General features: G+C 41.8%; 2 protein-coding genes across 2 annotated transcripts; one reads left to right on the top strand and one right to left on the bottom strand.

The window, feature by feature from the left end:
• Positions 1-36,304: 36,304 nt before the first annotated feature.
• LOC147884008 (uncharacterized) lies at positions 36,305-38,462 on the top strand. The gene is made up of 3 exons (XM_087398583.1): positions 36,305-36,779; positions 37,097-37,253; positions 37,372-38,462. The coding sequence occupies exons 1-3, from the start codon at positions 36,354-36,356 to the stop codon at positions 37,923-37,925; spliced, it is 1,137 nt and encodes a 378-aa protein (XP_087254709.1). The 5' UTR covers positions 36,305-36,353; the 3' UTR covers positions 37,926-38,462.
• Positions 38,463-49,259: 10,797 nt separating this feature from the next.
• Positions 49,260-53,067, bottom strand: LOC147884007 (uncharacterized). The gene is made up of 3 exons (XM_087398128.1): positions 52,954-53,067; positions 52,394-52,822; positions 49,260-50,582 (listed from the first exon to the last, which is right to left on the bottom strand). Exons 1-3 carry the CDS (start codon positions 53,065-53,067, stop codon positions 49,260-49,262), a joined length of 1,866 nt encoding a protein of 621 aa, XP_087254254.1.
• Positions 53,068-72,089: the final 19,022 nt, after the last annotated feature.

Genomic DNA, 72,089 nt, shown 5'->3' with positions numbered 1-72,089 from the left:
GGATGATGATCGCATCGTTGGCGAGGTTCTCCAAGGAAAAGGGATTGAAAGAAAGATGAGCGAAGAGCAAATGGACAAATTCAATAAGTTTTGTATCCTCAATAGCCCTGAGATGCAGAAGTGGATTGAGAGATATGAAGTGGCCAAAGCAGAAAGAATAAATGCTAGGACGAGATTCAGAGTAATGTACAGGCGATCACAACCATATCCACGAGATCTGGCTCTTCTCCCTACTCACATGTCACTTGATTGGCTACAACTGGCTCTACGTAAAGCCGAACGTGATGGAGAGACAATAAACGAGCACGAGAGAGAGTTATCATCTAGATGTATCGTGCATGTAAGTTTCTTATCTCTTGACGTAATTAAGTAATTATTTGTGGCAATATATGCTATAAAATAGGTGCATCTTCATTGTTTTAATGATTCTCTTTTACAGTATAAAAAGTACAGTGCATTATGGTCATATGGACGACATTTTCACGTGGAACGCATTGATTCACAGAGAGTCACGTATGATTGTGGAGTCATGGCTAACTTCACACAAGATAGCCGAGCAAGTGCTTCGGATACCAATCTTCTCTCCTCATAGTTGGATTATTGTGGAACCATACGCGACATCTATGAAATTGATTTCAGACAATTAAAGTCCATTGATACATGTACTTGAGCATAATTTCATATATATAATTGACGACATTTGGCACCCATCTTCAATATAGGTGGTTTTTCATCCGGATCATTCTGATCCAAGATGGTGGTACGTGATCCAAGTTGATCACGAAGTAAGCAAATTTTTGAAGATCGAGATGTGGATATGGAGATGCCACTACCAATGCCGGATCCAATTGATGAATCTAGCGAAGAAAATGTAGATCACCATATGAGCCAAGAGGAAGATGCGCATAATGACATCACACGGGAGGAGGATGGAGATCACGATATTGATGAAGAAGACAACAATCATCAAGATCAATCACCACTCTTAAGCTTTATTGAAGAAGATGATCAAATACTTTTAGGTGAACGTACGATGCTAGAGTACGATGATGATATACGAGATCAACTCGGTATAGAGTTGGAGATAGACTTGCTTGGCACCTTAGACTTGGCTCAAGATGAAACAATTGATGTAAATGCTCTTATTACATTGCATGAATTAGTCAAAGTTTCCAAGAATATTAGATTATATCGTTGATCTTGTTTTTTTCAATTTGTCATTTGATGTGAAAAGTGGAAACTTTTTCATCTTGTCAATTAGTGATATGTACATTTTTCAAAAGAAAATTGAAACTATGCCAAAGTTATGAAAATAGTTCTCATTAATGTCTCCAAAGGATTGTAAAATTGATCAAAATATAAAGGCTTAGTGAAAAATCAAAATAGCCTTGCAAATGATAGCTCATGACTCATTATCACTTTTCATGACTTGCTATTCTAAGAAATTCAAAGCATGAAAGAGAAAGGCTACATGCATCAACATAGAAAGAAAAATCATAAAAGATATGCATAATTGATGGATGGAACATAATCCAAACATCCATCATCCAAACTAATGAGGTTACAATTTTGACAAACGCAAATCAAAAAATGAACTTGAGTGTCAACTCCACCTTCCCAATGCTCCGATCAACTCAAGTAGATGACTAGGCAATATTCAACAAGATCTAAAGACTAACAAATAACAAGTTTCTCTAAAAAAATTGTTCTTGATGATGGCCTTATAGAAATATGACGCAGCGGAGAGATTGTTTATCAACAATGATAGTAACCAAAGAATAGACACAATAGAGCAGAATAAAAATTGTGTATCACCAAATAAGATACAACTGATGGACTTGTCCACCCGTGCACTCTCGATGGCGATCTAGACAGATTTTGGATGGAGAAGGAATTGAGATACAGGTATTGGCATTCGATGTTGAGTCTTGGGAAGTGGCCTCCTTATATAGCCCTTTGTAGTAGATTGATTCCACCACACTGGTGGGTTGGTAGAGGCACATGCATATTGACTTAGCACATTGCATGACTAAGTGTGAGGACAGTGGCACATGATTGCTTGAATTTTTCCACCAGCCAAAGACATTTGACCACCGACCATCGACCACGTGCATGTAAACAAATTCACACACGAATTCATGCTCATACTCATGTAACGGAGGGCATACTGTTGCATGCCAAGGCCTACCGATAGACCCCAAACCTTATCGCTAGGGGCATTGCCCCTAGACCCCTAGGATCGGGGGTGTTTTGCTTGACCCCCGGAGGAGTACATTGTTCCTTATACCATCTCCTAATCATCACAAAGTCACCATGAGATCTTATCTAGTGTCAAAACTAGGATCCTACCAATGTCTAGTGCTCACACCATGGCTTCTCCTCATTATGGGGGCCTTACAAAAGGGCACTATGGAACAGTGGTGGTTACATACCAGCAACCCCTCTCAATGTCCACTTGAAGGTGAACTGGGTTCTTGGCCCAATGCCAAGCTCATGAAGATATTGAATGAGATGTTCGTTCCCAGAGCACAATTCTTCCTGCTGTAGTAGCACTCCAGATGGATGATCTCCTACACATAGTGGTACTGAATCTCGATGTGCTTTGTCCGATCATAAAGCACAGTGTTCTTATAGATTGCCATGCGAATTTGGTTGTCTCACCTTAGTGATGTAGGATCTCTCACTAGAAATCCTATGGCTACCAAGATCCTTTGAAGCCAAACTACCTCGCATGCATTGAAACAAGTTGCCTTCTACTCTGCTTCTGGTAGAAGAGAGGGCCATTGTGAGTTTCTTATTGCTTACCCAAGAAAAAATCCCATATCCAAGTAACAAGCAATATCCAAAAACTGACTTTTTAGAGTCAACATCACTGGCCAATCCAAGTTGCAGTAGCCAATCAAGGAACTGCCTAATCTATAAGTGATGCCATAGGCAAGAGTTTCTTTGAGGTACTTAAGAACTCACATGTCTGTGTTCCAATGGTTCTCTAGGGGATGATTCAAGAACCTTCTTATGACACCAATTGCAAAACTGATGTCAGGCCTGGTATTGCAAGGAAAAATCAGACTTCCCACCAGCCTTCTTGACTTCTTGATGTCAACCAATGGTGAGGCATCCTCTGTAGAAATCCTTGCATTCACCTCCATGGGTGTGACCACATGCTTGCACTGAAACATGCCGAATGTCTTTAGAATCTATCGAGCATACTTTTGTTGAGAGATGAAGATTTTACCATGATATTTCTAGATCTCACTCCCCACACAATAGTGCAGGACCCCAACTATGTCATTCTAAATTTAGAGCTCAATAGCTAGAGTGTTTGCTGTATAACCATCTCATGGTCACGTGTGATGACAAGATCACCCACTTACAAGACTATAACACTTTAAGCTGCGCATTTTATTCTATGAATGGGTGTTACGACTTTGTGTAACAACTGGGTTTAGAAAGAGTTCAAGGGTTTAGAAGGAGGATCCAGGGCTTAGAAAGAGGTTCGGAGTAGAGTACATGGTGGAAAACTCGTCTCCCTCGTAGATCATGGAGTTTAAGGGTTTAGGAAAGCATAGGAGTGGGAGAGGAAGAAGGTGTAAGAGCATGGGTGAAGGAAGAGAGAGAGGAGGAAGGAGGAGGAGGGAAGAGGAGGAGGGAGAGGGAGGAGAGAGGAGGAGGAGGAGGAGGGAGGAGGAGGAGGAGGAGGAGGAGGGAGGAGGGAGGAGGAGAGGGAGAGGATGGGTTGCAGGGTTGGAGGAGAGGGGAGAAGGGTTGCAAGGTTAGGACATGCTTTTGGATGTGCAGTGCAAGGAAGCATGGACACTTGAGACAAATGCTTGGAATACCAATGTAGACTCAACACAATGCCCCAAGAGTGTGGGCTTCATTCCATTATGGGGTATTTATACAAGTTGGAGAGCTTCTCTCTCTGCATGTAACACAAAGTCGTATCACAAAGTTGTAACACAAAGTCGTATCACAAAGTTGTGTCGCAAAGTCGTAACACATTCTCTCTCTTCATGTAGAAGATGTAACACAAAGTTGTTACACAAAGTTGTTACACAAAGTTGTAACACAAAGTTGTAACACAAAGTTGTGTCACAATGGGACAACTCAAAACCTCATGGCTGAGCTACATACATCTCCTCCTTGAAGTTCCCATTCAAGAATGCAGACTTAACATCCATTTGGAAAACTACCCATTTGTTATGAGCAGCAATATCAAGTACCATACGGATAGTGCTCATTCTCGATGTGGATGCAAAAGTTTCACTTTCATCAAAACCTTCCACCTGTGAGAAGCCTTGTGCAGCAAGATGAGCTTTATACTTTTATAAACTACCGTCAACTTTATATTTGGCTTTCCATACCCACTTTGTACCAATTACCTTTCTCTTTGTAGGTTGACTTACAAGTTCCCAAGTGTCACTCTTCATTATGTTATCATAATCTCACTACATAGCTACCTTCCATTTTGGATCTTACAGTGCCTCCTCCAAGTTTGTTGGCTTCTTGATTGTCTCTTTAATCTCAACCATCAAAGCCATGTTAACTATGACATCAACTGATTGGCATTTTATGTCTATTCTCTTTGATTTTTGAGGTCCATTGGATTGTGGAATTTCTTGCATAGATTCTGGGTTTTGATCATATAAGAGCTATTGCACCCACCTTGGTTGTGGCTTTTGTTGTGGTGTGATTGGTGTAACAGGCTAGATCTCTTGGTCCTCACTATCAGAGAACACCTCCTCCTTGATAGTTTCTTCGCACTTTTGGGTCGACAAATGGCGAGTTATTCTTCATCCTTTAATTCAATTTCTTTCATTCACTAGAGCTGAATAAGGAAGGAATTCACAAGATCTTGGCTAGAGTAAAACCATTGTTCTTGTAACAGAAAAATATGCCTGCACTCTCCACAGGAAAAGCCTCAAGTTTTTTTTGGGTCCTGTGCACCCCATTGGATGGATGATTTGGGGTTTTGGGAGATGTTGCACATTGAGGAACGATCTTTGAGATCTAGACTTCCCAGCTCAAAATACTGAAGTGTTTGGGGGGGGAGATATGCAATTTGATGATGAGAGAAAAGGGGGAGAAAGAGAGATCCAAGATGCGGTATGCAAACTCTAGATATCTTATTGTTGACAAACCATTAGAGAGGTGGGCACTATGACTGATTTTTCTTAGCTATAAGTTTTCCTTTTCCTATTTGTATAGGAGAGAGGGGTGTGGAGAAGAGGAAGAGGTGAGGGAAGGTGACACTAGCAAAGCAGTGGTAGCTATAAGGAGACAAAGGTAGGGAGAGGTGTTGGCTCTTTCCCACGACTTCCACAAGAAGAGCACGGTATCCTCAGTATGTAAGATTCTGAGGCTTTTTGAAACTACAGATATATCGGGGTTGTTGTTGTAGTATACGCATAGCTTAGGACCTCGGGTCATATTTCAGTGAGAGACGTAGGCTTAAATGTGGTAAGCAAACATAGTGCATGCATGTGTAAAAGGAATGTGCATCATCATGGTTGAGGTAATGAAGGCTTTTGCCTTCATTGGGGGTTGCAGGGTTTAGGAGGAGTTTAAGGACTAGAGGGACGTTCAGGGTTTAGAAGGAGGTTCCAAGGTTTAGAAGGAAGTTCGAGAGTTTAGAACAGATTCGAGAGTTTAGAAGAGGTTCCAGGGTTAGAAGGAGGATCTAAGGTTCAGGGTAGAGTACATGGTGGACAACTCGTCTCCCTCATAGATCATGGAGGGTAAGGGTTGAGGAACTAAGGGTTTAGGGGGAGCATAGGAGTGGGAGAGGAAGAAGGTGTAAGATCGTGGAGGAAAGAAGAGAGAGGAGGAGGGAGGAGGAGGAAAAGGAGGAGGGAGGAGGAGGAGGAGGAGGAGAAGGAGGAGGAGGAGGAGGAGAGGGGGAGGAGGGAGGAGGAGGAGGAGGGAGGAGGACGACGATGACGAGGAGGAGGAGGAGGAGAAGGAAGGAGGAGAAGGGAGGAGGAGGAGAGGATGGATTGCAAGGTTGGAGGAGAGGGGAGGAGGAGTTGCAAGGTTAGGATATGCTTTTGGACGTAGAGTGCAAGGAAGCATGGACACTTAAGACAATTGCTTGGAATACCAAAGTAGAACTCAACACAATGCCCCAAAGAGTGTGGGCTTCATTCCATTATGGGGTATTTATACAAGTTGGAGAGCTTCTCTCTCTACATGTAGGAATTGTAAGACATTCTCTCTCTACATGTAGAACTTGCATATAGAAGTTGCAAGTTGCATGTAGGAGTTGCATGTAGAACTCGCATGTTGCATGTTGCATGTAGGACTTACATGTAGAACTCACATGTAGGAATCGCATGTAGAAGTTGCATGTAGGAGTTGCATGTAGAACATGCATGTAGAAAATGCATGTAGAACTCGTATGTAGGAATCGCATGTAGGAATCGCATGTAGAACTCGCATGTAGGAATTGCATGTAGAAGTTGCATGTAGGAGTTGCATGTTAGAAGTTGCATGTAGGAGTTGCATGTAGGAGTTGCATGTAGAAAATGCATGTAGAACTTGCAAGTCAGACTTGCATGTAGAACATTCATGTAGAAGTTGCATGTAGAACTCACATGTAGGAGTTGCATGTAGGAATCGTACATAGAACTTGCATGTAGAACATGTAAGTTGGATTTCTAAGAGGGATTATTTCTAGCCTTATGCAAGTACAAGCAGAGCTTTGCCACTACTCTATACATACATTCTATACTACCTAAGTCCATGTTGGCAAAGAGACAACATACTCCTGGATCCATTTGATTACCCATCCTCGGGTTATGGCTTATTTTGATTTGGGAGTTGGGATGCCCCATGTGCATAACCTAGTGTGGCTGTTGAGCTTGTGGCATGCATGTCATTCCTGCTATAATTCTTTTGCACCATACAATTTGTGGTCTACAGTCAAAAAGATTATCTCGTCTTGAGGAGGGGTAGATGGTTGTGAATTTTAGAGGGGATCTTGTTGATGAGGTTGTAGACTCTGTCATCAAATCTTCTTGGGAAGAGGTTTGGCAGGGGTCTCATTGTTGAGGCTGGCATTTCTTGCTATCTTGCATACATGTTGGATACCCGTATCATTGAACTTGTAGATTAGTTGTATGCAAGTCTGATATTTTTGCATTTAGGAGATGGCTGTAATATTTGGTGGGGGTCTCATTGCTGAGGCTGCAAACTCTTTTGCCAATTCATCTTGAGTTTTGGCATAGCTTCTTGTCCTGCTTGTGAATTCATTGCATGCTTTGAGAGTATGGAATGAAAGTGTGATACTATTATTAATGCAATCTATTATGTGCCTATGCAAAATCATGTGAATGCATGTGATGTGTCGATTAGGTAGGGACTAACTATATGCTTATTTGTGGGATTTAATAGGGAAAGTAAGACTCAATCATCCCTAATACAAAATTGATTAGGTCTTCCTAAATGTGCAAAAACGTGCATATGCTAGTGAGTGTGCATGTAACAATCTAGTGCAAACTATATGTGCGAAAACGTGAATATGCTAGTGAGTGCGGCTGTAACAATCTAGTGCAAACTATATGTGCGAAAACATACATATGCTAGTGAGTGCACGTGTAACAATCTAGTGCAAACTATTGAAGACTTGGGGTTCCCAAAACCGCATTATTGTCGAGGATGGCTTGTTGAGATATCAAGCTCTATCCCCGACATATCTCCTGGATGACTATCATTTATGTCACTGCCTATGTTAGTTGTACTCGTGGTGTAGTTAGACTACCACGTATGTTTTTGGTTTGGGTTCACATATGAACCACGTATTCTAGGTTTTGACATATAGGGTATTTCCCTCTTCTATTGTATTGTTGTTGTGTGCAAAAGTGAAGAAAGGCTTCACCCTCCAACCTTGTGTCCTCTCTCTTTTGTGTGTTGTGAAGAAAGCTGAACTTGAGTCTCCTATCTCTCTCCCTTATTCTTTACATGGTATCAGAGCCTTGTTCGTGGTAAGGAGATCAAGAAAGAAAGCCAAGTTTGTGGTGTCCTGGTAAGAGGACCAGTGTTGCTTTCCTACTTCGAGTTTGGGAGCAAATCTTTGCAGGTAGCATAGCCAGAAGTGCAGGAGTGCACTGCTTCAGATTGAGAGGCCCTTCGCGGTGCGGCAAGAGCGCAGTATATGCTGCGGGAGAAGGCGAAGCCCCTGGTGACTTTATTTTTTTGATTTGAGGCCGTTTCGGGGCCCGTTTTGAGGGCGGAAGTTCTTCGCAGGCACTCAGAAAAAGGCCCTGTTTTTGCTGTGCGACCACTGCGCGCGGCCAGTCGGTGGAAAGGTGCCACAGAAACTGCGTCGTATGCCTGTGTGCAGAGATATTGGGAGTTGCATATTCATGCCTGTTGCCTGTTGATGCAAAATCGTCACTAGGAAGTGACTGTGTGGTGAAATACCACTTTCGTCAGTGTTGCAGATCTGCCCCTGTGAGGCTCTCTGCAGAAGTTTTGCTATTTGCCCTTCTGAGGCATTTGCTGTGTTTACAGGTTGCTGTTGCAATTCGTGATTTGTAAAATGTCTGAGAATCTGTCTACCATTGTCAGTGAGAAGCTGGACAAGAACAACTTCCAAGCATGGAAGTTCAGGATGACAAACTTCTTTATGGGAAAGGGAGTTTGGGATTACATCAGTGGTGAAACTGCAGAACCAGTTTTGGGTGCTGCTCCCACTCCTGCTGAATTGAAGGCCTTTAAAGAATGGCATGAAAAAGCCAGAAAATGCCTGTATTGGCTGTCCGTTAGCATTTCAGATTCTATGATTGTGCATATACAGGATCTAGAGACGCCTAAGGAGGCATGGGATACATTGGTAAAGCTGTATAGCACAAATACCAAAGCACGAAAGATGCAGCTAAAGCAGGAGTTGCACAATGTGCAAAGGAAAAATCTGAATATAAATGAGTATTCCTTGAAGGTGAAAGGCCTTGCAGATTCTCTTGCCTCCATTGGAGCACCTGTTGATGATGAGGACTTAGTGTCCGTGACCTTGAATGGTCTTGGGAAAGATTATGCACAGTTTCGGACATCCATTGGAGTCCGTGAAACATTTCCTGATTTTCAGGAACTTATTGCTCTCTTGCTGAGTGAAGAGCAAAGGAATGGTGGTTCAGCCACCTCAGCTTCTCAAGAGACTGCTTTCTACTCAAATACAGGTAGAGGCAGGGGTAGAGGAAGAGGCCGTTTTGGTGGCCGTGCAGGAAATCAGAACCAGCAGCAACAACAGGAAAACCAGTCCTATGGAGGAGGACGTGGTAGTTCTAGAGGCAGGGGGAGCCAAAGAGGCCGTGGTTCATGGCAAAGGAACCAGCAAGTAAATAGCAGCACAGAATGCTATTATTGTGGAAAGCCTGGACACAAGGAGAATACATGCTATAAAAAACAGAATGACATCAAAAGTGGGAAGTTGCAGCAAAGCAACTATGCATCATCAAGTGGGCATGGTGACGACAGAAATGAGCACCTTTTTGTGATGCAGCATATGGTTAACTCCATGTCAGGAGATGCTACAGCTTGCAATGATGTTTGGTATGTTGATTCAGGTGCCTCTAATCACATGACCAGTCATGGTGAGTGGTTTCATGATGTTAGAAATTTGGATAAGCCAGGTTATGTTGAAACAGGTGATGATACTGCGCACCCAATTACGCAGGTTGGTAAAGTGCCATTGGCTATGCAGGATGGCAAAACAAAGTACTTGGCAGATGTACTTCATGTTCCAAAAATCACTAAGAACCTGGTTTCAGTTGGCCAGATGGTTGAGCAAGGTCTGCAGGTTAGATTTAATCTTGATGGATGCTTTGTTGAGGACTTGAAAAATAAGTGCCGCTTGGTTGCAAAAGGCAACAAAAATGGCAGAATGTTCACCTTGGATGTTGATATGCCTGAGGTGAAAGCTGCTATGTTTGCGCATGGGAGAGGTGTCATTCCAGATATTGAGATATGGCACAAGCGCATTGGGCACGTGAATATACAAAGGCTGAAATCTATGCAAACGAAAAACATTGTTGCAGGTTTGCCTAAATTCAGAGTTGAGGGAATGCAAAAGGTATGTGAAGCATGCCAAATGGGTAAGCAGGCCAGACATGCATTTCCCAAAAATGCTAAGGTGAGCAAAAGACCTTTGGAAGTGATCCATTCAGATGTTTGGACAACCAAAGCTGCTTCTATTGGTGGATGCCATTATTATGTGACGTTTATTGATGACTACACTAGGAAGGTGTGGATTTATTTTATGAAGCACAAAAGTGAAGTGTTCAGCCACTTCAAGGCTTTTAAGGCCATGGTTGAAAAAGAGAAAGGCGTGCATATTAAAGTGCTAAGATCTGATGGAGGGGGAGAGTACTTTTCAGAAGAATTTTGTGAATATCTGAAAGAACAGGGAATTCAAAGGAAGTACTCATGCAGGTCTACCCCTCAGCAGAATGGGGTTGCAGAAAGGAAGAACAGGCATATTGCAGAAGTAGGACGGGCGATCCTAAATGAGAAAAACATGCCTGATTATTTTTGGGCTGAAGCAGTAGCAACTGCTGTTTATATTATGAACAGAACCCCCACTGCAGCTGTCCATGGCATGACGCCTGAAGAAATGTATACAGGCCAAAAACCAGATATTTCTCACTTGAAGGTATTTGGTTGCATAGCTTATGTTCATGTTCCTGATGAGAAGAGAACAAAACTGGATCCAAAGGCAGAAAAATGCATCTTTATTGGATATGCTCAGCATCAGAAAGGGTATCGCTGTTATAACCCTTCCACCCGCAAAATGCAAGTGAGCAGAGATGTTGTTTTTGATGAAATGAGCAGCTGGTATGCACCAACTGTTATGGTAGGAGATGCAGATGCAGGAAATGGGAATGCTGCAATAAATGCAGAGCAGCAATCTCAAGCCTTGAGTGGACCCAGAGAGTCCTCTACTAGTGGATCTAATGCATGGACAGGGAGATTGAGATCTAGTGAATCGTCACATGGTAGCCCTGATAGTGTTGTGCAGGTATCACATAAGGGAAAAGAAAAAGTGGACCATGCTCCAGTGTTTGATGTGTCTGCTGGTAGCTCTCATGTTGATGGAGAGTCAAGCGGCTCTGAAATGAGCCTTGATGAGGAACTTGGGATTCCTTCTGTTGTTACACCTGGTGCAAGGAAAAGCAGGCATGATTTAAAGACTCCTGCAACTGATCCAGTTGTACGGAGGTCCACTCGTATTAAGTATCCAGTTGACAGGCTGAGATATGATGGGTATACAGCACATCACTATGCTTATATGGTCAAGGTTCTAGAAGAGCCAGAGCCCACATGTTTTGAGGATGCAGCAGGGCATAAAAATTGGGAAGCAGCTATGGATGAAGAGATGGCTGCCTTGGATGCAAACCACACTTGGGATTTGATGCCTTTGCCTCATGATAAGAAGGCTATTGGCTGCAAGTGGGTTTACAAAGTAAAGCACAATGCTGATGGGTCTGTTAGCAGGTACAAGGCAAGATTGGTTGCCAAAGGTTTTGCACAGACATATGGAATTGACTATGAGGAAACTTTCAGCCCAGTTGCAAGGATGGCAACCGTGAGAGCAGTAATTGCTATGGCTGCTGCAAAGGGATGGTCTTTGCATCAGATGGATGTGAAAAATGCCTTCTTGCATGGTGACTTGCAGGAAGAGGTTTATATGATGCAGCCAGAAGGTTATGAGGATAATGCACACCCCGATTTTGTATGCAGGTTGCGCAAAGCCTTGTATGGCTTAAAACAGGCGCCGAGGGCATGGTCAGACAAGATAGGGCAATATCTTGTCACTATTGGATTTCAGATTTCCAATTCAGATTTTTCACTTTATGTGAAAAGGACAAACAGAGGGATTGTGCTTATAGTCATCTATGTTGATGACTTGATTATTACAGGTGATAGTGATGCAGACATTAATGAAGTGAAGCTGCTGTTGAAGCAGAAATTTGAGATGAAGGATTTGGGAGAGCTGCGTAACTTCTTGGGCATTGAGGTTATTAGATCCCCGAGTGGGATATGGCTGTTGCAAAGGCAATACGGTTTGGACATGCTGTCCAAATATGGGATGACAGGCTGTAAGCCTATTTCTGTTCCATTGGAGCAGAATGTGAAGCTCAATGCAGAAACAGGTGAGCTTCTTGAAGATATTACTATGTACAGGCGCATAGTAGGTAGCTTGATTTACATGACTATAACCAGACCAGATTTGAGCTAGGCTGTGGGGCTGGTGAGTCAGTTTATGCAGGCACCGAGGAAGCCACATTTGGATGCGGCTAGGCGCATACTGCGGTATGTGAAGTCCACATTGCATTATGGACTGTTTTATGAAGCTGGCTGTGCATTACAGGTACATGGATACACAGATGCTGACTGGGCTGGTAGTGTCTCAGACAGGAGATCTACTAGTGGTTTTATGTTTTCCCTTGGGAGTGGTGCCATCAGTTGGAGCAGCAAGAAGCAGCCAACAGTTGCCTTGTCGAGTACAGAGGCAGAGTACAGGGGTGCAGCAATGGCTGCATGTGAGGTAGCTTGGCTACGGAAGCTACTTGCAGATATGGGACAGTCAGTTCATGCAGCAGTTGTCATTCATTGTGACAACATTAGCAGCATCATGCTTGCTAATAACCCAGTTTATCATGCTAGAACGAAGCACATTGAGGTGCATTATCACTTTGTGAGAGAGAAGGTTCTAGCTGGTGAGATTGATCTTGTCTATGTCAGCACTGAGGAGCAGGTGGCTGATATTTTTACGACCAAAAATTGGGTACCGAGAAGCTTCGCAGATTTAGGAGCTTGCTTGGTGTACGTGAGATGGATTTGAGCTTGAGGGGGAGTGTTGAGATATCAAGCTCTATCCCCGACATATCTCCTGGATGACTATCATTTATGTCACCGTCTATGTTAGTTGTACTCGTGGTGTAGTTAGACTACCACGTATGTTTTGGTTTGGGTTCACATATGAACCACGTATTCTAGGTTTTGACATATAGGGTATTTCCCTCTTCTATTGTATTGTTGTTGTGTGCAAAAGTGAAGAAAGGCTTCACCCTCCAACCTTGTGTCCTCTCTCTTTTGTGTGTTGTGAAGAAAGGTGAACGTGAGTCTCCTATCTCTCTCCCTTATTCTTTACATGGCTTGCATGATGATGTTGTATCGCTTCAATCGGTTCCCGTTTATGGTTGTCTTGAATTGGACTCTGTCCAATGTTTCTAGTAGCACAGCTTGAATTCAAATTCTTTTAGTGGTCTTGGCATTGCTATGGGGACACTGCCACTTGTGTAATTCTTGAAATACTCTAGCAGTTCTTGAAGATCAACCTTTGATGTTGTTGAACTAGCCTCACATGTGCCATGCGTACGGGGTGGCATAGTATTATAACCAATTTGTTTGGCTCTTCGAGACCTTTTTTTTTCCTTTTCTTTTTTTTTTTTTTGGGTGAATTCTCTTGATCGATCTTCATATGCACATGTGGCTTATACTTTCTAAACTTCTTACACTAGGAACTATGGGGTAACTTTTCCACTGGTAAGGTGTTCCCAAGTAAGGGTTCATTTGTTGTGCATACTCCTTCCAGTCCCTCAGGGGACCATTCAAGAGGTGGTAGTTCTAATTTTGATGGAGCTGGCTTTGCAAGATACAATTCGACGATGGACTCGTTTGAGTTCATTGAAGTGTTTGGCAATCTTGGCTTTTTTGCGATTTCCTTCTTCAACTTTCTTGCGGGATCTTTTGTTGTGATTCAACTTTGGAGGTTCAACTTTTGGGAGCTCGATTGCCATTAGGGCATGCAGAATGGCTAAGTCATTATCAAAGATTTGATCTTCAATTTTAGCATTCTCAGCCTCAGTTGTACCATCTCCATGTGGGTTTATGTTGAATGGTACCATCTCAAATATACTAAAGTCTCACATATGCAAATGTCTCTTATGTAGAGACTATGATCACTACATACGAGGAAAGTTGAATCTCCATAATCTACCCTACACATTTCAAAGATGAATTTACTCTATACTTGGAGACTGACATCTAAAAGAAAATCCCACATTGGTGAAAATAAGTTTAGGGTTTAGAGTGCTACTTTCTAGGTTCCTGGCACTATTGCCATTCTCCACTAGTGGCAATCGCCACAAACTCACATGTAGATTGGAACTTGTGCCATATGATCAATACATAGAAGAGTCATAAGAAATCCAAGGCCACAACCTCCATAAACTCACATGGACATTGACATAATGTTGGAGAATGGCATAGTCAAAGGTTTTGTTCACTAGATTTCAATGTTGTCATAGATGATGGTTAGAGAATGGCAGTGGTGCTATTATCCACAACACCATAGGATTACATTTACACTGGCACGTGTGCCATTAATTGATGAGATGTCAATCCTTGTATGAATGGCATTGGTGCTATTCTTGAAATATTCTTATGATGTTGTGGACAATGGTACCAGTTCTATTCTCCAAACTTCAAATCATATAGAATAAGAATTATTCATGTATGTCAACGTTGTGACAGATGTTGGTTGGAGAATGGAAGTGGTGCCATTGTCCTCAACAACATATGATTATATTGAGAGTGGCGCCTATGGCATCAAGCACATGGATTGAGGAGAATGGCACCAGTGCCATTCTCCATTTCTCCATGCATTAATGGGATAGGTGATATTCCTAAAATATTCATATGATGTTGTGGAGAATGGCACCAGTGTCATTCTTCAAACTTCAACTCATATACAATTCAAATTATTCCTGTATTGATCCACAACACCATATGACTATATTGATCCACTAACATAGGAATCAGTGCTATGCCTCGGAGGGGGTTGAGTAGATTTGCCCATGTGAGTTTGCGGGCATTGTTAATGTAGCAATTCCATGTGGGTTTCATGAAGAATGTCCAATCCATAGTCCAAGTTAGGATGGATTTGGGATGTGTTTTGTTGATGGATGGTGTCCATCAGCAAGGAATGGCTGAATATATTGTACTTGTCTAAAAAATGAAACCACACCAGTATTGCATAGAACAATGACCCCTATAGTAGTGGGAGCTAAGAAGTATCAGGAAAGTACATATCCCAAGGGTTGGGATTCCTTGTTGATAAAAAACTCTCAATGCCAAGAGTTTGGATGTGTTTCATTAATAGATGGTATCCATCAACAAGGCAAGAATGATGAGATTGTAGTTGTTTGACATAGTGGAACCACCACGGGCATTGCCTAGTGCAATGATCCCTACCCCATGGTGGTGGGAACCCGGAAGTACCAAGAAAGTCTTTATCCCAAGGGTTGTGATTCATTGTCGATAGAATAGCATCAACAAGGCACTCTCAATCCCAAGAGTTGGGATGAGTTTCATTGAGAGATGGTGTCCCTCAACAACACAAGAGAGATTAGATTATAGTTGCCTGACATAGTGGAGCCACCATGGGCATCGCCCCCTACCCGGTGGTGGTGGGAACCTAGAAGTATTGGGAAAGTCTTTATCCCAAGGGTTGGGATACCTTGTTGATAGAATAGCATCAACAAGGCACTCTCAATCCCAAGAGTTGGGATGAGTTTCATTGATAGATGGTGTCCATCAACAAGGCAATAGAGATTTGAGTGTAGTTGCCTGACATAGTGAAACCACCACGGGCATTGCCTAGTGCAATGACCCCTACCCCGTGGTGGTGGGGACCCGAAAGTACCGAGAAAGTCTTTATCCCAAGGGTTCGGATTCCTTTTTGATAGAATAGCATCAACAAGGCACTCTCAATCCCAAGAGTTGGGATGAGTTTCATTGATAGATGGTGCCCATCAATAAGGCAATATAGATTTGATTGTAGTTGCTTGACATAGGGGAACCATGGGAGGGACAAGGAAAGAGAGATTAGATTGTAGTTGCCAGACATAGTGGAACCAGCACGGGCATTGCCTAGTGCAATGACCCTTACCCCATGGTGGTGGGAACCCGGAAGTACTAGGAAAGTCTTTATCCCCAGGGTTGGGATTCTTTGTTGATAGAATGGCATCAACAAGGCACTCTCAATCCCAAGAGTTAGGATGAGTTTCATTGATAGATGGTGTCCCTCAACAAGGCAAGAGAGATTAGATTGTAGTTGCCACACATACTGGAACCACCATGGGCATTGCCTAGTGCAATGACCCCTACCCCATGGTGGTGGGAACTTGGAAGTACCAGGAAAGTCTTTATCCCAAGTGTTGGGATTCCTTGTTCATAGAATAGCATCAACAAGACACTCTCAATCCCAAGAGTTGGGATGAGTTTCATTGATAGATGTTGTCCCTCAACAAGGCGAGAGAGATTAGATTGTAGTTGCTAGACATAAGTGGAACCACCATGGGCATTGCCTAGTGCAATGACCCTTACCCCGTTGGGATTCCTTGTTGATAGAATAGCATCAACAAGGCACTCGCAATCCCAAGTGTTGGGATGAGTCTCATTGATAGATGGTGTCCATCAATAAGACAAGAATAATTAGATTGCACCAGAGACCTGGTATTTTCCGTTGAGGAATGGCACTAGTGCCATTCTCCATGTGAGTGTTTGTTGAACAGTACCATCTCCATGTGGGTTTATGTTGAATGGTACCATCTCAAATTTACTAAAGTCTCACATATGCAAATGTCTCTTATGTAGAGACTATGATCACTACATACGAGGAAAGTTGAATCTCCATAATCTACCCTACACATTTCAAAGATGAATTTACTCTATACTTGGAGACTGACATCTAAAAGAAAATCCCATGGTGAAAATAAGTTTAGGGTTTAGAGGGCTACTTTCTAGGTTCCTGGCACTATTGCCATTCTCCACTAGTGGCAATCGCCACAAACTCACATGTAGATTGGAACTTGTGCCATATGATCAATACATAGAAGAGTCATAAGAAATCCAAGGCCACAACCTCCATAAACTCACATGGACATTGACATAATGAGAATGGCATAGTCAAAGGTTTTGTTCACTAGATTTCAATGTTGTCGTAGATGATGGTTAGAGAATGTGCTATTATCCACAACACCATAGGATTACATTTAAACTGGCACGTGTGCCATTAATTGATGAGATGGCAATCCTTGTATGAATGGCATTGGTGCTATTCTTGAAATATTCTTATGATGTTGTGGAAAATGGTACCAGTTCCATTCTCCAAACTTCAAATCATATAGAATAAGAATTATTCATGTATGTCAACGTTGTGACAGATGTTGGTTGGAGAATGGAACTGGTGCCATTGTCCTCAACAACATATGATTATATTGAGAGTGGCACCTATGGCATCAAGCACATGGATTGAGGAGAATGGCACCAGTGCCATTATCCATTTCTCCATGCATTAATGGGATAGGTGATATTCCTAAAATATTCATATGATGTTGTGGAGAATGGCACCAGTGCCATTCTTCAAACTTCAACTCATATACAATTCAAATTATTCCTGTATGTCAATGATGTCATAGATGATGGTTGGAGAATGGCACTGGTGCCATTGTCCACAACACCATATGACTATATTGATCCACTAACATAGGAATCAGTGCCATTCCTAAGAGGGGTTGAGTAGATTTGCCCATGTGAGTTTGCGAGCATTGTCACATGTAGTAATTTCATATGGGTTTCATGAAGAATGTCCAATCCATAGTCCAAGTCAGGATGGAGTTGGGATGCGTTTGGTTGATGGATGGTGTCCATTAGCAAGGAAAGAATGAATATATTGTACTTGTCTAAAAAATGAAACCACAATGGCATTGCATAGAACAATGACCCCTATAGTGGTGGGAGCTAAGAAGTATCAGGAAAGTGTATATCCCAAGGGTTGAGATTCCTCATTGATAAAAAACTCTCAATCTCAAGATTTTGGATGTGTTTCATTGATAGATGGTATCCATCAACAAGGCAAGAATGATGAGATTGTAGTTGTTTCACATAGTGGAACCACCATGGGCATTGCCTAGTGTAATGACCCCTACCCCATGGTGGTGGGAACTTGAAAGTACCGGGAAAGTCTCTATCCCAAGGGTTGGGATTCCTTGTCGATAGAATAGCATCAACAAGGCACTCTCAATCCCAAGAGTTGGGATGAGTTTCATTGATAGATGGTGCCCATCAACAAGGCAATATAGATTTGATTGTAGTTGCTTGACATAGTAGAACCACCACAGGCATTGCCTAGTGCAATAACCCCTACCCCATTGTGGTGGGAACCCGGAAGTATCAAGAAAGTCTTTATCCCAAGGGTTGGGATTTCTTGTTGATAGAATAGCATCAACAAGGCACTCTCAATCCCAAGAGTTGGAATGAGTTTCATTGATAGATGGTGTCCCTCAACAAGGTAAGAGAGATTAGATTGTAGTTGCCAAACATAGTGGAACCACCACACGGGCATTGCCTAGTGCAATGACCCCTACCCCGTTGGGATTCCTTGTTGATAGAATAGCATCAACAAGGCGCTCTCAATCCCAAGGGTTGGGATGAGTCTCATTGGTAGATGGTGCCCATCAGCAATAAGACAAGAATATTTAGATTGCACTAGAGACCTGGTATTTTCACTTGAGGAATGGCACTAGTGCCATTCTCCATGTGAGTGTGTGTTGAATAGTACCATCTCAATGTGAGTTTATGTTGAATGGTACCATCTCAAATTTACTAAAGTCTCGCATATGCAAATGTCTCTTATGTAGAGACTATGATCACTACATATGAGGAAAGTTGAATCTCCATAATCTACCCTACACATTTCAAAGATGAATTTACTCTTCTCTATACTTGGAGACTGACATCTAAAGGAAAATCCCGTGGTGAAAATAAGTTTAGGGTTCAGAGTGCTACTTTCTAGGTTCCAGCTTGAGATTGGCACTACTACCATTCTCCACTAGTGGCAATCTCGACAAACTCACAAGTAGATTGGAACTTGTGCCATATGATCAATACATAGAAGAGTCTTATAAAAAATCCAAGGCCACAACCTCCATAAATTCACATGGACATTGACATAATGTTGGAGAATGGCATAGTCAAAGTTGATGTTCACTTGATCTACGCTATAAATTGATCAGATGGGACTATAAGAATGGTGTTTTAGAGAATGGCACCAATGCCATTCTCCACTGGTGGAACATAGAAGAATGCACATGTGAGTTTAGGCTTCTCAATTCCATTTCCTAGGGCCGAATAAGAGATTGTCACCACTGCCATTCTCCACTGGTACAAATGTTTACCCTAGTATTCTTGGAGGGGTATTCCAGTGATCATAGGAGAATGGTTCCTGATTCCAATCCACATGTGAGTTTGAGGATCTCAGTGTTATTATGTAGGTCCCTGCATGAGATTAGCATCAATGCCATTCTCCACGCATGGCAATCTTGACAAACTAAACATGTAGATTAACATTCCACTAATTTTAGTGGCCGCAATAGGATAATGGCAAAAGTACTTATGCACATGTGAGTTTAGGATTCCTTGTGCCATTTTTCAAGTCTTGGTATGAGATTGGCACCATTGCCATTCTCCACTGGTGGCATTCTCCACAAAGATTGACACAAATCCATATGATCTCTACACAGCGGAGACAGTGATCACTATATAGAAGAATGCACATGTGAGTTTAGGCTTCTCAATGCCATTTTCTAGGGCCTAATAAGAGATTGGCACCACTGCCATTCTCCACTTGTACAAATGTTTACCCTACTATTCTAGGAGGGGTATTCCAGTGATCATAGGAGAATGGTGTCTGATTCCAATCCACATGTGAGTTTGATGATCTTAGTTTCATTATGTACGTGCCTGCATGAGATTGGCATCACTGCCATTCTCCACTAGTGGTAATCTAGACAAACTAAACCTATAGATTGACATTCCACTAATTTTATTGGCTGCAGTAGGATAATGGCAAAAATGCCAATGCACATGTGAGTTTAGGATTCCTTGTGCATGTTTTCAGGTCATGGTATGCGATTGGCACCACTGCCATTCTCCACTGGTGGAATTCTCCACAAAGATTGACACAATTCCATATGATCTCTACACAACGGAGACTGTGATCACTAGATAGGAGGAAAGTTGAATTTCCCTAATCTACTCTATACATTTCAAAGATGAAGTTACTCTATAATTGGAGACTAGCATCTAAAAGGAGAGTATCTTGCCATAATCTATCCTATACATTTTGGGCCACTATAGCAGTGGGAGAATGGCATTTAAAAGATGAATTTCACATTTTTGGCTATATTCTGCCATATGTATTGTTCAAGATATCACTGAGAGAATGAAATTGCAAAGATGAACTTCACACTTCTTGCAAGTCGAGCAATGTGCAGTGATCACATGACAATATGGTATTCCAGTGATCATATTGGCACTAGGAGAATGGCACAAGTTCCAATCTACATGTAAGTTTAGGGTACATAGTGCTATTTTCCAGGTTCTTGGCACCACTGCCATTCTCCACTGGTGGCAATCTCCACAAACTCACATGTAGATTGGCACTTGTGCCATATGATCACTAAATAGGAGAGTCTTATAAGAAATCCCAGGCCACAATCTCCATAAGCTCACATGGACATTGACACAATGTTGGAGAATCGCATACTCAAAGTTGCACTTCTTTCACATGATCCACCCTATACATTGATCAGATGGGACTAGAAGAATGGTGTTTTAGAAAATGGCACCATTGTCATTCTCCATCGGTGGAACATAAAATAATGCACATGTGGGTTTAGGCTTCTCAGTGCCATTTTCTAGGGCCTAGTAAGAGATTGGCAGCATTGCCATTCTCCACTTGTACAAATGTTTACCATAATATTCTAGGAGGGGTATTCTACCGATCATAGGAGAATGGTGCCCGATTCCAATCCACATGATTTTGAGGATCTCATTGTCACTATGTAGTTGCTTGCATGAGATTGGCATCACTGCCATTCTTCACTGGTGGTAGTCTAGACAAACTAAACCTGTAGATTGACATTCCACTAATTTTATTGGCTCCATAATGGCAAAAGTGCCAATGCACATGTGAGTTTAGGATTCCTTGTGCCATTTTTTAGGTCTTGGTATGAGATTGGCACCACTGCCATTCTCCACTGGTGGCATTCTCCACAAAGATTGACACAAATCCATATGATCTCTACACAAATGAGACTGTGATCACTACATAGGAGGAAAGCTGAATTTCCCTAATCTACCCTATAAATTTCAAAGATGAATTTACTCTATAATTGGATATAATTGGACACTGGCATCTAAAAGAAGAGTATCTTGCGATAATCTACCCTATACATTTTGGGCCACTATAGCAGTGGGAGAATGGCATTTAAAATCTCAATTTCACATTTTTGGCTATATTCTACCCTATGTATTGATCAAGATATCACTGAGAGAATGGAATTTCAAAGATGAATTTCAAGATATCTTTGAGATAGTCTTATTAGAAATCCAAGGCCATAACCTACATAAGCTTACATGGACATTGACACAATGTTGGAGAATGGCATACTCAAAGTTGCACTTCTTCACATGATCTATCCTATAAATTGATCAGATGGGACTAGAAGAATGATGTTTTAGAGAATGGTACCACTGCCATTCTCGACCGGTGCAACATAGAAGAATGCACATGTGAGTTTAGTCTTCTTAGTGCCATTTTCTAGGGCCCAATAAGAGATTGGCACCACTACCATTCTCCACTAGTAAAAATGTTTTCCCTAATATTCTAGGAGGGGTATTCAAGTCATCATAGGAGAATGGTGCTCGTTACATGTGAGTTTGTGGATATCAATGCCATTATGTAGGTCCTTGCATGACATTAGCATCACTGCCATTCTCCATTGGTGGCAATCTACCAAAACTAAACATGTGGATTGACATTCCACGCATTTTATTGGTAGTAGGATAATGGCAAAAGTGCCAATGCACATGTGTGTTTAGGATTCCTTGTGCTATTTTTGAGGTCTTGGTATGAGATTGGCACCATTGCCCCCCCCACTGGTGGCATTCTCCACAAAGATTGACACAAATCCATATGATCTCTACACAGTAGAGACTGTGATTTCCCTCATCTACCCTATACATTTCAAAGATGAAGTTACTCTACAATAGGATACTAGAATCTAAAAGAAGAATATTTGCCATAATCTACCCTATACATTTTGGGCCACTATAGCAATGGGAGAATGGCATTTAAAAGCTAAATTTTACATTTTTTGCTATATTATGCCATATGTATTGATCAAGATATCACTGAGAGAATGGAATTTCAAAGATGAATTTCAATATATCACTGATAGAGTCTTATACGAAATCCAAGGCCACAACCTACATAAGCTCACATGGACATTGACATAATGTTGGAGAATGGCATACTCAAATTTGCACTTCTTCACATGATCTATCCTATAAATTCATCAGATGGGACTAGAAGAATGATGTTTTAGAGAATGGCACCACTGCCATTCTCCACCGATGGAAAAAAGAAGAATGCACATTGTGAGTTTAGGCTTCTTAGTGCCATTTTCTAGGGCCCAATAGGAGATTGGCACCACTGCCATTCGCCACTTGTAGAAATGTTTTCCCTAATATTCTAGGAGGGGTATTCCAGTCATCATATGAGAATGGTTCCCGGTCCCAATCCACATGTGAGTTTGAGGATATTAGTGCCATTATGTAGGTCCTTGCATGACATTAGCATCACTGCCATTCTCCACTGGTGGCAATCTACCAAAACTAAACATGTGGATTGACATTCCACTGATTTTATTAGTAGTAGGATAGCGGCAAAAGTTCCAATGCACATGCAAGTTTAGGATTCCTTGTGCTATTTTTGAGGTCTTGGTATGAGATTGGTAGCACTGCCATTCTCCCATTGGTGGCATTCTTCACAAAGATTGATAGAAATCCATATGATCTCTACACAAATGAGACTATGATCACTACATAGGAGGAAAGTTGAATTTCCCTCATCTACCCTATACATTTCAAAGATGAAGTTACTCTACAATTGGAGACTGGCATCTAAAAGAAGAATATCTTGCCATAATCTACCCTATACATTTTGGGCCACTATGGCAGTGGGAGAATGGCATTTAAAAGTTGAATTTCACATTTTTGGCTATATTTAGCCATATGTATTGATCAAGATATCACTAAGAGAATGGAATTTCAAAGATGAATTTCAACATATCACTGAGAGAGTCTTATAGGAAATCCAAGGCCACAACCTACTTAAGCTCACATGGACATTGACATAATGTTGGAGAATGGCATACTCAAAGTTGCACTTCTTCACATGATCTATCCTATACATTAATCAGATACATTAATCAGATGGGACTAGAAGAATGATGTTTTAGAGAATGGCACCACTGCCATTCTCCAATGGTGGAACATAGAAGAATGCACATGTGAGTTTAGGCTTCTTAGTGCCATTTTCTAGGGCCCAATAAGAGATTGGCACCACTTCCATTCTCCATTGGTAGAAATGTCTGCCCTAATATTCTAGGAGGGTATTCCAGTCATCACAGGAGAATGGTTCTAATTCCGATCCACATGTGAGTTTGAATTTCACTTTTTTGGCTATATTCTGCCATATATATTGATCAAGATATCGCTGAGAGAATGGAATTTTAAAGATGAATTTCACATTTCTTGCAAGTCCACCAATGTACAGTGATCACATGACAATAGGATAGTGGCATTCCAGTGGTCATATTGGCACTAGGAGAATGGCACAGGTGCCAATCTACATGTAAGTTTAGGGTTTACAGTGCTACTTTCTAGGTTCTAGCTTGAGATTGGCACCACTGCCATTCTCCACTAGTGGCCATCTCCACATACTCACATGTAGATTGGCACTTGTGCCATATGGTCACTACATAGGAGAGTCTTATAAGAAGTCCAAGGCCACAATCTCCATAAACTCACATGGACAGTGACACAATGTTGGAGAATGGCATACTCAAAGTTGCACTTCTTTACATGATCTACCCTATAGATTGATCAGATGGGACTAGAAGAATGATTTTTTAGAGAATGGCACCACTACCATTCTCCACCGGTGGAACATAGAACAATGCACATGTGAGTTTAGGCTTCTCAGTGCCATTTTCTAGGGCCCAATAAGAGATTGGCACCATTGCCATTCTCCCTTCAGTTGTTTACCCTAATATTCTAGGAGGGGTATTCCAGTGATCATAGGAGAATGGTGCTAGGTTCCAATTCACATGTGATTTTGGGGATCTCGGTTCCATTATGTAGATCCCTGCATGATATTGGCATCACTGTCATTCTCCACTAGTGGAAATCTGCACAAATTCAACATGTAGATTGGCATTCCATTGATTTTATTGGTAGTAGGATAATGGCATAAGTGCCAATGTACATGTGAGTTTAGGGTTCTCAGTGTCATTGTCTAGGTCTTTGCATGAGATCGGCATATTCTACCCTATGTATTGATGAAGATGTCACTAAGAGAATGGAATTTCAAAGATGAATTTCACATTTCTTGCAAGTCCAAAAATGTGCAGTGATCACATGACAATAGGGTAGTGGCATTCCAATGATCATATTGGCACTAGGAGAATGGCATAGGTGCCAATCTACATGTAAGTTTAGGGTTCACAGTGCTACTTGCCAGGTTCCAGCCTGAGATTGGCACCACTTCCATTCTACACTGGTGTTTTAGAGGATGGAACCACTGCCATTCTCCACCAGTGGAACATAGAAGAATGCACATGTGAGTTTACGCTTAATAGTGTCATTTTCTAGGGCCCACTAAGAGATTTGCACCACTGCCATTCTCCACTCGTAGAAATGTTTACCCTAATATTCTAGGAGGGGTATTCCAATGATCATAGGAGAGTGGCACTAGGTTCCAATCCACATGTGAGTTTGGGGTTCTTAGTGCCATTTTCTAGGTCCCTACATGAGATTGGCATCACTGGAATGGTGTTTTAGAGGATTACACCACCACCATTCTCCACTGGTGAAACATAGAAGAATGCTCATGTGATTGGCACCACTGCCATTCTCTAGGTTCCAGCATGAGATTGGCACCACTACCATTCTCCACTAGTGGCATTCTTTGCATGTCTCGTATGTGCAGTTATCATATTGAGTTGAATTTTCCCTAATCTACCGTAAAATTTCAAAGTTAAATTTACCCTTTTAGTGTAGCATGGCACTGGTGCCAAAGTACCTTTGATTGACATAAATCTTTTACTTAAAGCCTTCACATTTTGCCAATCTTTAGAATTTTTTGATATTTTTTTATTTTAGAATGATACTGGTACCAAATCTTACACATAAATCTTGATCAGTGTTCCAAGTCTTTCACTTTATAACTATAAATTTTTAATTTTCAAATTTTATTTATCTCAAGGGATATTGGCACTAGTGCCACTCTCAAGTTTTATTTATCTCAAGGGATATTGGCACTAGTGCCATTCAATCATGAAAATCAAAATTGAGATTGAAGTTTAACTTGAAATCAAAATTTGAAAACTAGAATTTAGGTTTTGAAATACAATTTCAAATAGAATTATTTCCATCTGAAATACAAAATATCGATATGAATTTGAATTTAAATTTAATATTGGAGAGAATGGCACAAGTGCCACTCTATATATCCAAAATTCAAAGGGGAACAATGGCGGGAAAAGCTATATTTCAAAATTTGAATTATTTAGTAGTTTCAAACTATTACTTTTAACTTTCAAAATCTACATTTCAGCCAAATCAAGACCTTTTCTCTCATTTCAATTAATGCCTTTCCCTCATCCACTTTCTATTCATTTGTTTGAGAGCTTTGTAATGGGAGAATGGCACCTAGGTGCATTCTCCCATTGCATTGTTGTAATTCAAAAGATTGGCTCTCTCATTTTATGAAGCTAGAATTTGCACACTTGCACGTCATTAGACTAGGTTTGTGAATCCCTTTGGCCATAATCTGCTCGCTTTCCTATTTTCCATAATTGAAATGATAGGGAATGGCTACTAGATGTGGGGATAAGGTTAAGATGTTGGTGGGAAATGAAGTGGTTGCAATAGGTTAAATTTGTGTAATTGAATCAAATGGGTGATGTAGTGGTGTGAAGATTGGGGTAGGTAATGTATCAGTGATAGGAAAGATGGGATATGCAATTCTCCATAGGAAAGCCGGATTCACATGGAGAATGGCACCAATGCCATTCTCCACAATCCCACATGGAGAATGGCACTGGTGCCATTCTCCCCCACTATAAGGACAACTTTGTTGGTCTTATGAAATTCTTTGGTTGTAGTTTGTTAATAATTAATTTCCTGTCATCATAATGAGAGGGATGGCTTCTATCACATGTTTGAATCAGGTCATGACGATGGTGAAAATAATTCATGCTTTAGAAAAAGTTTTATCAAATTGCTAAAATTTTTAGGGAAATAATTCATGCTTTCATGAAAATTTTGTATAGACTCATTCATGCATTCTAGAGATTCGCACCAATGCCATTCTTCCCCTCTTTGGACTTGCATATCCGAATGGGATCATGTCATATATCAAATCGAATGGCAAGATCCAACTTAGATGATTTTCATGTCCATTTTCTCCATCAACTAAAACTATATTCATCAAATAATGTTGTTTATCAATTTTTTGCATACCCCCCCCAAAATCAAGACCCCCATTGCAAAGAAAGTTAAGGAACAGGGAGCACACAGGTATGGGAAGGGCTCTCATTCAACACTTTGTGGATAATAGCACAGAGCATATGCCTCACAAGAGTAGAACCATGCAGGATGGTTCTAGAGAGACACAACAAGTGATACCTGAAGTGTATAAGAAGATAGACGTCCTACGTGAGGTCAACGCTTCACTTAATCAACGTGGTTATCAGAGCCTATCCACATCCACATTTGGTAGGATTTGGAAATCAGACTTAAATTATGCCATTGCTAAGACGAGTGAATTCTCTAAATGTAGCTTGTGCAGTCGGCAGATCAAGGCTCAATTGGCAGCCACAAAAAGTCAAGATGAGCGCAATTCGCTGATGGAAGAGAGAAAGTTGCATATGATACAGCAAGAAAGTTGTAGGAACTTATACTGTGCATGGCGTAGGTACTCCGAGATGATCCAAAAAAGTATGTATGCATAATCCATGATAAGATGGACCAAAAAAAGACGGCAATTCCAGACTTTGGGTGAGGTCCAAGGACACTGATTCTGCATGGCAATTACAGGTTTCACTCATTGGAATGATTACCCATGGGCATGGAAATGGTCATTATCGACACTTCACCCTCAATGGTTTGTGGCCATCTGATCCCAACCTGACGATTGGATCGCTCTCAATTTTTTTGTGCAACCTCGAGAGGATGGATATGCATGACCTTGGAGACCTTGATACCAATGGCATTCCTAGAATCAATGCTCGCCTTTTGAATGCTCTATGTTCAAGAGACGCTTTGGACTCCCATTAAAGTTCTAAAGGTGCACATGTTTCCACAAGTGGAGCTAGCTTGTCTGAAAATGTAGATGTCATGATCACAAATGCAAATCTAGAAACTGTATCGGAAAGTGACCCGAAGTCTATCACAGAGTCCATGACAACTTCCATTGCAAGGGCTACAGACACATGTATGAATTTTTTTCCGTCAAAAACAAGAGAAAACCCACCCTCTTTAGAGGCAAGTGTTGCTATTGAGCCACCATTCCAAAAGTTTCCAGAGAACTTGCTACTCCAACTCGATAATTGTGGGTTTGAGAACAAAAATAGATACTTGTTTGCATACCTTTCTCTTCTTGTAGCAAGGGGCATTTTCAAGACAGTTCAATTGGGCTTCTTGATGGTAGGGCACACACATGAGGACATTGATGCAATGTTCAGCAGGTTTTCTGAGAGCTTGTGGGTGGGACAAACATTCACTTTCCGCATCTGATGGATAATGTACAACATCTTCACTCGCACCATTTGTTCTTGCACGGGTTCCTAACTTCAAGGATTATGTGGATGGCTACCTATGTGATGGGCAAGAAATGCTAGTTGGACATGCAAAGCCATTACAATTTCAATTTTACATGCAAGGTGATAGACCAATGATGCAGTACAAGGTGCATCCAAAATCAATCACTGAATTGGATGCCCATTGAAGGGGGAATTGAGCTATGGAAGAAAGATAGTGAGGGTCGATCATTGTTGCCAACAGGTTGTCCGGATATACTGCCAATGGCTACATTTGTGAGAGATCACTTGCAAGTAATATCAGGGATAAAGGATTACATTAAGTTTTGGGAGAGATGTGCAAGTGGAAAGAATGCATCGTATGAGTCCTACATTAGGCCAGTGATAGACTATTGGAAAACCATGATCGGTGAGCTCAAACAAGAAAACATCTCAGAGATAGGAGTGTACAGAGAGTTTTGGCCAAGAACACAATCTCCTGATGAGGATGATGATATAGATGCTTGCATTAATGATTTCCAAGGCTATGAGGAATGGAATGATCACTATTGTGGGCCTCTAAAAGGTAAGCCGACGAAAGAGTTTAGACCAATGGTGGATGTTAAGCAAGGTGAATTCGTCTTGGTGAGGCCATCAGATCCTATATACCCCATATGGCTTGGGGTTGCCATATCAAGTGCCGAGATGGATGCTGCTTCTCCTAATTTCAAGAAATTATTAATTCAGTATTGGGTACCATCATTTAAGAGAAAGGGGCTCAGTGATGCAGATGCCTATGTTGATTGCTGGAACAAGTATTGGGTAGAGAATAGGTTGGATCCACAGGTATGGGAGTGTATTGATGTAATTGTCTGGTCATGGACATCAAAATCCATAAATAGACCCAAGAAGATCAAGATTCCACAGAGTGTATGTATTAAAGCACAGGAGAGCTTGCTTGGTATCAGAGCATAGAAAATGGTGTCGATTTTCTCCCTCTTAATCTCCCAGACTTCCATTGTAAGGTGTGTTTGTAAAGAAAGAGGGAGAGAGATAGGAGACTCAAGTTCAGCTTTCTTCACAACACACAAAAGAGAGAGGACACAAGGTTGGAGGGTGAAGCCTTTCTTCACTTTTGCACACAACAACAATACAATAGAAGAGGGAAATACCCTATATGTCAAAACCTAGAATACGTGGTTCATATGTGAACCCAAACCAAAACATACGTGGTAGTCTAACTACACCACGAGTACAACTAACATAGACGGTGACATAAATGATAGTCATCCAGGAGATATGTCGGGGATAGAGCTTGATATCTCAACACTCCCCCTCAAGCTCAAATCCATCTCACGTACACCAAGCAAGCTCCTAAATCTGCGAAGCTTCTCGGTACCCAATTTTTGGTCGTAAAAATATCAGCCACCTGCTCCTCAGTGCTGACATAGACAAGATCAATCTCACCAGCTAGAACCTTCTCTCTCACAAAGTGATAATGCACCTCAATGTGCTTCGTTCTAGCATGATAAACTGGGTTATTAGCAAGCATGATGCTGCTAATGTTGTCACAATGAATGACAACTGCTGCATGAACTGACTGTCCCATATCTGCAAGTAGCTTCCGTAGCCAAGCTACCTCACATGCAGCCATTGCTGCACCCCTGTACTCTGCCTCTGTACTCGACAAGGCAACTGTTGGCTGCTTCTTGCTGCTCCAACTGATGGCACCACTCCCAAGGGAAAACATAAAACCACTAGTAGATCTCCTGTCTGAGACACTACCAGCCCAGTCAGCATCTGTGTATCCATGTACCTGTAATGCACACCCAGCTTCATAAAACAGTCCATAATGCAATGTGGACTTCACATACCGCAGTATGCGCCTAGCCGCATCCAAATGTGGCTTCCTCGGTGCCTGCATAAACTGACTCACCAGCCCCACAGCATAGCTCAAATCTGGTCGGGTTATAGTCATGTAAATCAAGCTACCTACTATGCGCCTGTACATAGTAATATCTTCAAGAAGCTCACCTGACTCTGCATTGAGCTTCACATTCTGCTCCAATGGAACAGAGATAGGCTTACAGCCTGTCATCCCATATTTGGACAGCATGTCCAAACCGTATTGCCTTTGCAACAGCCATATCCCACTCGGGGATCTAATAACCTCAATGCCCAAGAAGTAACGCAGCTCTCCCAAATCCTTCATCTCAAATTTCTGCTTCAACAGCAGCTTCACTTCATTAATGTCTGCATCACTATCACCTGTAATAATCAAGTCATCAACATAGATGACTATAAGCACAATCCCTCTGTTTGTCCTTTTCACATAAAGTGAAAAATCTGAATTGGAAATCTGAAATCCAATAGTGACAAGATATTGCCCTATCTTGTCTGACCATGCCCTTGGCGCCTGTTTTAAGCCATACAAGGCTTTGCGCAACCTGCATACAAAATCGGGGTGTGCTTTATCCTCATAACCTTCTGGCTGCATCATATAAACCTCTTCCTGCAAGTCACCATGCAAGAAGGCATTTTTCACATCCATCTGATGCAAAGACCATCCCTTTGCAGCAGCCATAGCAATTACTGCTCTCACGGTTGCCATCCTTGCAACTGGGCTGAAAGTTTCCTCATAGTCAATTCCATATGTCTGTGCAAAACCTTTGGCAACCAATCTTGCCTTGTACCTGCTAACAGACCCATCAGCATTGTGCTTTACTTTGTAAACCCACTTGCAGCCAATAGCCTTCTTATCATGAGGCAAAGGCATCAAATCCCAAGTGTGGTTTGCATCCAAGGCAGCCATCTCTTCATCCATAGCTGCTTCCCAATTTTTATGCCCTGCTGCATCCTCAAAACATGTGGGCTCTTGCTCCTCTAGAACCTTGACCATATAAGCATAGTGATGTGCTGTATACCCATCATATCTCAGCCTGTCAACTGGATACTTAATACGAGTGGACCTCCGTACAACTGGATCAGTTGCAGGAGTCTTTAAATCATGCCTGCTTTTCCTTGCACCAGGTGTAACAACAGAAGGAATCCCAAGTTCCTCATCAAGGCTCATTTCAGAGCCGCTTGACTCTCCATCAACATGAGAGCTACCAGCAGACACATCAAATACTGGAGCATGGTCCACTTTTTCTTTTCCCTTATGTGATACCTGCACAACACTATCAGGACTGCCATGTGACGATTCACTAGATCTCAATCTCCCTGTCCATGCATTAGATCCACTAGTAGAGGACTCTCTGGGTCCACTCAAGGCTTGAGATTGCTGCTCTGCATTTATTGCAGCATTCCCATTTCCTGCATCTGCATCTCCTACCATAACAGTTGGTGCATACCAGCTGCTCATTTCATCAAAAACAACATCTCTGCTCACTTGCATTTTGCGGGTGGAAGGGTTATAACAGTGATACCCTTTCTGGTGCTGAGCATATCCAATAAAGATGCATTTTTCTGCCTTTGGATCCAGCTTTGTTCTCTTCTCATCAGGAACATGAACATAAGCTATGCAACCAAATACCTTCAAGTGAGAAATATCTGGTTTTTGGCCTGTATACATTTCTTCAGGCGTCATGCCATGGACAGCTGCAGTGGGGGTTCTGTTCATAATATAAACAGCAGTTGCTACTGCTTCAGCCCAAAAATAATCAGGCATGTTTTTCTCATTTAGGATCGCCCGTCCTACTTCTGCAATATGCCTGTTCTTCCTTTCTGCAACCCCATTCTGCTGAGGGGTAGACCTGCATGAGTACTTCCTTTGAATTCCCTGTTCTTTCAGATATTCACAAAATTCTTCTGAAAAGTACTCTCCCCCTCCATCAGATGCTGTTGGTTCTGATTTCCTGCACGGCCACCAGAACGGCCTCTTCCTCTACCCCTGCCTCTACCTGTATTCGAGTAGAAAGCAGTCTCTTGAGAAGTTGAGGTGGCTGAACCACCATTCCTTTGCTCTTCACTCAGCAAGAGAGCAATAAGTTCCTGAAAATCAGGAAATGTTTCACGGACTCCAATGGATGTCCGAAATTGTGCATAATCTTTCCCAAGACCATTCAAGGTCACGGACACTAAGTCCTCATCATCAACAGGTGCTCCAATGGAGGCAAGAGAATCTGCAAGGCCTTTCACCTTCAAGGAATACTCATTTATATTCAGATTTTTCCTTTGCACATTGTGCAAATCCTGCTTTAGCTGCATCTTTCGTGCTTTGGTATTTGTGCTATACAGCTTCACCAATGTATCCCATGCTTCCTTAGGCGTCTCTAGATCCTGTATATGCACAATCATAGAATCTGAAATGCTAACAGATAGCCAATACAAGCATTTTCTAGCTTTTTCATGCCATTCCTTAAAGGCCTTCAATTCAGCAGGAGTGGGAGCAGTACCCAAAACTGGTTCTGCAGTTTCACCACTGATGTAATCCCAAACTCCCTTTCCCATAAGGAAGTTTGTCATCCTGAACTTCCATGCTTGGAAGTTGTTCTTGTCAAGCTTCTCACTGACAATGGTAGACAGATTCTCAGACATTTTACAAATCACGAATTGCAACAGCAACCTGTAAACACAGCAAATGCCTCACAAGGGCAAATAGCAAAACTTCTGCGAAAAGCCTCACAGGGGCAGATCTGCAACACTGACAAAAGTGGTATTTCACCACACAGTCACTTCCTCGTGACGATTTTGCATCAACAGGCAACAGGCATGAATCTGCAACTCCCAATATCTCTGCACATAGGCATACGATGCAATTTCCGTGGCACCTTTCCACCGACTAGCCGCGCGGTGGTCGCACAGCAAAAACAGGGCCTTTTTCTGAGTGCCTGCGAAGAACTTCCGCCTTCAAAACGGGCCCCGAAACGGCCTCAAATCAGAAAAATAAAGTCACCAAGGGCTTTGCCCTCTCCCGCAGCATATACTGCGCTCTCGCCGCACCGCGAAGGGCCTCTCAATCTGAAGCAGTGCACTCCTGTACTTTTGGCTGTGCTACCTGCAGAGATTTGCTCCCAAACTCGAAATAGGAAAGCTACACTGGTCCTCTTACCAGGACACCAGAAACTTGGCTAGCTTTCTTGAGCTCCTTACCACGAACAAGGCTCTGATACCATGTAAAGAAAGAGGGAGAGAGATAGGAGACTCAAGTTCAGCTTTCTTCACAACACACAAAAGAGAGAGGACACAAGGTTGGAGGGTGAAGCCTTTCTTCACTTTTGCACACAACAACAATACAATAGAAGAGGGAAATACCCTATATGTCAAAACCTAGAATACATGGTTCATATGTGAACCCAAACCAAAACATACGTGGTAGTCTAACTACACCACGAGTACAACTAACATAGACGGTGACATAAATGATAGTCATCCAGGAGATATGTCGGGGATAGAGCTTGATATCTCAACAGTGTTCTCATGTGATGTTTCTCAATTGTTGTTATCTTGTCAATGGGTATTTGCATATTATTAATATGACAATTTTCAGAAGCTGACCTTCACCAACAACTGCTTTGTTTCTAGTGGAACTCACTATGCATGGTGTTTGTTAACACCACCAACTGGTGTTTATTAACACCTCAAGTAAAATATACATGTTGTCCCTATACGGTGTTTATTAACACCACCAAATACATGATTTTCAAACTCTGCCACAAATGCTTTGTTCCGGTTTTTATACGCAATGAATTGTTTCACAACCAATGAAGTTTTTCATAATCATTGGAATTCCAAATATTAGCATATTCAATATTGGTAAAATTCAAATTTCGAAATTCCCAAAATGCAACTTTTGTCCCACTTTATCTAATACGGTGTTTTACCTCTAGGTATCACATCCACTCCTAGATCTCTGATCTAATTTGGTGGGGGATTCTATTTGTCCTTAGCAAAAATTTCTTGGGCCGGTTGCATTTTGAACCTGGCCACACAAAAAGATTCCATCAGCTCTAGAAGCTTCTTCATGCTCTCCTGGTTGTCTTGAGAGAACAAAATTGTGTCATCAACAAAGAGCTGGCTGCATAATTTGTCGCCTGAGGGGCGGTCCACGGGTGGACCCTTTAATGATGCCCACATCCTATTCTCTTTTAAGCATCCTCTTGAGTGAAACTGTGCATAGGGCAAACAACACTTGTGTGAGCAGGCAGCCCTGTCGCATGAACCCGATCAAGTCAAATCTACCCATAGCTCCCATTAACACTAAGGACCACCAAGGCATTGCCAAATAATAGGCATTTCACCTTCCTAACAAACTCGCAGCCACGAACCCCAAACTCGTAAGTAGTTCTAAAATGAAACCCCACCGCACTCTGTTAAAGGCATTATCAAGGTCAATGCCAAATATTAGGATGTTTTGGTCCGTAGCTTGTGCATAGTCCATAGCCTTGGCTACATTCAGCACATTCTCAAATACGTCCCTTCCCCATATGAATGAATTTTTCTCCCGATCAACTACAGACCTACATACTTCAATGCTTTGTAATTTGAGTGCCTTAGCTATCACTTTGTATAAGTTGTTAAGCATAGACAAATCCAGAAGATGTCAGCTAGTAGGAAAAGGTGTCAAGGAAGGACGCTTGTACAGGATGCTAGCTATAGTACCAGATTTGCATGCCATGTCAGCTCAACCGCAACAGATGCCATTATCCACAAAATGGCACTCTCTGTGGACTTCATGGCCACCTGGCAAGGATGTGTCGACTTGAGAAATAACTTAGCATCTAGGTCTTGGATGTTAAGACTTTCATCTCCCTCATGGATCGTGCCTGCTTGAGTGGCAAGATCTTTCATAGCATGCATGACGATCGGGCTCTCCTCATGAACCTGAGTCTTGACCTTCCCTTTCCGTCCCACCACCCTCCAAGGTTCAGATGCCATCAAGGAGGAGAGTATCTTGTCACTAGGAGTCGGCACATCTGTTGTCAATGGGGATGGACACCCAACATCTGGAACTCATGGAGGCGATGCATGTCTTTCCTTGGTCTTTTCAATCATTCGACCTCCTCATTTCTGTCAACAACCATCTTCTCCCAATGCCATAGGTTTGAGTGGACACTTGCGTGCAAAGTGGCCAAGACTTTACAGATCACCACGCACGGTACCAAGAAGAAACCTTTGCCGAGGAACCGACCCAAGAAGCTATTCGCTGGGCAACTCACACTCATAGACCATAAATGTTCCAACTCATCCATGGAGGGGGTGTGTCTGGTGAAAAGAGGTAGAGGGATCCTCTAGCAAGGCGTTCTAATGCCGAATGGCCTGGACCTTACACATCGTTCTGTGTCTCTTCCCCATCTCAAACCACGGTTGCCCCTCCACCTCTTTCGGCCACCTAGAGGATTATTTTTATGTCTTTCTAGTGCAGCCACTCTGCAGGTTTTTGGCAAGCACATCGGTGTATGATGGCACTTTGCCATGAGGTGCACCAGCTGGAGACTCATTTCTAGTGGAGACACCCTTCTCGGCACGAATCCGGACTCCCCAGCTCATCCTTTCCTAGCACGTCCGTTGTTGCCTCCACATGCATGCGACCTGTTTCATAAAATGAAAACCTCAAACCATCTAGCTCCTCACACTTTGCATACTCAAGGAAGTTCAAAGTGCAACGTTAGTTAATTATGTGAATCCCGGGTAGCCCAACATGTCCCCCCTACGAATAAAATTCATAATTCAAATTAGTATTTCTTTGTCCTGGCATTGCGAAGAAATATTAACGTAAGGTAAGACTCTTGAAGCCACCCTACGATGAAATATTAAGCCCCCCCATAAATGTGCCTCAGCAGAAACCCCCAGCCCTCTACTCTCCCTCCTTGAGCGTCTCTCTCTCTCCCTCAGTTTGTCCTCCCTCTCGCTCTTCCTCTACTCTGAAGTTCAGGCTGCCGCTCTCCCTCTTCCTCTACTCTCTGAGCTTGCCACTCTTCTTCCGCTCTTCCCTCTAAGCTTCATGGAAACCAGTTGATGATCGGTTACGTGGAAGTGAATTCTCTCCCCCTGTGCATGCTAGCTCCTGCTATGGTGTCAAATTGCTTGCTTGGCTCATAACCTCTTCCTCTAGACTCCCTCATGTACCCTTCGACTTTCGTCTCAGTTAGTCCAGGATAGGAGGGCTGCTAATCTTTTATGTGTGAGTAGCCTTATGTTAGTGAATGACTAAATAATGTTTAAGATTGAACTAGTTGTTTGGCATCTAACATAAAGATTTGCGGGAAATTAAAAATATTGGTGCGTGAATGGCGGTGTGGAATCAAGAAAGGTATGATTTATTAAAGAAGCAATAGCAAATAAATTTTATTATGTGCCACTTGAAAAATATTCTATATGATAAAGTTTGCGTTAATCTCCCGTAAAGACTCTTGACTTTTGAGAAGGAATAAAACGTGTCCGGAAGAACTGCAAGCATAGCTTCCGACACGACGACGAATGTCCGGCGAAAGTTCTGGCATGTCCCGTCGATTGTGCGCTCTCCACGGCTGCCGCAACCCCGTTTCCGACCCTTCCAATCGTCTCGCCTGCGGAAATCTGCACCATCTCCTGCTCATGTTCTCTCGATTCGTCCAAGCTCCCCCTCCCCTCGACCTCTCCTCGCCCCCTCGCACCTGTGCCCTCCTTTCCTGCTCCCACCCTCCCTCCCCTGGCCACCGTTGGTGCTCCAAAACGCACTACCTTCTCTGGCTTAATTCCTTCTACCAGCACCTTGGCCCTTCCCAAATCTGTAAGCTTCCCGGCTGCTGCCGCCACGTCTTCGTTGAGTCGAAGCCTGATGGGTCGTTTGAACCCCATGAATTTTGTGGGTGGGGCCACTGTCAGGACCACTGGATGTCCAGTGCAGCGCCATCTGTGGGTGAGGTATGTGATGAAATGTGGAATGTTTGGGTTTTCCGAGCCATCGTTCTAGCTTGCAGTGCTGAAAGTGGATCGTTTGTGTTCTTCGATCTTTTTGTGCTGGCTTGCAACTACAGTCATCTTATCGTTCTGCTTGCAGGTATGTTGAATGTAGATGTTTGGGTTTTTTCATCCTATTGATGTGAGTTTGCAGACTACATCGTACGTTCTGAATGTGGGTCTTTTCGATCGTATCACTGTGATCAGGGTTTTAAGTTGCAACAATGATGTGATCGGGGGACTTGGGTTGCTTCTTGATCACTTGCTTTGCTACAACGCAGAATAATGTCTCCGTTGAGCCCTCGATCGAGTCCCGGATGGAGTCGTTAAAAGAATATGTTCGGAATGAAAATAATCGGCCAAAGTACAACATGCATGTTGATAAGGAATTCTTTACCAAACATGCTTGGGATGTGTGGAAGGAACTAAACCAGCCAGGTAGGCACCTATCAATGCAACCCCGCACCCTGTTGAGTCCAATTCGTATAACTTTGTCTGGCAAACAAAAGGGGCAAAGGAAAGTCTGGCTGAATCTGTTTCTTCCCACCACGTGCAGATGCTCAATCTTGTTTCCTCATAGCCCGGTGCATATGGAAAGAAAAGGGTAGTTCCAAATCAAGGGAGCTGATTACTAAAGGTGGCTATCATTGGAAGCAACAGGGCAGGCGTAAGAAACAACAGAACGTGGCGTTCAGATATTTGACGTATTCAAGAAGGCGAGGGAATTCAAGAGGGGGCGATGAAAGTGATAATAGGGTGGTGTTCAATATGGTTGAGTATACTGTCTTGGGAGACGATGAGAATGCTTGTAGGGATTACTGTTTGGTGAAGCTAAGGCGAGAACAGTTGGCATCGGCTGACATGCAAACTAGTTTGGTCTCAAAGAAAAGGCAACGATCCAACAGCGAAGCCCAGCTAAAAGTTGCAGCAGAAAGCACAACAGAATTTCCGGCACAGCCTGAGATTGAAGTTCAGGCAGAAGCACCACTTAGCGAGTTTGAGCAGTCGAGTACAGATCCTACACCGATGGATATGGATGAGTGCCACAATTGGGATGTTGGGGTGATCTTAGAAGGAGAAGAGTTCGAATTTTCTTGGCAGATCTATTGAAGAGATACTAAGCCAAAAATCCCTGAACTTGTACGCTTGATCTTAGCCAAAAGAGCAAGACGCTCCAAGAGGGATTTTCGAAGGTGAAGGGTTTGAAAGTTTCGTAGCAAATGTATTGGTATCATTAGGAAACTATAGAACAAATACTACACTTGATCTTAGCCAATAAAATCTTGAACTCGTACGCTTGCTCTTAGTGTAAAGAGCAAGAGTATCCAAGAGGAGTTACCAAGCAGCAACCACTAAAGCCCTGCAATGCATAGGTAATTATTATACACATACGGACTTGTGAGTAGGTTTTAAGTGGCTCTTAACTCTTCAATGAGTTACTTTCAAGAAATCTCTTGGAGTACCTTTCTCTCATGCATGTTCATGGTGTTGGAAATCCATCCTAATGTTTGGGCATTGAAGCAAGCCATGAAGATAAGTTATCCCAAAAGATAAGGTCTTATGGAAATGTGAAGCTTGCTTATGTATCTTGGGGAGGCATGTGCTATAGTGGCCATTTTCTTTTTAACATGTAAACATTTGCTTTCATGACCCCACTTACGAATTTTCACTTACATCTTTGCTCTTGCTTGCCACGTGTTAAACTCTCCAAACTCTCTTAGGTGAATTGCCTTGGTGCTTAACTTTGCGCTTTGTCTATCTATTTCACTCACACACACACACAAACAAGCACACATCACACTCTTTGCTTTCATAATTTTGATATTATTGCTTGCTTTTTTTAATTGTTCATCTCTCTCCACTATCGAAATGTTTATTCGAAATGTTTGTTCGTTGATTTGTTTTGCTATTAGGACAATTATTGTTATGAGCATAAACTTTGAAATACCATACATAGTTCTCTAGCCATGTGTGTTTTGTATGGTTGTGGCCATTTGTAGACAATTTGTTGTGGTTGGTGCTGCCATGGAGGCCCATTTCCTGAAGTGATTATAGCACCTTCTTAGAAGCATTAATGGAGCTAAGAGGATGTATCCATGCTAGTGAGCAATGCTAGCAAGTTGCCAGTAGTAGCAAGAGGAGTTCTACCTATAAAATGCTTCGGGAACTCTAGGTTGTTAAGAACTGGTTTCATTAAATTTGGACTTTTTCTTTGTTTTTGGGTATCTAGCCAAAAAAAAAATCCAAATGAAAAGTAGACTTTGAGACATTATATTTTTTTAGTAATAAGGCTTGCTTTAAAGAATCCTCCTATATTTTACACAATCCATGAGGTTGTAGCCTCACTTTTTTTTTTTTTGAGGGGGTGTAAAATAAATGCCGGGTTATAATGGAAGCCCACCTATATTTTGCACATAATCCAGGTAGCTGTGGCAATTCTGCATTTTGGTTTTATTAATATAAATAAATATGCCGGTTTATGATGGGAGTCCCCTTATAGAGGGCTAACTATAACCCACGCGATCGAAGGGCTTCTAAGCATCTAAACTTGAACGTAAAGACAATGCTTGCAATACATTTTTAACAAGAAGGAATTTGAAAGACATTTACTTATTTCAAAGAACAGCAAGAGTAACCCTTGCAATTATATGCATAAATAGATGTTTACTAGAAATATTAAGCTTCTTTCATGCAAATCACATGAAACTTAGCAAGATCTAGAAAGAAACTTTGTAAATCCATGTTTCTCAAGAGGCTACAACTAAAAAGAAAATAGGACATCACCTTTCCTTGCATCACCATAATGTCACACGATTGTCATGAGAATCCACAACATGTGGCATGCTTGGTTGCCACATCAATAGCTACATTAGTAGCTACATCATCAACCACATCACGAGTGTCAAGCCCTCCTTTTGTGAGGCATATTCCATTGAGAGAGTTTTCCATCAAAGAGAGTGCAAGCCCTTGTTTCGTCAAGGCACACAAGCCCTTGCTCTGTCGAGGCAACAAGTCCTCCTTCATGAAACATCTTCATCTTTGATCTAGTTCATCTTGTAGAGCTCCTTGCTCTAGCAACGGTACTCTCACTTCCTTCATGAGTGTCCAAGCCCTCGTTCTGTGAGGCATATTCCATTGAGAGAGTTTTCCATCAAAGAGAACGCAAGCCCTTGTTTCATCAAGGCACACGAGCCCTTGCTCTGTTGAGGCAACAAGTCCTCCTTCATGAAACATCTTCATCCCTGATCTAGTTCATCTTGTAGAGCTACTTCTCCTCTCCGATTCAGTTCAAAAAGCTGATCATTCCGAGCTCTGGAGTGTGAGATACATGTAAGAAAACAATACAACGTCTGTGCTCAACAGATAACAGGATCTCATATGCAAGAGAGAGAAGCAGATAGTATGGAGAATCAAAATTTTGATTACTGTAAAATTGATACAATAGATGGCGCTGCCTCCCAACCGTGCACTCCTGTGTGAGAAGCTTCGATGGTGTGCTGGAAACAATAGAGGATGGAGGCTGCATGCTAAGGAATTAGGGTTGCTGTAGCCAGTGATGATGATGGGCTTCACGGGCTTGCTCTTATATAGCCACCATTCATAGTCGGTTAGACCCAATTGGGAGACGAACCCAATCGGCCCAAAACGGCCAACTGGAGGTCGGTCTCGAAATAGGCCACTGACCACACATTAGAACCGTGGCGTAGAATAGAGCAACTAATGTACAGTCATTCGGCCCAGAGCCATCCGGGATCATCTGGGGCCCCGTAACCCGAGAGTGGGCTGCCTCAGGAAATGCTCCGTCTACCCTCAGTGCGGTCAGTCATGGGATGCCTTCCTGCACTTGCATGTAGCCTAGTTGGTAGTGTGCCAACTCTATCTGAAGCCGTCCAGCCATTAGGCCACACATGGCCCCCATCTAGTGTCCAAACCAGGACCTACCAGATAACCGAGCTACTCAAATGACTTCTCCTCATATGGGGGGCTTACAAGTAGAGTTAGCTGGTTCCCACGTAGTTACACGAGAGTGGAGCATTGATATCTAACACCCCCCCTCAATGTCGACCCGTAAGTGAACTTACTTTTTCGGCCCAATGCCAAGTCGATGAAGATGCCTCTCCAGCAAGTCTCTTCCAAGAGCCTTCATGAAGATGTCCGCAGCATTCTTTGTAGTCAGACAGTACACCAAGTCGACCTCTCCATCCATGATGAGCTCCTGCAAAGTGATATTGAATCTCAATGTGTTTTGTGCGAGCGTGGAAAATAGGGTTCTTTGCAATTGCCATGCAAATCAAATTGTCACATGATAACTGCATAGGCTTGTTCTACACTCCACCCATGTCCCCTAAAATCCTCCTCATCCACACTGCCTCACAAGAAGCAAAACATGCTGATTTGTACTCAACCTCGGTAGAAGAAAGAGCAACTGTGGGTTGCTTCTTACTGACCCATGATGAGAAGACCACATGGCGACTTACTATTACCTTCTTGGTAATAGGATTATAGAGACAGTAACCCTTCGCCTCTTCACTATAGCCCAAGAAAATACACTTCCGGCTCCTTAGTTCCCATTTGGTTCTATTAGCATCAGGGACATGCACAAAACAGTCACATCCAAAAACTCTGAAATGTGCAGCTAAAGGTTTCTTACTAGAAAAGGCCTGTAGTGGAGTCATCCCGTTCACAGCCTTCGTGTAGCTACAATTCAGAATGTAAACTGTCGTGTTACATGCTTCAGCCCAAAAAGTCTTTGGCAAATATTTCCCTTTCATCATACTCCTACCCATTTCGTAGATGACACGCATCTTGCACTCTACTGCTCCATTTTGCTATGGTGTATGTGGCGGGGGTTTTTGCCTCTTGATCCCATGACTTTTGTAGTAACTTTTGCATTCAGTTGATGTGAACTCTCCACCTCTGTCTGATCTCAACTTCTTCACTTTCCTCCCTGTTTCTTTCTCGACCATTACATGCCATTCTTTGAACTTACTAAAAGCCTCATCTTTAGTCTTCAGGATATCCATATCCTTCTACTGTAGTCATTGATCAGCGTCATGAAGTAGTAGGAACCACCTAAAGCTTCCGTCTCCATATTTTCGCAGAGGTCAGTGTGAACGAGCTCTAGAGGAGCCTTTTGTTGAGATATCAAGCTCCACTCGTGATATGCCAAGGTGACCATTGTGCATTTATGTCACCGACTTGTTAGCACCGACTTGTTAGCTGCAGATGCGGTTGGTACACCGCCCTTGAATAATAGCTGGATGACAGCTATCCTTATGTACTCTAGTTCATGGCTCAGTTAGTATGCCACCTTAGTTAGTTGAATTTGGTTTGAGACCCACATATAGGTCCTTCTATTTCTTTGTACTAGAGTTCTTTTGGCTTTCACAACTAAGAAGAGGAAAACTGTTTTCAGCCTCCACCTTTGTGTGTATTCCCCCATTGTGTATGTGAGAAAGCCGCAAGTGAGACTCCACATGTAAGGGATACAAAGTCCCACACTTGGCACCCCTAGCCAAAAGCATAGAGCCCTTCTAAATTTTCCAACTCTGAAAGCCAAAAGTGGTGTGAAAACCAGCATCATCTAGCTAACCCACTGAAATAAGACTCTTGGTCAACTTAGGCACATGTTTCAAAATAAATGCAGACCCATTTGCAAAAGAAAACTTTATGTCACCTACTCCCACTATGTCATATGCATAGTCATTTCCAAGATGCACACAACCTGTCTTTCCACTGTCATAAGTGGAGAACCATTCCCTTTGGGGAGTAACATGGAATGAAGCACTAGAATCCAAAATCCAATCCTAGGAATATGCATCATCTGAAGTGGTAAGCAACTCTCTGCAGATAAACTAGACATGAAGAGAACGTCATTGTCACTATCATGTGTGACTGCATTGATCTCCTCGATCTTCACCTTTCCTTTGTCCTCCCTTGGACTCTCTTCCTTTTGATTTGCACCCCAATTTGAATTCTTTTTCTTATCCTTTTGCTCTCGTTTCAGCTTGTAGCAATCCTTTTTCATATGGCCCTTCTTGCCACAGTGGTAACACTCAATGTTCTGTGCCCAGGATTTGGTACGAGACTTTCCTCTTTCTTGGGACTTCCCCCTAAACTGTGATCTGCCCCTTTGCACATTTAAGGCTGCATCCTGCTTGTTGCCATCCATAGACTTCCGTCTAATCTCCTCGGCCAACAAGCTACCCACAACATCATTAAATTTCAGTCCTCCACCAGGTGCAGAGTTACTGACAGCTGTACGGAAGGTATCCCATGAGGATGGCAATGAACATAAGAGAAATATTGCCTTAGTCTCCGCATCAAAATTCATCTTCTGAGCCTGAAGCTGGCTGAAAATAATATTGAATTCATTCAAGCGAGAAGCAATGGAGACCCCTTCCTTCATCTGTAGCTCAAACAACCTCTTCATGAGGTAAACTTTATTAGAGGCAGTTTCCTTTTCATAAGTGGCACACAGTTTCTTCCACAAATCTTCCGTAGTCTGCTCATTTACTACTATGAAATAAACTGACTCTACAAGATGAAGTCTAAGAGTAGATTTTGCTAATGCTTCCAACTCATTCCAATCATCCTCAAACATATTTGCAGGCTTAGCTTCAATCCCTGCCAAGGGTTTAATCTGCTTCTTTTGAATAAGCACATCCCTTATTTGTTCTTTCCACAAAGAAAAGTTTGTCCTTTCATACTTTTTAATGCTAAAAACTCCTTTTCAGACATGGAAGAGGATGCCATGATGCAAATGAAGCAAACATCCCAAATGCTAGTGCCTACAAGAGAGAATCACACCAAATACCAAGTGCATGTGTATGCCACAATAGAGTGAAATATCACCAAAACTCATGTCTCAAAGCATCTGACTCATGTGCATATACTATGCATCCATATGAGCAAATCTGGCCCAAAAGAAAATGCCAACTACAATGGCAATCCAAAATGCCAATAAGTGCCAAATGACTCAAGCATAAACACCGTCCACTAGCATATGCATTAATAATATCTCATCCAAGAGAGCATAGCACTATCAGTGCATCACCTGCAATGTGTCAAAGCTGTCCCTCAGCATAAAATAGCATGCATGTGCAAAGCGTCCATAAAAATAGCATCCCACAAGGAAATTTGGGCCTATCAGTGCATCCAATAAGGACCACAATGCATCCAAATGGCCTATAAATCATCCACTGCAACCCAATGCACACCACAAATGAGCGCACACCGCTCAAACTGCAACCAGAGTGATCTGCATAAGGTATGCTCAAGAAATCATAGTCCCACAATAATGACTGCTACTGAAAATAGAACCTGAGATGCCTCAAAACATGGGCACCATTGCATAATCAGACTCAACAAGAAAATCTGCAAATATCTCTCTTCTGTCGGAACTCCAAAATCCCAACCGATGAGTGAGAAATGGGAGTCAACACTTATCCACTGCCATGTGGCATAAATCTAAGATTTCAAAACCTTAGAATGAAAAATGCATAACAGAGAGACGAAATCGAATACACAGAGATCTATAACTCTGAAAATCCTCCACCAAATCGTGTAAGAACTGACAGGTAGGGGTTTTTGGGCGTCCGGAACACAATGGGACATACGGTTTTGGAAACTGTGGTCTCAATCACTAGGTCCAACACACGGACTTAAAAACGTTTTTGGAAACAGAGCTATTTGTAAACTCCATCGGAGTACGAATGATGAGCAACATAGAAGTTTTAGGACCTCCTGAGTCTACCGGAAGTGACAGATCTGCAAATGGTTGCTCCAAACTTGAGTTCCAATACCTGGGCAAAAAAACGCAGAAACTGACACAGTGAGTCAGAAATCCAATGAAATGATCCCAGATTCAAGAATGAAGGTGTTTCCAAGCTCCTGAAGTGGAGTGGACACCAAAAGCAAGCAATAGTTGCCTCTACAAGTCAATACGGAGTCTTTGTCATTGAACGGAATAGGGAAAAGCTCAAAAAACGACTTTTTCTTTGAAAACACTTAACAAGCTCTCAAAACCACTTCGTAAAACCAAAGTGACTTTTCCAAAGGTTCCTCCAAGGTCTCTGCACACTCGGATGCAAGTAAAGTCACCCACAAAGCTTCCCACAGAGCTTCTCCTTTCTCCCACAGAGCTGCTGAGCTTCAAGCATTCACATACGCTCAGCTAGATCATCCGAGCTCTGATACCAGTTGAGAGTGCTCTCAACGGAAGCAAGAATGGAAGAGGGAGAGAGAGAAAGAGAGAGCCACACAAGTTTTGGTGGATGCAGAACCACCCTAATCTTCTTTTTCATTCATTTATATATGTGTTTGAGTATTGTACATAACCGCGGTAAAGGCACAGTGACCTTTAACCCCCACAGAAGCATCGTAGGTTAACCTTGCATACTTCCATTGGAAAGGGGAAGGCTAAACCCAGCTAGGTAGACAAAGCAGATTAGAATTTTTTAAAGAAGGAGTATAGGGACCATCCCAAAAAGTTCAAGGGTTACAGGAGGGTTGCGAGACAGCTAGACTCCGTAGGTACTTTGCACTTTGGTGCAGATGGACAGTTGGTTTTAGATGCAACCGTGGTAAGTTTACTTCTTCTCATTTAATTTATTCTATTTGTTTTATTACATATTGCATGCACTTTATCTAACTCTCCTAAATTGGGCCCATAGCAAGCTGCGATGGGTAGTCTTTCCATAGGCACAGAGGCAAGACACACGTTTCGCATAGGAACAAAGCCGTGGTTTATTAAGATGGAGGCCTTGGGAGTGATGGTCGATTGGGCTAAGGTGGTTGCTCGCATGGTGTAAGTCTACTCCTACTTATAGCCACAGTTTGCAATTGATCCAATCATAACCTCATTAGGAGGAGCCAGGTTCAAGAAGAGGAGGAGGTTCGGGGAAGAGGTGCAGGAAGGGGGAAGAGCTGCAAGAAAATGTATAGAAGGGGCATCGTAGCCACTTGGCACGTCACCATTAGCTTGGGAGTAAATGCAGGTGGCAAACTGCGTGGACATGGGACAGAGCGAATGCTCCTCAAGACACATGGAGCGTAGGGATCATGGTTGGAGGTGCCTACAGTGGTGCAATGGCCATTAGTAGCAGCTCAGTTTTACCACATGGTGCAGTAATAAAAGAGCTGATACCTACTACTAAGCCATGTAAGTGGGGGCCGTGGGTTTAAGGCATAGTAAATGCATAGTCAACAGTAGAAGTAGGCAGAGGGACAGACGGGCCAGTGAGCGGGATGGTGTAGAGGCTACAATTGAAAATGTGGACGTAGTCAATGGAAGAACGCAGTCAAGGGGCAAACATGGCGCACTTGAGTCCGTTGGCTGGTGCGAGTCCCGTTGGCAGTCAAGGGACAGAGTAGAAAACGTGGTGCCAGAGGGCACGGGTGCGACAAGGTGTGGTCTGACTCCATAGTCTAGACTCTAGACTAGTGCTCACACAAAACATTATTTTCAACCAGACAAAATAAGGGTAGCTCACTAGAGTAGCCAGCATTTGAAAATTTCAACCGGTAAATAAAGATGTAAATACTTTCCAACCAGCCATATAAAGAAATTTACTCACATGAGACCTTATAAAAAGGCATATATTTTCTAGAAACCTTAAAAAAAGGAGTAAATACTTTACAACCGGCCATATAAATGTATTCAATCATGTGAAACGTTATAAAAGGACATTTATTTTCACTAAACCTCAAAAGAAGTGACAAATACTTTCCAATAGGCCATAGAGAGGTATTCACTCACACGAAATCCTTTTAAAAAGACATTTACTTATACAAAACCAGAAAGAAATAGCGACACCATCTCTAGCCAAATCTTAAATGTCTTGAAAGCAAAAGCAATATAAAATTAATCATAAATATGGACAAGCTAGCTGAACACATTGCGTAAATATATTGGATATCCAAAATGTTACAACTCCTCTCTTACAAAGTTGCAACCCAAAATTGAAACTTTGTGCTAGATATGATTTATATAACCCACTCTCACATGTTAACAGTGAATGAAGTTATAAAATATATGTTCAATGTAAGCTATATTTAAGATTAAGATCCTTATACATTGCGACCTATAAAACTATAAACGGTATGTACAATGTCAGCTATGTTGAAGATGAAATCCTTATGGTGTGGCAAGCATAATCAAGAAAGTAGACACCATAACCCCAATCACCATTACCTGCCAAGACAACCAAGTAAACTTTTCAGCAAGCTTTGATAGCAAGAGATAACAAGGTATTTTTCTCTCATAATGGTCTACACAATGGTCACCTAGTAGTAGATCTTAGCCACACATTCAAACAATCCATTTCTTAGCTCAAGATCATCCTTAGTTGCATGCTTGAATAAGCCCAAACCTGTATATTCACATAAAATCCCATGTAATGTGCTTTTAGCATATTGAAAAAACAGATTTACACTACGAATCTAAAAAGAAAAAACTTACCATAGATGGATCCTCTTTCAATTATTGATCTCAAAACAACAACCATATTGATATCAAAACAGTAGCAACTGTATATATGTGATCCCTTACTGCACCTTAACCATTTGATTGTAGAATCCTCTTTCAGTTATTGATCTCAAAATAGCAACCATATTGATATCAAAACAGTAGCAATTGTATATGTGTGATCCCTTACTGCACCTTAACCATTTGATTGTAGAATCCTCTTTCAATTATTGATCTCAAAACAACAACCATATTGATATCAAAATAGTAGCAAGTGTATATGTGTGATCCATTGCTGCACCTTAACCATTTGATTGTAAAATCCTCTTTCAATTATTGATCTCAAAAAAACAACCATATTGATATCAAAACTGCAGCAACTGTATATGTGTGATCCCTTACTGCACCTTAACCATTTGATTGTAGACAAATATCATCATAGATAATGCCACAAAAAAGGTGCACAACCCACAAAATAACCTACAAGTAAAACCATAGAGACACGATCATACTAGCTTACTTATAAGGACAACTAAGATGTCATAACCAAGACAACGATAGCTACCATTAGTTGCTAAGACAACCAAGCAAACTACTAAAAAGCTTTAACAATATGAGATGGCAAAGGAAGCTTTAGCTCATATGGTGTATACAACGGTTACTCGGCAGTAGATCTTAGTCCCATATCTTGCCCACATGATCACGATCCTAAGATATGCAGAGTTGTAACAGCAAGTAAAAGCTGAATGGTTGATTTGATCATAAGACACTTAAGCAAGATATCCACACATTCAAACATTCCATTTCTAAGCTCAAGATCATCATCAACTACATGCTTGAATAAGACCAAACCTGTATATTCACAAAAAATCCCATGTAATCTAATTTCAGCATGTATAAAAACAGATTTACACTTCTAATCTAATAGAAAAAACTTACCATAGATGGACCCTCTTCAAAATATTGATCTCAAAATAGCAATTGTATATATGGAATCCCTTACTGCACCTTAATCATTTCATTGTAGATAGAAATCATCATAGATAATGCCACAAAAAACCATGCACAAAAATATATCCCAAAAAGCAACCTGCAAATAAAAGCATAGAGAAATGATTTTACTTAATAGGATAGCTAAGAGAATGAATATTTATTTCAAGACAAAATCTACCTAATGATTGAAAATTTAAAAAATACCTTCAACCTCTTTGAATCCCGCTAAAGAAAGCAATCAAAGTCAACTAAACACATATACAATCACACGAAAATTATTTATATATGATAAACAAATCAAAAGCATACCTTGTGCTTTCACCATAGATATGCCTACTAGTTTTGGTACCTCTCTTCCATAATTCAATGGCAACACCAAAATCATAGTCTTCAAGAGGTGGCCCTTCGATGTACACACGCATAAGCGCATCCATGCTCCTTAATTTTAGAGAGTTTTGAAGCTTGTCCTTGATTATATTTTGTATGCTAAAACCTCTTTCACATATTGCTGTACTTGCACATTGTGGCATAGAGATATGTGCTAAACAAAGTAGCATGGGATACTTGGCAGCCGTGGTTGGGTTTCTAGCAATAGAGGCCCATGTATCCCTCAAACTCCTTCCTTCCCATTCAAATGCAGCTTGTGCCTTGAAATATTGATACTCCTATTTGGCATGCATCTTGTCAATAAGAGGTCTGATGCTCTCTCCGTTTTCAAGATCCTTGGACTCACCATAGTAGGATGCAAGTGTCTCAATTTTAGATAACCCATAATTCTTCAAATGGTTTCCCTTTGAAAAGGTACAAGATGATAATGCCTTGAAGCATCCAACAAGGTTGTTATCTAGAGAGATTCTGAATTATACGTTAGAGAACTCCTTCTAAAATTCAAGGGCTGACTCCATATCCATGCCATCAAGATTTCTACAAATCAAGACTGATCTGTATGTATTGGCACGAAGAGATGCTCTAAGGGCAGCAAGCTATCCCACAATAGGGCCATAATCTTGAATAATGGGATAACCCATGGTGTCATATTGAGATGCATTGATATCCACATTTGGATCCATGAGGAATTGTTCACGAATTAAGTGTATTTCAGTTTGTATAATCCCACTAATTGCTGAAATATCAACAAAGTTACATTGAAATGTTTTGCTCAATATGGCCAACCTTTCAAGCATATCTGCCAGGAAGTGAATCTTGTAGATGAACTCAAAATTGCTCACCTTGACAAACAAAGTGGGATTATATGACTTCAAAAATACCAACAAAGGCTCAAAATATTCAAAAACTTTGTGAATAGTTGATGATCTACTCAGCCATATGATTTTGTGAATACGACTCATCTTAAGTTCCACACACCCAAACTCGGTCTCTAGAGACTTTAGTGCTGTAATTTTTAAGGCACTTTTGGAAAAGATCGCTGCTATCTCATTCACAATCTGATCAATTTCTTGGGCTATTATTGATCTCTTAACTGCGTCACATAAGCATAGGATGGTTCTATGAGCAATACAATGTATTGAAGTCATATAAGGACTGACTCGTTTCATGCAAGCAGCTAGCCCATTAACATGCCCTATCATAGATGAAGCACCATCTGTACCCAAGCAAACTATGTTGTTGACATCAAGGTGTAGTTGTGACAAGAAGAACATGCAAGAATAATACAAATGGCTTGAATTTCCACCTTGTATTTCCAAGGGGCCTAGAAACACTGTAACAGGTTCACAATCCTCTATGAATGAGGCATAGACAATGAGGTGCTGAATATGCCCAATATCTGTCGATTCATCCATCATGAGGCTGTAAAATGTAGATGCTTTCATCCTTTGCAAGATTTGTGACAAAAGCCCCTCACTAATGCATCTCACAAACTTACTACATGCCTTGTCATTGTGGTACAAATCAGTTGTGATGTATGGGCATTTGCATCGGATTAAAAGCTTTAGTTGTTTCGAATATGAGCTAAAAGAAAGATCCTCTTTGGCAACAAAATATGCTGCTGTAAATAGATTCTCAATGGCTTGATTGGCATCATCCTTGGATCTATTCATCCCATCTTCAATGCACACTTTCTTGAATCCATGTACATATTTTGCCTTGGAATGTGCCCTAGATTTTGCATGCTCTGTAAGAGCATTGTGCTGGATATTAATAGAACCAGATTTCCCAAACTCACTTTCGGAGCGTATGTCATTCTTGCAATACTTGCAAAAAATCCTACCGACGGACTTGTCAAAATAAGCCCATTCAAATGTTGCTGTCCAAGCTTTATTCCATGCTTGCCTTCGAAGCTGCAACTGCAAATCATTCTCTAGGCCAACTACATTTGGCTCTGTATCTCCTAAAACACACACACACACACACACACACACACACACACACACATGATGATTCCAAGATGTAGAGAACTAAAGCTATTCTATTTGGGTGAACCACCATATTATGGTTGCTGCCATAATGAGAATGTAACAAAGGTGACCCTCGCATTACATCCAGTTATGCGCTAGCCATATTGGCCATGCCATGCAAACAATGCATTCCAAGAAAGTATATCCCAAAGTTCTAACCTTCTCTTTTCCCCCTCCCTAAAAAAAATTAGGATAATTAAGAGCATAGACAAATGCAAGCCTCTCTCTCTCTCTCACACACACACACACACACACACACACACATGATGATTCCAAGATGTAGAGGACTAAAGCTATTCTATTTGAGTGGACCACCATAATATGGGACACATAAGGTTGCTACCATAATGAGGATGTAACAAAGGTGACCCTCAACCATATTGGGCATGTCATGCAAATAGTGCATTATAAGAAAGTATGTCTCACAGTTTAAATCTTTCTCTTTTCCCCCTCCCTCAAAAAAATCAAGATAATTGAGGGCATAGACGAATGCAAGTTATTATACCTGAACTTTGAAGATGCTTGATCACAATTGTCTAGAGTCTACCCCACTCCAAAGACTACAATCTTAATCCAGGGAGACTACAACTCAATGTGGACTGCCACACCTACTTCAAATTAGCGGTTCAGCAAACATTTACAAACATTGATAGCAAGGAATGATTAATGTTCACATCTTGGAAATAGACAATGAAAATAAACCTTGAAACATGTTTCACAAGATACAACAGCAATTTATTTTGTGAAAGAGGTTTCTACTCTCTCTCTCTCTCTCTCTCTCACACACACACACACACACACACACATGTCACACACACATACACACAAGCATTTTGTGAGGGCTAATACTATCAAAGGCTACTTGTTGGTGTGCTATTAGTTGCTGATCCTCAATGCTCACCCCTCATAACATAGATTTGAACTATTGTTAGAACTCTAATCTATGGATTTCAGATATCCATACAAGGGAACTCTAAAAAATAACCATGGAGGTATCCCTAGTCTACCTCCCACCCATCTCCACTACCAAGAGCACTAGAAAGTTTTTCCACTCCAACCGGTGATGCCCCATGCATTAACCCATCCTCCCATCACATCTCAATGGTGCAACTGTGGAAGGCTTGCTTGAGCCTAGGAGACGAGATGTGGAAACCTACATAGATCTTGTTGATTGTGCTTGAAAATGGCTATCTTCTAGGCTTGCTTGAACCTCTTACTATTGATGGAGACAAGATGTGGAACCTAGTTGATTGTGCTTGAAAATGGCTATGCTCTTGAATTCTTTGATATAAGGATGGCCCATGAGGTCACTCTTGGCTTCCCCTTTGATGCCTCTCTCTAGGACATCCACTAGATCTTCTCATAAACAATATTACCCACATTTCAATCGCTATATTACATTAGAATTTTCCATGGTTCTACTTTCCTTCACTTTTACTTATTTATCCAAATGGTTTGGTGCATGGTGTTCACCTCCAAATCATGCAACCCTACTTTCTAACTTCTTTCACTAGAGCCTAGAAGTACGATAATGTAACTTATGCTTGAAAGTATGATAGCACCCTTGAATTAGCCTCTCTCTCTCTCTCTCTCTCTCTCTCTCTCTCTCTCTCTCTCTCTTTCTCTCTCTCATCAAGCATTACAAAATGACAACGAAGCATCAAGCCCCATATCCCGAAAGTTACTGAAGGTTAGCTTACAAATTTGCTGGCCGAAACTGCAAATTTGCTGGCCAAAACTACAAAATTTCCCCATATTCCCGTATCCAGTATGCCAGCCAAAACCGCAAACCTAGCAACATCAACGAGAATCATAAGCTCTAATATACAATCGGTTGCTCCCATGGCAAGATCACCTTTTGACACTATCAATCTGTTCATCATCTCGTGTCTAGAAGGAGGAGAAAGGCTATTCACATTTTTTATGAAGGGCTTCAAATAGGAATGCTTGGCAATAGCCACATCGATCGTATTATGCTCTGGAGACTTCTGTGAAACCTCAAAGTTCAGCCAAGTTACCAACCTGGGTCCTCGACTATGAAGTTTGGAGTGCGAATCGCGAATCGCGATTGGTCCTCTGGCGGTTGGCCATCGATGCCTTTGAACTTCGAAGTTCGCAGTTTGTTCTGACTGCTTGGACCTTGGCCGTCATGCTTATACGGAGCTCTTAGCTGGCTCGCTGCTGCTGCTCTGCTATTGTGCTTGCAGATGCGTCATGCAAGCTGCACAGTGCACACTGCATGCCACTGCAGCCTGCTTACCAAAACTTCTGCCTTTGCTCCAGTACACAAAAGACTATTGCTACCAGTGCGGCCTGCCTGTGACCTGTCTGGCCAAATATCACGAATCACGGTTTTGCCCCTGGCCCCCTGCATAGTGCGTAATCAGAATCCGGAATCCAGATCCAATCTAGGATCTACTGAAGTCCCAGGCTATGGGCATGCCTGGAGGCTAGATCTAACGAAATACTCTGCTGAGTTGAATCCTGATGAGGCAAGGGAGGAGGAGAAGTAGGAGCAGTGTTGGATCGCTGTAGTATGAGGGGGGGGGAGATAGACTCACGTTGCGCTCTGCAGCACCCGCAAGGATGACACGTGGCAAAGATATGGGAGGTGCATCAAACACGTGTCTCGGAACGCTTGAGGAAAGGAGACATGCAGCAGATGACACGGTCGAAGATGATGTGGCATGGTGAGGAGAAGGAGAGTGAGTCGAGGGAGGCTGACACGTGCGAGTCATCAGAGAACCTCACTGAAGGCTACTCAGGTAGATTGCTAGTTAGAGAGAGAGGAGTTAAAAACTCAGAGCAGCGAACTGCGCTCAGAGTCTCTGACTGCCACTTGGACTAGCATTGCCAACTACGCACTACGGATTGCCACTGCCACGACTCATGAGGACTACCTTTGTGAACTACGTGTGACACCAAAGCCTTCAGACACGTGGCACTAAAAAATGCGCCAGTCCACTACACGAGGTGCGCGCAGTTCAGCTGACACGTGGGGAGGCATCGCCATAGTATTTATTTTATTTTATTATCTTATAATTATAATTAATATTAAATAATAAATATATTATTTAGATATGTTATGACATATTTAGAGATATTATAATATTATAATAAATAAGTTTATGAATATATATGCATATATATATATATATCTTTCATATTATATAAATAATATATATATGTGTGTGTGTGTAAATAAGTAGATATAATTATATATATATATATAATTTATTATATAAATATATTTGTTTATTTATATTATTATTATAGGGCAATTGCCCTACCATCGACAAAGAGAGAGAGAGCGAGAGAGAGAGAGGGAGTAGAGAGATGAGATAGACACACAAAGAGAGAGAGAGAAAGAGAGAGAGAGAGAGACATTAGAGAGGGAGTAGAGAGATGAGAGAGAGAGAGAGAGAGAGAGAGAGAGAGAGACGACCTCGTCTCAGAAAAGACAAATAGCACAGAAGAAGACACATAGCTTTTGAGAAGCCACACGGCACCCGAGAGAGAGAGAGAGAGAGAGAGAGAGAGAGAGAGAGAGAGAGGGCGATCAAGGGGGGGAGAGAGATGGGCGGGGAGAGAGGGAGAGAGAGAGAGAGAGAGAGAGAGAGAATATATATGCATATATAAAGAAAATGTAAAAAGGATCCCAGTTTTTCATTTCCCTGCTAGCATGCCAACTATATGCTAATCTTAACAGATGCATGCCCAACAAACTTAAGAGAGAGAGAGAGACATGGCCCCATCCTGAAAAAGACAAACAGTGCCGAAGAAGACACATAGCTTCTCAGAAGCCACATGGCACCCGAGAGAGAGAGAGAGAGAGAGAGAGAGAGAGAGAGAGAGAAGGGGGGAGAGAGAGAGAGAGAGAGAGAGAGAGAGAGAGAGGGAGAGGGAAAGGGAGAGGGAGAGGGAGAGGGAGAGAGAGAGAGAGAGAGAGGGGGGGGGGATGAATGTAAAAATATATCTATAGAAAATGTTAAAATATATATACATAATTAAATATAAAAATATAAGAGAGAGAGAGGGAGCGATCAAGGGGGGGGAGAGATGGGAGAGAGAGAGAGAGAGAGAGAGAGAGAGAGAGAGAGAGAGAGAGAGAGAGAGAGAGAGAATATATATATACATATATAAAGAAAATGTTAAAATATATATACATAAATATATATATATATATAGAAAATGTTAAAATTTATATAGAAAATCAAGGGGGGAGAGCGAGGGGGGATCAAGGGGGGGGGAGAGAGAGAGAGAGAGAGAGAGAGAGAGAGAGAGATTAGAGAGAGAGAGAGGGAGGGAGAGGGAGAGGGAGAGGGAGGGAGTAGAAAGACGAGAGAGAGAGAGAGAGAGAGAGAGTAGAGAGATGAGAGAGAGAGAGAGAGAGGGAGTAGAGAGATGAGAGAGAGGGAGAGAGAGGGAGTCGAGAGGGAGTAGAGAGACGAGAGAGAGAGAGAGAGAGAGAGAGAGAGAGAGAGAAGGGGGGAGAGAGAGAGCACGAGATAAGGGAGAAAAGAGAGGGAGAGAGAGAGAGAGAGAGAGATAGAGAGAGAGAGATGGCCCCGTCCCAAAAAAGACAAACAGTGCAGAAGAAGACACATAGCTTCTTAGAAGCCACACGGCACCCGAGAGAGAGAGAGAGAGAGAGAGAGAGAGAGAGAGAGGGCGATCAAGGGGGGGAGAGAGGGGCAGGGGGGGAGAGAGAGAGAGAGAGAGAGAGAATATACATATATAAAGAAAATGTAAAATGGACGCCAGCTTTTCATTTCATTGCCAACATGCCAACTATATGCTAATCTTGACAGATGCATGCCCAACAAAGTTAATAGAAAGAGAGGGAGAGAGAGACATGGCCCTGTTCCGAAAAAGACAAACAGTGCCGCCGAAGAAGACACATAGCTTCTCAGAAGCCACATGGCATGTGAGAGAGAGAGAGAGAGAGAGAGTATATATAATGAAAATGTAAAATGGACCCCAGTTTTTCATTTCCTTGCCAACATGCAACTATATGCTAATCTTAATAGATGCATGCCCAATGAAGTTAAGAGAGAGAGAGAGAGAGAGAGAGACACGGCCCCATCCTGAAAAAGACAAACAACGTTAAAGAAGACACATAGCTTCTCAGAATCTACACGGCATTACAGAGAGAGAGAGAGAGAGATAGAGATAGAGAGAGAGAGAGACGGGGGGGATCAATGTAAAAAAATATATATAGAAAATGTTAAAATATATATACATAATTATATATAAAAATATGAGAGAGAGAGAGAGAGAGAGAGGGCGATCAAGGGGGGGAGAGAGAGAATGGGGGAGAGAGAGAGAGAGAGAGAGAGAGAGAGAGAGAGAGAATATATATACATATATAAAGAAAATGTAAAAATGTATAATATAAAAATATACAAGAGAGAGAGAGAGAGAGAGAGAGAATATATATACATATATAAAGAAAATGTAAAAATGTATATACATAAATAAATATGAAAATATACGAGAGAGAGAGAGAGAGAGAGAGAGATCAACGGGGGGAGAGAGAGAGAGCGAGAGAGAGAGAGAGAGAGCAGTGCAGCGGACCCTTGTTTTTCATTTCCTTGCCAACATACCAACTATATGCTAATTCTAACAGATAACAAAGTTAAGGTGGCTGCTCAAATTCTCATCATGAATGGTTGGGCAAAGCAATGGTTGCAGTTGACATCAAATTTGATCCACACAACTTGAGAACTCCACATGTCAGGTGATATTGTATTGATATAATCATCATCTATCTATCTAAAATTTATTGTTTTTAAGTTGCCAAGTGGCACTCAAGGGGGGGGAGAGAGAGAGAGAGAGAGAGAGAGAGAGGGCAAACACACAAATAAACAAAAGTCACATGCACATCTAGATAGAGGCACACACACACACACACACACACACACACACACACACACACACACGCACACGCACAGAGATGCCCAAACAATCAAAACACATGCACAAAAAATCAAAACAATGTGCAGAATGAGCATACATAAACTTGATTGTATATGTTTGTGTATTTACACATATATACATATGTAAATTGCCACATAGACAATTAGAGAGAGCGTTTTACAGAGAGTGTTTTTTCCCATACCGACCTTAAAAGATAGTTTTTTTCAATGATAATTTTTTTTAAATTTTCATACATGTTTGATCTTTTGAGAGAATAAAAGTACGAGAGCATGTACATCAAGCCTTTGAAGCTCATATATTAATGTCCAAGTTTGAGATGAAAAAAATCAATGAAGAGCATTTACATCAACGGTTTCCAAGTCTAACACACCAAACAAGTCTATCTCTAACTCTGTACCGAGTTCTCCTATATCATCATCATACTCTAGCATCATACATTCACCTAAGAGTACTTGATCATCTTCTTTAATAAAGTGTGGTGATTCTTGATGATCGTCGTCTTCTTCCTCAATATCGTGATCTCCATCTTCGTCCTGTACGATGTCATTATGCACATCTTCCTCTTGGCTCATATTGTGATCTTCACCTTCTTCGCTAGATTCATCTGGATCAATTGGATCCGGCATTGGTAGTGGCATCTCCATATCCACATCTCTATCTTTAAAATTTTACTTACTTTGTGGTGCAACTTGGATCACGTACTACCATCTTGAATCAGAATGATCCGGATGAAAAACCACCTTTATTGAAGATGGGTTCCAAATGCCATCAATTATATATATGAAATTATGCTTAAGTACATGTATCAATGGATCTTTTAAAACAAAAGCTTCGATTAATTAAATCATTAGTATGCACCTGCTCACAGTGCTCGGGAAGAACAAAAGTATCACTTTCATCGGTCCAAAGTTTGGTGGAGTCTATTGCAAAGAAACCGCTATTGTCTTTTCTCATTGTCGCATGGGGACCATTGTAAATTGTTCTAAACCATTTTATATCAAGAATAAAAATACTAAATCATCTAAAATCAACTTCATAGATTTTGCGTATGGTTCCACAATAATCCAACTATGAGGAGAGAAGATTGGTATCGGAAGCACTTGCTCGGCTATCTTGTGTGAAGTTAGCCATGACTCCACAATCATACGTGACTCTCTTTGAATCGATGCGTTCCACGTGAAAATGTCGTCCATATGACCATAATGCACTGTACTTTTTGTATTGTAAAAGAGCATCATTAAAACAATAAAGATGCATCTATTTTATAGCGTATATTGCCACAAATGATTACTTAATTATGTCAAGAGGTAAGAAACTTACATGCATCATACATCTAGATGATAACTCTCATTCGCGCTCGTTTATTGTCTCTCCATCACGTTCAGCTTTACGTAGAGCTAGTTGTACCCAATCAAGTGACATGTGAGTGGGGAGAAGAGCCAAATCCCATGGATATGGTTGCAATCACCTGTACATCACTCTGAATCTCATCCTTGCATTATTCTTTCTGCTTTGGCCGCTTCATATCTCTCAATCCACTTCTGCATCTCCTTGCTATTGAGGATACAAAACTTATTGAATTTCTCCATTTGCTCTTTGCTCATCTTTCTTTCAATCCCTCTTCCTTGGGAAACCTCGCCAACGATGCAATCTTCATCCTCGTTATGCCAAGCTTGCGGCATATCGGGATCCATGGATGCAAGAAACTCCATGATATATACTAATGACTCTTGCACAAGCCATCCCTCTACCATGCTTGCTTCTGGTCTTGCTCTTTCTCTTAGAAATCCCTTCAAAGTTTTCATAAACCGCTCGAGAAAAAACATCGACCGACTATGAATGGTACCTGCAATGGCCACCTCATCAACTATGTGCACAAGCAAGTGCACTTGAGTTGTCATAATGGATTCCACCCTAGCCTTCTCAATGCTCGATATGGAGATCTCTTTTTGAAATATCCACCTATTTCACATGCCCATGTAAGATATATTCATAATCAGTCTACAAATTATTCAGCTTAAATTGAAGAAAATGCAATCAATGCGATTTGATAGTAAGCATACCTCACAATACCATTGATCTTGAATATAGCATTTCTAACATCTTCTTGTAAGCACCCTTTTATTGTAATTGGGAGGATGAACTATCAAAGCAACAAAGAAGTCATGTCAACACTATAACATAATCATAATTATGCTAATGCATCACAATTATCGGTACACTAATCCTACAGCTTAGAATACATGTAAGACCTTGTGCCAATCATGGGACTTGAGCCCACTAAGCTTTTTGACCGCTGCCTCCTCTCTTGTAGAGAGGATCCATGTTGCTTTTGGGAGGATAACTTTTCCTGAAGCATGCACTTGGGGCCACAAACAAGACATCCTATTCATATCACGCAAGTCTTCTCACACTCCTCTCGAGTCTTTGGAACCAACCAAGTGTGCCCAAATAGTAGCCCCCACATTCTTGAAGATATGCATGGGATCCAAGAGATGATTGATTTGTAACTGACCCCAATAAGGAAGCTCATGAAAGATCGATAGCCTCTTCATACTAGGAGGAGGTTCCTCTACATTCGCCCTCCAAGCATGAATCCAGTCACTTGCCTTCAAATATGATGGTGTTGAATCAAGCTAACCTCCACGCACGAGATGGTCTAGCGGAAGGTATTGAGCATGACTTTCATAAACATTTTTCCTCATATGTTTGGAGCATCATGCAAGTGATTTCAAACCCGGTCCACAAACAGGAGAAGCATGGTACCCACTTGGAGCAAGTCCTGCACGTGTGCATGAACGTATTAGTATAAGACATGCATGTGAAAGAGAGTCATAAAAGACATATTTAGTCAAGTGATCTAAAGCTCTTGGAGATTTTTTAACTGATAATGTTGTCAATCTGATAACCCTTTTTGTTAAAATTGCTCTAGTTACAGCAAGTTACTTTGTGTTGTAAGGATCCGATGTTATTTTTGCTTCCTACCTACCTTCATAGGAGGCTGATCTTCTTTTTTCCATGTAATCTTCCTCTTTTAATAATAATAGTTTTGTTTCTTCTCTCTCCCAAAAAAAGTACTATGTACCAAAGGTAGGGATGGTGATGTGTTTTAAGGTAAATTGTTGGCAATACATGAAGGTGTGCACCCTTGTAATGTGGTGTGTCTATAGCTTAGGATTATTCTTGAATAACATAAATTTTTTCTTTGGCTTATAATGTTTTAAACTCTACTTCATTATTTGGCTCTTCTTTCTTTTGTTTTCATTGTATTTATGTAAATACTTCTTTAATCTTTCTTCTTCTTTTCGTCTTTCTTTCATCTTTATTTGGTCAATATCCTATGAGATATCAATTTTGTACTAGGGTTACTATGTCGATTCTTGTCCAAAAGCCAAGGCTGACTGAAGTTGGAAGCATTTGATGGTTGATCAAAATGTGTATTCTCTCATCTCAGGCTCTGTTCATGAATGTAGGGAATCACAACATGCTTGAACCTCTTTTAAAAACTACAAGAGGATTGTATCAACATCCTAACAAGTACACCTTTGTGTCTATACTTATGGTTTGTGTAATGATTAAAGATAAAGAAATAGGCCAAGAAATATATGCCCTGATTGCAAGAAAGGGGTTGGAAAAAGATCCTTTTCTTAGCACGATTGCAAGGAGGGTGGAAAGAGCTCCTTTCCTTGGCAGCTTGTTGCTAAATATGTATGTCAAATGTGGCTTACTTGTTGAGGCATAGGAAGCCTTTGACAAGCTTTTGGTTTGAGACAAGGTCTTGTGGAGCACTCTTATGGTAGGATATGATAAATATGGGTTTGGAGCATTCAAACCCTTCTCATTGTCCTCTTCCTTACATGCTTTAAGCATCTTTACCAGCTTAGACCTATTGGTGGTATCGGATTCAGGTGAGGTGAGACTTCTATGTTTGGAGATCAATCCTCATGACTTGCTGATATTTTCTTGGATAAATGTTGTTGGAGAGCCAGTCATGGACTAATCCTACCTTACGCAAGAAAGGTCTTCCTAGTATGGCCTCATACACATGGTCATTTTGGAAATCCATCACAATAAGACAAACTTGATATGTGAGACCAAAGGTTTTGATTTCAATGTCTTTGAGTACTCCTATGGGATTAGTTGTGCCTCCATCAGCCAACTTAACTACTAAGGAAGTACTCACTCAATTGGGTCTTCCCCACTTTCCCCAACATTGTTTTGTGATAATGCTAACACCCGTTCCTCTGTCTTAGATTGTCGTAGTTTTATGAGAACGGAAGGAGATGGGTAACATTGCATGTGCATTATCACTCTCAAAGTGTTGGCCCAATTTGTTGATTGTTACCCTTGGAAGATCTTGATCTTGATTGGGAGACTCATCAATCTCAGAATCAGAGGGGTGGGATGTCAATATTTGCCCATTCATCCAATCACAGAGGTTTCTCCAAAGGGTTGGGTTGCCTTGGACTAATGTCAGAATAGACATCTTCACCTTTGTGGATAAAAATGAAGCTAGACCAGCAATGTCTCGCAGCCATATTGTTGGTTCCAATACAATTGATTTTGGATCCTCAAAACCATGAAAGGACCTATCATCGTCCTCTTTTAAGTGTTGTAGGGTGGGGTTTTTTATCAAACATCCATTGCATTAGGGTTGATCCCTCTATGGAAGGGCATGACACACCTTCTTCATCTACCCTTTTAGGTATTTGCAAGGATTTTGAATCTCGAATGGTTATCTCATGACTTGGATGAATTGTATTAACTCCTTTTCTTGCCTTGAGCCTTTGTTCCAATTTCTCTTGACACTTGCATACCAATTTCTATGTGTCGATGAGACATTGTCTCTCCACTACTAGATTGGGATATTCACTGTGACCGATCTCCTGTCTGAGACACTACCAGCCCAGTCAGCATCTGTGTATCCATGTACCTGTAATGCACACCCAGCTTCATAAAACAGTCCATAATGCAATGTGGACTTCACATACCGCAGTATGCGCCTAGCCGCATCCAAATGTGGCTTCCTCGGTGCCTGCATAAACTGACTCACCAGCCCCACAGCATAGCTCAAATCTGGTCTGGTTATAGTCATGTAAATCAAGCTACCTACTATGTGCCTGTACATAGTAATATCTTCAAGAAGCTCACCTGTCTCTGCATTGAGCTTCACATTCTGCTCCAATGGAACAGAGATAGGCTTACAGCCTGTCATCCCATATTTGGATAGCATGTCCAAACCGTATTGCCTTTGCAACAGCCATATCCCACTCGGCGATCTAATAACCTCAATGCCCAAGAAGTAACGCAGCTCTCCCAAATCCTTCATCTCAAATTTCTGCTTCAACAGCAGCTTCACTTCATTAATGTCTGCATCACTATCACCTGTAATAATCAAGTCATCAACATAGATGACTACAAGCACAATCCCTCTGTTTGTCCTTTTCACATAAAGTGAAAAATCTGAATTGGAAATCTGAAATCGAATAGTGACAAGATATTGCCCTATCTTGTCTGACCATGCCCTCGGCGCCTGTTTTAAGCCATACAAGGCTTTGCGCAACCTGCATACAAAATCGGGGTGTGAATTATCCTCATAACCTTCTGGCTGCATCATATAAACCTCTTCCTGCAAATCACCATGCAAGAAGGCATTTTTCACATCCATATGATGCAAAGACCATCCCTTTGCAGCAGCCATAGCAATTACTGCTCTCACGGTTGCCATCCTTGCAACTGCGCTGAAAGTTTCCTCATAGTCAATTCCATATGTCTGTGCAAAGCCTTTGGCAACCAATCTTGCCTTGTACCTGCTAACAGACCCATCAACATTGTGCTTTACTTTGTAAACCCACTTGCAGCCAATAGCCTTCTTATCATGAGGCAAAGGCATCAAATCCCAAGTGTGGTTTGCATCCAAGGCAGCCATCTCTTCATCCATAGCTGCTTCCCAATTTTTATGCCCTACTGCATCCTCAAAACATGTGGGCTCTGGCTCCTCTAGAACCTTGACCATATAAGCATAGTGATGTGCTGTATACCCATCATATCTCAGCCTGTCAACTGGATACTTAATACGAGTGGACCTCCGTACAACTGGATCAGTTGCAGGAGTCTTTAAATCATGCGTGCTTTTCCTTGCACCAGGTGTAACAACAGAAGGAATCCCAAGTTCCTCATTAAGGCTCATTTCAGAGCCGCTTGACTCTCCATCAACATGAGAGCTACCAGCAGACACATCAAACACTGGAGCATGGTCTACTTTTTCTTTTCCCTTATGTGATACCTGCACAACACTATCAGGGCTGCCATGTGACGATTCACTAGATCTCAATCTCCCTGTCCATGCATTAGATCCACTAGTAGAGGACTCTCTGGGTCCACTCAAGGCTTGAGATTGCTGCTCTGCATTTATTGCAGCATTCCCATTTCCTGCATCTGCATCTCCTACCATAACAGTTGGTGCATACCAGCTGCTCATTTCATCAAAAACAACATCTCTGCTCACTTGCATTTTGCGGGTGGAAGGGTTATAACAGCGATACCCTTTCTGGTGCAGAGCATATCCAATAAAGATGCATTTTTCTGCCTTTGGATCCAGCTTTGTTCTCTTCTCATCAGGAACATGAACATAAGCTATGCAACCAAATACCTTCAAGTGAGAAATATCTGGTTTTTGGCCTGTATACATTTCTTCACGTGTCATGCCATGGACAGCTGCAGTGGGGGTTCTGTTCATAATATAAACAGCAGTTGCTACTGCTTCAGCCCAAAAATAATCAGGCATGTTTTTCTCATTTAGGATCGCCCGTCCTACTTCTGCAATATGCCTGTTCTTCCTTTCTGCAACCCCATTCTGCTGAGGGGTAGACCTGCATGAGTACTTCCTTTGAATTCCCTGTTCTTTTAGATATTCACAAAATTCTTCTGAAAAGTACTCTCCCCCTCCATCAGATCTTAGCACTTTAATATGCACACCTTTCTCTTTTTCAACCATGGCCTTAAAAGCCTTGAAATGGCTGAACACTTCACTTTTGTGCTTCATAAAATAAATCCACACCTTCGTAGTGTAGTCATCAATAAACGTCACATAATAATGGCATCCACCAATAGAAGCAGCTTTGGTTGTCCAAACATCTGAATGGATCACTTCCAAAGGTCTTCTGCTCACCTTAGCATTTTTGGGAAATGCATGTCTGGCCTGCTTACCCATTTGGCATGCTTCACATACCTTTTGCATTCCCTCAACTCTGAATTTAGGCAAACCTGCAACAATGTTTTTCGTTTGCATAGATTTCAGCCTTTGTATATTCACATGCCCAATGCACTTGTGCCATATCTCAATATCTGCAATGACACCTCTCCCATGCGCAAACATAGCAGCTTTCACCTCAGGCATATCAACATCCAAGGTGAACATTCTGCCATTTTTGTTGCCTTTCGCCCAACACAACTTTGCCACGTCTCAGGCAATACTAAAGGTATAGAACAGAGTTGGTTAGGTGATTCAGATTCTCTTCCACTTTGTGAACTACATCCTTTGAAAAGAATTGTGAAATGAATTCAAGCACATCGATGATATCAAAAACAAAGGGATTATCTTTGAGCATTGAACTCCATATCAGATTTTAGGGCAAGCCATAATGTCGTTGAGGTTGGGGAGATTGAAGGCTAAGTCAACATATTGCAAGGCAAGAAGGGTCTTGAGCATAGAGCATAGATCGTTGGCTGCTACTGCTCATCCTAAGGCCATCTGCCTCCTTTGATTGGTTCCCAGAGCCACTAGAGCAAATCCCCTTTGGTAAGAGGGAGAAGCGAGAATGCCCCTGAATCGTGATGCTCTCCTAAAGCTCTCAGGATTTTGGGTCTGTCGCCATGCAATACGCTTGAATTACTACCTGTTCCTAGCTGACAAAAGTTCAGGTCGTAATATTATTTTTGGGAAGCCACTGCTACTCTCTAAGATCTGCAAATTCAACCCTATCATGTTTCCAATTGCTTGGTCAACCAACTTCGACTCCATCTATGTATGACATGTCCGCATCTTGCCCTAGCCTGGGCAATACCATCCAATCCCCAATCAAGCACTCTCTAGAAACCAAAGTCAAGAGTGCACCAATCTGCCTAATGAGACTCTAGCTAGTCTTTGAGTGGGGCTACGGTTTGGGATGTTCGATTTTGCTGATCACCCTTTTCATCACCAAACTTTTTTCAAGCTGAAATTTGGACTGCTTTCGCCAATCTCCCTCGAGAGCATTGTTTGAATACCCACCTAGGATGCTGATGACAATTCCAATCTGCCTCTACTAACTGGTCGTCAATGTTACGTACAGCTTCCTAACCGGTAGCTTGTTGCTCATGCGATTTCACCACGGTTCCCTTGTCTAATTGGTCATCAATGTTACATGCAGCTTCTTAACCACTCTCGATCATCCTAGCATGCATTGCTTGTCTCGTCTCAATAATGCTAGAGAAAAATTGCCTTCAATGTTATTTTGCACCAGCTAAATTTGAAAAAAAAGGTCAAATTTTGGTGTGCCTTTAGAATACCAGTTGAGATTTTGAATATTTTAGTGTAAAAACTAGAAAATGTGTGTGTTTTGAGACTTAAAAGCTAGCTAACTTGGAGATTGCCCTTAATTTGACTCGTTGGGAAAGACTTTTTTCTAGCACTGCTTGGTATTGCCCTCTCTGAAGAATCCCCCTTCTAAAGATCCCTGTATTTGCAACGTTCTTAATACCTCCCAATGTGAATTCGCTTGAGCGGAGTTTTGAACGTCTCTTATGTGTTGAATTTTTTTTTTGGAATTGGAAGAATTTTGTTGCTACTATATTTTCGATGAGTGCTACTATGATTGATTGTGTCTTTTGACACTTTGTGTGAGACTCAAGGATGCAAGACCTCACGCATGTATTCAATTGCCAAACAAAATTAGAGAAATCCTGAGAACTCCCTTGCAAAATTTGGTGTCCATGAGGCAACCAACATGTTCTCTTCCTAGGAGAACGGAGCTCATAGATGATCCTACCAATATTTTAGCCATCTCACTTTGCATTAATGTGAGATGCCCATAACAAAATGAGGTTGGCTATTATCAATCATGTTCTAATTTAGTATCTTGCAAATGATTTCCCACCATCAAGGACAAGTCAAAAATGCCTTTTACCTTTAGAAAATTAGAATTAGGTACGATGGGGAAGCTTCTAAATTTAGAATCATTACAATGATTTGCCATTAGGGATTAGTCTAAGATGCCTTTTACCTTTACAAGCAGAGGGTTTTTGCAAGCAATTCATGATGAGCAATAGGTTTTTTGAGAGGGAGAGAGGGAGGGAGGGCAGGGGGAGGGGGGGGCAAATTTGTCCATGCCAAATTTTATAATGTTGATCTTGAAATCATGCTTTCCTCTCTGTCTTATAATATTTTTTTGATAGTTTCTAGCACAACCTTCTTTGTCATTCCCAAAGGAAGATGATGTTGGCATTTTAGACTTCTATCTGACATTGTTTAATGAGTGAGTTCACTATCTTTGAAAAAAGCCATGGGTAGAATGGGTTGGCAAAATCGTGTGTTGCAGTGTAGAAGGGCTCTAGGAGGGAGGGGTTGGAATAAGTCAAAATGATATAGTGTGGGCTGTACAATTAGGGTGGCATAGTGGAAGGTGAAGGTCTCTTCGGTGCATGGGGCGAGTGAGTAGGTGGTGAGATAGCTCCAAGATGTGTCCAATCATACATGAAAAAAAGGAGAGGTCTCCCAAGTACTCAGGAATGCCTCTCCCCACCTCCTCATCATACATGAAAAAAAGGAGAGGTCTCCCAAGTACTCAGGAATGCCTCTCCCCACCTCCTCATCATGTTTGAGTCTCCCTGCAATCTGTCCCATTGGCCTTTGTGAGTATGATCCATATTGATGTAATAGTCAAGCCCTCGAGTTATTAACTCAAGAGGAGAGACCAAAACCATAACGTGAGACTCGATCCCAGACCAAGAATTGATTAATGCAAGCCTTGAGCTAGTTAAAATTTGAACCAATTCCCTAATTTGAACCTAAAAATAGTGGTTTATGTCAAGCCTCGAGCTAGCCTTGTCAACTGGAGCCCCAAAACTAGGCTCAAGTCATACATAGCAACTAAAATTCTGACATTTCCTTGAGTTCAATCCCTGACGGTCATACTCGAGTGACACAGAAATTACCTAAGGCGATGAAAGAGATATGGTAGAGCATCCAGTGGACCTTCAAGTAGCATGACAACACCCTTAGAACATCCAAATTTGCATAGAACACCATCATGACCTACTCTAAGCACGAATTTGAGTGTGAATGAAGAGTTTAGGCCTTTGCGTGGCACTTCTAGCAAGACAATGGATTCTTTATAGGACATGTGCCAAGTAGAAAAATAAGAGAGCCACATGTAAGTGAACTCATAGAAGCCTCATGATGCATTCAAAACCGATACTGCACTCACTTGTTCCACCTTCTGTAGGAATCCTTTAGGAGAAGGCTTTGTTGGGGTTAAAGACCTTGTGCCTCCTCCTCGTGTGTACATGTCATACTACACATTGTGAGCTATTCACAAGATCATTGGCTTCATTAGTAGCATCTCAAGGCTGCCCTTGATCCCCCCTTGAAGCCCAACTCCCACAAGATTTTGTGCAAGTAAAGAGAAGTTCAAAACTAGCAACATTTCCATTTTGAGAACTTTTTTGCTTCCTCTTTTAGCTTCCTCCATGGTCACAAACATTTGTTCATGTGGGAGAAAATGGAGTGCTCCAACGAAGCATTTTGATGCCATGAAATATGCCATTGTTGTGATGATGCATTTGGATTGGGTCATACACTGATTTGTGACCATTTATAGGAAATTTTTGTGGGGTACACCTCATGATGTTGTTGTGCGTTATGTGCTTCTGCACTGAGCATCTATGTTCGAGTGTAGTTGAGTAGTGATTGCTCATAAGATTCTTGCATTTTGGTGCATTTCGTCCATGTTGGAAATCAGTTAGGCTTAGTCGGATTTGTGGCTTTGCTTGGGGGTATGCTTAGGCACCTCGAGCGACAATAGGCTAGCACTGAGACTCATGGTTAGGAGTTCTTTTGATAGATGCCCTTGGTGCTTTGACATTGTCACATTCCTGACAAGTTCACAATGTGCTCTTGATGTGATCTGGCAGTGGTTTCAATTGATGTACTATTTTTGGTGGCAGAAGTTTTCCGCAGGCACTCAAAAAAGTGCCTTGTTTTTGCTGTCCGATAAATGTTCCACAAGGTGGTGAAAAGTTGCCACAAAAATTGCATCATATGCCTGTGCACAGAGATATTGGGAGTGACAGAATCATTCTTATTGCCCGTTGATGCAAAATCATCCCTAGGAAGTGACTGTGTGGTCAAATACCACTTTCGTCAGTTTTGCAGATTTGCGTTTGTGAGGCAGAAGTTGTGTTTTTTGCAATGACAGAATATTTTTGCAATGTTCTGTAATGGCGTCTGATGCTATTTTATAGATAGTCACTGAAAAGCTTGACAAGAACAACTTCCAAGCATGGAAGTTTAGAATGATGAATTTCCTTAAGGGAAAAGGCTATTGGGAGTTTATTACTGGAGCTGAACAAGAACCAGTTATTCCTAATGTTCCCAATCAACATGAGTTGTAGGCATTTAAAGGATGGCATGAGAGAGGCAAAAAAGTACTGGCTATCTATCAGTATTTCAGATTCTATGATTGTGCATATTTAGGATGCAAGCACGCCGAAGGAGGCATGGGATACTTTGACAAAAATGTACAACACAAATATGCAAGCAAGGAAAATGCAGCTCAAGTAGGAGTTGCATAATGTGCAGAGAGAAAATATGAGCATCAATTACTACCACATTAAGGTGAAGAAGATTGCAAATGCACTTGCTTCCATTGGGTCACCAGTGGAAGATGATGATTTAGTTTTTGTGACCTTGAATGGTCTAGGAAAGGATTATGCATAGTTCCGGACATCCATTACCATCTGTGAAAAACTTCCTGATTTTGAGGAGTTGATTGCTCTTCTAATTAATCATGACACAATATCCTCTCCTGCTATCAAAGATCATGCCTTTGCTGAAGGTTCTGGGATTGCAGCTCTTGACTACTCCACTGGATCATATTTGCTACCCATGCCATCCAACCCTCTCTTTGTCTACCTCAAATACCACTTGCTAAACCTCCACCTCCTATAACAGATCATCTGGGATGAGAACCCCTTTTTTGGGATAGTCCATGGCGGGGATGCTCTAGATGCTATACAATCAGAGCATAATCTACCATCATGGTACCTGCTAGGATTCCTTTGTAGCCTCCACTGTGTAGCACCCAGTCCCCAACATAGAAACTATCAAGACCCTTTTTTGGATAGTCCATGGCGGGATCCTCTAGATGCAGTACAACCAAAGCATGATCTGACATAGTGGTACCTGCTACGATACCTATGTTGCCTCCCTTGTGCAGCACCCAGTCCCCATCATAGAATCTATCGAGACACTATAACAAGCCATCATGCCTTCTCTTCCCAAAGGAAAAATGGGGCTACTAAGAAGCCTATGCCAAGAAGCCTAGTAAACCATGCCTCTCTCTAGGGATCTCTACCACTGATTGCAAAAATAAATTGCCCCTAGGTGCTCCTATCTACTACTATGGGCATCTTGGCAAAGGAAGCTCCTCCCTGCTTGTCATTTGTAAAATCTATATTGTTGAAATATAGATTATTGAAGTCACCTCCAATAATCCAGGAGTTAACAATTGGAAGAGTCTCTGTTAGACATCTCTAGAAAGCAAGGCAATGCTACCTGCAAGCAGGAGCATACACATTCAAAATCTCAGTCTGGGGCTCCCCCACCCTAGGTCCCATCCATCATCAAAGACCCCGAGTCTACTACTTGGGAGACTGAAATGTGAACCCCACCACTCCTGCCTACTACTGGGGACCAGACCTCTGGGCCCCTCCCTAGAAGGAGATGGTGGTGATGTCTAATGTCTGATGTTGAAAACATATGCTCCTAAATCAAAAGAAAACCCACTACCTATCGTACCACTTCTCTCTATAGATCCTATTATAGGTACTATGGTTGGCTTTGTGCATGATCATGGAGTGGATGTGCCATCCACCTTCTAGAATAGCTGGCTTTTTCTAAAAATAAAGCTTATTCTAACTTTACTTTATACACTTAGCCAAGTCACTAATATTCCAAAATTCAAATATGTACATAAGCTTTTGTAATATCAAAAATTAGGCATAAGCCTTATTCATCCCTGCATCACTGGAGTTGCGCCTACGTGCCCGAAATATGGTGGATCATGCTTGCTAGATGCCATCGCCCGATCAATTACTCTTTCCTTTGATTCACACGATCAATAGTAATGAAATATTTCAAGCATAAGATAACCTTGGAATTAATCATCACAATCAATCAACCTTTCAGTATTTTATTTTATTTTTGGCAAAAAAGAGACTTCTATTAAGTATTAAAGAAAACCATTAGAGCAAGCTCCATACGGGAATACGGGATACACCATGCAATGCATGAAAAGCTCAAGAGACAAAAAGAAAGAATTGGGGCTGACAGTGCCATCTCAATCCGATAGCAACCTCTGAGAAAAAGGGAGAACCCCTCCAAACTCAAAGAAATACAGTCCTCTTAGAAGAGGCTGCCTGTGAAGGGCCCTGCATGCTAGCCCATATGGCTATCAAAGTGTGAACCATGTCACTCCAAATACCCATGAACACCTATGATGGGTGTATCTGGGTGTCACCCAAGGCCTCTATGCATCTGGCTCTCCAAATGTGCCAAGAGGAAATGCTAGCCAAAATCTCTCAAGAGGTGTCCACTGAAACATGTGAAGCTTTGAAAGGAATATGTGGTACATCCTGAAGAGAGCAGGGCTCTATCACCTATCGGGGGATTGAGAGTGCCCAAGAAGGCTCACCCTCATAAAACACCTGGGGCCCAGTAAGGGATAACCATGCGACCGAGCCCCAATTCATGAAGAAAGGGGAAGTATGAAAAATGTTGAGTATCCGAGCACTCCTTTCCAAACAATTCTCACTTGATTGCAGTCCCAAAGGCAATGTGGCACTGACTCCTCTGTAGAATGACAACGAGGGCAAGTGGGATCAGCCCCAAATCATGATCTCCATAGGTTCACTACAATCCCTCCATGAATAGAAAGCCAAAGGAAAAGAGTGATCTCTCTATTTCTGAGGGATTTCCAAAGCCTCCTCTAGAAATTTCTATACAAATCTGCGGTGATGAAGAAGCTATCCCAATGGGGGGCTCTAAAGGGAATCCAACCTCTACTGCTCAGCTAAAATCTTCTGGCATTACCAACCGTGAAATGAAAGAAGGGAATCCCCCTCTCTCGGTGCCCATGATCTATCCACTCCCACTTTCCTAGGTCCCACTACAAGCACCTGATAGGTAACCACAACCTCCAGGATCCCAGGGCCAAGAGTAGAGGGTCGGGGTCTATGTACTACTGCAAGCCCACTCATCATCCACAAAACCAACAATCCTGACAAGCTAAAAGGCAACCTCTAGAAGAATATCATCTGTGGATCTAGAGAGTATACCTCCATCCCCAACGTCAAAGACCAGAGCATCTTCCCCGAGACCTCAAAGAGCGATCACCTGTAGAGGAATTGCTATCCTTGAAAAAGCTCCCATCCAAGTGGTGGAAGTAATAGGCATCTCAACTATCCAATCCACTGGGATGGCAACATGTATCTATTGAATCCTACGTGCTACCCCTCTGAGGTGACTCACGTACTGTAGCCTCTGATCCTCAGGTAGCTTGCTAACAGCCTTCCAAGTTCCTACTATGTAGGCAGGGCCTCTCTCCCATCCAGACCACTGCATGTAATGGGAAGTTCCCAGAGGTTTGCCATGCTCATCAAGTATACTATCGTTCCAAATGATCGGCTGCCTATCAATATCTTCAAGGGTAGAGGGCGAAACCTTCGAAGAGTGTTCCTAAAGCTCCCCCAAGCTTTGAGGATGGCAGTCATGAGAGGAGAGACAGGAGACCTGAGAGAGGTAGAAGTAAAAATCCAGTGAGGGCTATCCACCCAATCGTCTCCCAAGGTAGTTGTGCAAGCCTGAATTCATCCAAAAAAGAAATCCTTCCAAGGTTCCTACCCAAGCATGAGTCCCCTCACCACCACCTTACAAAGCAATGCCATGCACTGCAAGTCTGGGTCAATGATATTAACGCCCCCTTCCCAAGTAGGGAGAATAATGGTCTCCTAGGCCACCCTCGCTGCAACATCTGTCGTGCCATCAAGTCCACTCCATAAAAAATTCCTGACTGGTCTAATGAGCTAAGTGATGCAATCCCTAGCCCGACACCAGTAAGAACACACAAACCAGGTGATGGCCAAGAGAACTTGGTTCACTACCACAACTCTAGAGGCAAGGTCGATTTTGGCTGAGCT

This window comes from Dipteris shenzhenensis, chromosome 27, assembly GCF_047967505.1.
Source record: "Dipteris shenzhenensis isolate YYH24624 ecotype China chromosome 27, Dip_SZ_1.0, whole genome shotgun sequence".
NCBI lineage: Eukaryota > Viridiplantae > Streptophyta > Polypodiopsida > Gleicheniales > Dipteridaceae > Dipteris > Dipteris shenzhenensis.
The sequence above is the reverse complement of the archived record's forward strand: the minus strand, read 5'-3'. Positions and strand labels throughout refer to the sequence as shown.

Coding starts and splice junctions, on each gene's coding strand:
- LOC147884008 (XM_087398583.1), top strand. CDS start 36,354: ATGTCCGGCGAAAGTTCTGGCATGTCCCGTCGATTGTGCGCTCTCCAC. Junction 36,780..37,096: donor CAGCGCCATCTGTGGGTGAG/GTATGTGATGAA, acceptor GCTACAACGCAG/AATAATGTCTCCGTTGAGCC. Junction 37,254..37,371: donor GAAGGAACTAAACCAGCCAG/GTAGGCACCTAT, acceptor CACCACGTGCAG/ATGCTCAATCTTGTTTCCTC.
- LOC147884007 (XM_087398128.1), bottom strand. CDS start 53,067: ATGCAGGGGGCCAGGGGCAAAACCGTGATTCGTGATATTTGGCCAGAC. Junction 52,823..52,953: donor GAGCAAAGGCAGAAGTTTTG/GTAAGCAGGCTG, acceptor AGGTCCAAGCAG/TCAGAACAAACTGCGAACTT. Junction 50,583..52,393: donor CAGTTTCGGCCAGCAAATTT/GTAAGCTAACCT, acceptor AATGATTTGCAG/TTGCAGCTTCGAAGGCAAGC.